We start from the raw sequence: 72,089 nt of genomic DNA on the forward strand, positions 1-72,089 counted from the left end.
GTGAATGGAACGTTCTATCTATTAATGCCACCATAAAACGTGGCACTCAAAAACGAAACCAATCTCTTGAACCTTCTGCATATTTCTGGATGATTATCATCACTGACCCCGTCCGTGCACATAGTAGAGTGAAGGGGCTTTTACGTCAGGTTTAAGATGATGTTCCTTATAGGGAGACTAGAGAAGCCTACGGGAAAGACTTGCATGGTCACCTTGATTATAAGTCTTCAATGAATCTGTAGCTAGGTGTATTTGTTGGGGTTGTTCAGTTATTTTAGTCATATCTGACTCTTCATAACCCCATTTGGGGTTTATTCGGCAAAGATCCTGCAGTGCTTTGCCTTTTCCTTCTCCAGTTCATTTTATATATTGGGAAACTGAGTCAAATAAGGTGAAGTGACTTGCTCAGGGTCATACAGCTCCTAAATATCTGGGGCTAGATTTGAATGCAGAGCTTACCGACTCCAGGTCTGGTGCTTTATCAACTGTACCACCGACATGCCATATATATATATATATATATATTACATATACTACATTGACATAACATAAATGCTATATATACTGATAGCAATACTTCCATAATTCAAAGATCTGTGTTTTTTTAGTGTAGGTATTCCTTCATGAACTTGGATCACAACCCTTGAGCTATGAATTTTTCCTTTCTACATCAATTAGAAATATACCTTTTTGGACACATGCAAAACCCAGTGGAATTGAGTGTTGGTCACGGGAAGGGTGGGGGGAAGGGAGCGAAAGAATAGCATTCTTGTAACCAGGTAACAATGTGCTAGAGGGGCTCATTAAATGAATTTCCCAAAAAATAAAAAAAAGAAATGTACATTTTTGTAGCTCCCGTCCAGGGCTCTTAGTTCTGTCCCGAGTCCAAGCCGAACCTCTTTTCTGCTTGGAAACGTTTCAAATACACAGACGGCGATCCTATGCCTTCCAGTTTCTCTTCCTTTCAAGCCCCAAACTCCCGCTCCCCTCACATGCGCGCCCTACGGCGTGCTCCTAAGGTCCTTTGCCATCCTCGGGATCCTTTCCGGGACACGAATGGGGGCCTGTTATTTCACGGGCTTTCCGTGACTCTCTTGGGGTCCTTGGCCTTGCAACTTCGCCCTCAGCAGCTGGGAAGTCATGTGTTGGCCTACAGAAGGGTTAAGCAGTGAACCCCCGGCAGATCTCGCCCATTCCCCACTTCCGTCCTACGTGCCCTCTCCCGGGACATGCTCGTGCCTGTCTTCGCACCTGCAGTCTGCGCCGACAGTCCTTGAGCCTGCATGTGGGTTGTCGTTGCAGCGTGGAACAGATCTGGATCTGGAACGCCAACAAACCTGCTCCTCCGTCTGTCCCGACTGTAATTTGGAGACATGACTTGGCCAGGGCCATTGGTGGCGGATGGGTTGGGCTGTCCTATCCGGAAGTCTCCTTCCGGAGACGGAAATCAGTAACGCGAGGGCCCGCCTCTATTCCTTACTGGCCTGCACGTGCCTCGAGGGTGCGCAGGCCAAGCTCTTTCGGTGATGGCGTTTTCCTAGCCACGGCCCGGGGACACAGTGTGCATTCCCTCCGCTAGAAGAAATAGTGCTTTTGAAGCAGCTCCGGTACGACTCCCACCCGTTTTCTCAGCATTCTCCTTCCGATTCGGCGCAGCATGTGGGGGACGAGGGGCGGCTTTCTAGACCGGAGGGCGAGCTGCCCCGGGAGCCCCGCTTGGCTTTAGCCTCCCGGCGCTCATTCATCTTCTGAAACAAGCCCTCTGCCACTGGATCTGTCTGTGTAAGGAAGACGCCGAAGCAGCGCCGCGAGCCGCTTCCCACCTAGACCAAACTAAGCCATCCTGACCTCAGCTGACACGGACCACAGCCGGCATCTTGGATTGTAAACTGACCAAAGGACGGGCTAACCACAAAGCCCCCCACTCTCCCGACGGAGCTGCAACCACTGGCTGGAGGACCCGGCTCAGAAACCCCAATGACCTCCAGTCGGTGAACTGAAGCCGTGCCGTGAGAGCCTGGAGGACGAGCCCACTAAAGCCCTTCTAACCGAAGACATGAAACGAGACCAAAGCAATGAGGGATGGAAACGTAACGCGTGCAGGGAAAGTCATGGCCGATTAAGACAACGACCCGCTCTCGGGTTTCGTTCTAGTTCCAGGGAATGACCTTCCCTGGCAGGGCTTTATGAGCCTCTTGTTTATAAGGGGGCGCGGACGAGTCTGGTGGTTGGTGGTAAACAGGCTGATTCCTCCTCCTCCTCTCCCTCCCACCACCCTCCTCTTGGTGCTCCTGGCGGGAGGGCCAGTTAGAAGAGGGAGGGGGGAAACGAGCAGCTCTCCCAGGGGGCTTCAGGTGGTCCTCAAGATAAAAGTATTTCCCTAACAATACTTGGACATTTCCATTTCTAATAGGGGCATATTGAGAGACATAATCCGATCCACAGAAGACCTCGGAGAGTCACCCATCACTTTGAACAGGGTAAAAAGGGTCCTGAGATTAAGCAGTTTGAGAAGGACTGGATTAGACTCAGCTAGCTGAACTCAGGACTTTTTCAGCCTCATCTCCCTTTTATTAGGCTCAAAGCCCCACTGATTTCTCAAATTAAGATTTCCTCAGGTGATGAGGCAATGAGATGCTGCCGAGGACCATTTTCCTGAGCCTTCCTCTGAACTACCTGGGCATAAAAGGACTTGTTTTCAGTCCATTGGAATGTTGCCATTTCCTGTAAATGAACGTCTCACTAACTAATTACCATTAATACCTGTGAATAATATGCCTCATTATCCTGTAGAGGGATGGAATTGCTCCCTGGGGAAACCGGCCTTAAATCAGACAGTATCTGACGTCCTCTTTTCCTGAAGAAAATAAAGAAAATAAGCTCTTGGATATTATGGAGGGAAAGTGGTCTCATTCCTTTGGTTCTGACATTAAAATAAGGAGAAAAAGAAATTAAGGGCTCTTCTGAAGTCTAGGGGAAGGTCAGGATAGTTTTCTTTGGTAACGTGGGAGTATGTCTCTGGCTGTATTTTGACGGAGTACACAGGATCATAATTTTATTTTATTTATTTATTTTTATAATTTTAGACCTGGAAAGGATGTTAGATATCACTTGGTCTAATTTCCTAGATTAGGAAATTGACTCAAAGAAAAGTCACTTTTCCGCAGTAACTAAGATAGTAAGAAATAGGCAGGATCCAAATCCAAGACTTAAGACTTTACATCCAATGATCTACGGGCTAACATATTACCTGTTCAAAGTAAATGTCCATTTGTTTCACCTTCCTTCCTTCCTCCCTCCCTTCCTTCCTCCCTTCCTTCCTTCCTTCCTTCCTTCCTTCCTTCCTTCCTTCCTTCCTTCCTTCCTTCCTCCCTCTTTTCCTCCCTCCCTCCCTCCCCTTTTCTTTCTTTCTTTCTTTCTTTCTTTCTTTCTTTCTTTCTTTCTTTCTTTCTTTCTTTCTTTCTTTCTTTCTTTCTTTCTTTCTTTCTTTCTTTCTTTCTTTCTTTCTTTCTCTCTCTTTCTTTCTTTCTTCCTTCCTTCCTTTCTCCCTCCCTTCTTCCTTCTCTTCCTTCCTTCCTTCCTTCCTCCCTTCCTTCCTTCCTTCCTTCCTTCCTTCCTTCCTTCCTTCCTTCCTTCCCTCCCTCCCTCCCTCCCTCCCTCCTTCCCTCCCTTCCTTCCTTCCTTCACAGTAACAGAAATGGTAAAGGAAGAAACTATTTTTTGTTGCTCAAAAGTACAATCTTGAATCATATTAAACTGGAAAGTGTAATGGATGACATCATCACGACCTTTACCTCACAGTAAGGAGGACTGATCCAAAAAGATTCAATTAAGATCAATTTCATCACCCAAATATTTGGAGATCTGTATTTAATGGATCCTAGCTAATCAAAGAACCATGCCTAAGGAAAAAGCAAAACATTTTGAAATGCAATTCCTCTTTTTCCTCTATTTCCCATGAGCAAGCTCAAGCTTCTTTGTGGAAACAATGGGAAGTAACTTATTAAATTGTTACCGAGTTCATTTAATAACTTTATATACCAAAGTTGTAAAGGTAAACTAATGAAGAAAAAAACAGTTCATTATACTGCTGAGATATTATCACTGGAAATAATGAATACATGCCACAGAAGGCAGCTAACTTGAGGGTTTTTTAATAAAGAAGGGGCTTCTAACTTCCTCTGACTTATTAGATTTCTAAGCAGCCTTGTAGAAGATGCTGCACCTTTCTCCGGGGCCAGAATTGCTGGTCACAAAACCCAGCACTAATTGGATACAAACAATGAGGGCTACATCCACATTTTTGTTCTCAGATCTCTGGGTAACCCTCCAAGTCTCTAAGCTGTAGAAAAAGTGACAACATGCTCTGGTAGAAATAGTTTCTTCATTCAGTAATAAAATCACCAACCAGTACCTATCACCCATTCCTTATTATATAAAGCGTAGATCTTAGATCTGGCCCCTACTTTGAAGATAGAATTTTAGGGAAATGATATCAAGTCCAATAATACAGGTGACACTGAGGGTACGACTTATATGATCCCAGCATCATCTAAAACTGGAATAACTGAGATAATTGATTTAATTTTTTTGTCTTATGTTTTTTACATCACCTTCATTCCTTGATATGTCTTTCTCTTTATCTCTCATCAAGAGAGCAGTCATTACTTTTAACAAAAACTTAAAAAAGAAAAAGAAAAAAAAATCAGTGAAGCAAAACTAAATTCGGGATTGGTACATGTGCAGATTACCCCTGAGTCTACTTCCTGTGGGAAAGAGAGTGGGGGACCTACCTGGGGCATAATGGAAGTTACTTTGCAGTTCCGGGTCGGTTCTGAGTTGTGGTCCTTTTCCCTTGGTAGTTTTGATTCTGGAACAAACTGAGACACGTAGATAATTTAACAATGAATGAAAAGACATTTTATTTAGCCATAGCTGGAGAAAGTCATTTAACAATAATAGGTATTGAGGATTCCTCAAATTGATTTAGCTGAGTGAACTTCCTTGCCTGAATGACCTATCACGGTTTAAGATCACGTATCTCTCACACTCCTGTGAGGCTGCTCTGCATTCAGGTATCCCGAATGTAGTGTCAAGAAATTCAAGCCTATCAAGGCTTAAAGATGGTCTCAATAAAATTTAAGGAAAAAAAATTAACTTAATTTTCATGCATTACAATATTGCTCTTATTACACTTTGAGGGTCTTGGGAACATGGAGAGACATTCCATAGTTAGTTTTTGTCTTGTAACTAGATGGTAGTCAACAGTCTTTTTGACTGGCTGAAGTTTTTGACTTAGGAAACTGGGAGCATGTCCAAAACACTTTGGTTTAGCTCAGTACTTGTTCTCTCTCCATCTGTCTTTCCCTTTCTGTTTCTCTGTCTCTGTCTTTGTCTGTCTGTTTCTGACTATCTCTCTTTCTCCTTGGTTCTCTATAGTTTCTGATTACTTTGGTACTGGCATAATCGGGTGAGAAAAAATTACTCAGACCCCTCCCTCTAGAGGGTCTAAAGTTAACACATGGCATCATCATCATCATTTATTTTCTGAAATATATATTTTCTTATTTTAGGCAAAGGAAATTAACCTGGCAGTTCTGGCTTTGTGATTTCTTTCTTCTTTTATAAAAATTTTGTTAAATTAATTATTTTAGAATATTTTTCCATAGTTACAAGAATCATGTTCTTTCCCTCCCTTCTCCCATCCCCCCTCCCATAGCCAATGTGCAATTCCACTGGATTTTACATGTGTCCATGATCAAAATGCATTTCCATGTTCTTGCTGTTTGCACTAGGATGATCACTTAGAGTCTCCATCCCCAGTCATATCCCCTCGACCCATGTGATCAAGCAGTTGTTTTTCTTCTCTGTTTCTACTCCCACAGTTTTTCCTCTGAATGTGGATAGTGTTCTTTCTCACACATTCCTCCAGGTTGTTCAGGATCACAGCATTGCCACTAATGGAGAAGTCCATCACCTTTGATTGTACCACAGTGTGTTTGTCTCTGTGTACAATGTTCTCCTGGTTCTGCTCCTCTCACTCTGCATCACTTCCTGGAGGTTGTTCCAGTTCACATGGAATCCCTCCAGTTCATCATTCCTTTGAGCACAATAGTATTCCATCACCCACAGATACCACAATGTGTTCAGCCATTCCCCAATTGATGGGCATCCCCTCTTTTTCCAATTTTTTTTTTGCCACCACAAAGAGCACAGCTTGAATATTCTTATACAAGTCTTTTTCCTTATTATCTCTTTGGGGTATAAACCCAGCAGTGCTATGGATGGATCAAAGGGCAGACAGTCTTTTATTGCCCTTTGGGCATAGTTCCAAATTGCCCTGGTTTTCTACTCTCTAAATGACATTCTCCCAAACAAATGAATTGCTTGCTGTTTCCTGTAAGTTCCTTCCCCTTCTTCAATGCTTGCTCATGCACTGAGCTTGTAATCCTCTTCCTTTTCATCTCTCAGAGCGCCCTTCTTCATCTAAGACCTGCTTAGGTGCTGCCTCCTACTCTAAATATTATTTGATGTCTCTCTCATGCTAGAGTTGTTAGTGTTCTCCCTCCAAAATTATTTTGCATTTATTTTGCATATATCTTACTTTTATCTGTCTAGTCACTCTCTCTCTAGTAAAATGGAGGCTTGTTGAAGACAGGGACAGCTTCATTTTTGTCTTTAGATTTCTAGCACAGTGAACTCAGAGTAAATACCGCTTAAATTTAATATTATATCAACTTATAAGAAGAATGACAGAATAATACAATTTTGCTAAAATTCTGAAGTGGTGCAACTATTTGGGGAAACAATTTGGTTTGATGTGAGAAAAATCACTCAGCTATTTATTACTTTGAGCCAGGGGAGATTCCTCACAGTAAATAAGTAGATATCTCTGCAAGGAAACGTCACGATATATGAAAATTTTAACATTTTGTAGTAACAAAGAATGAGAAAGAAAATGTTTCCATAATTTAATTAAACTGCTAAATGACTCCATTTTTTAAGCCAAGTATAAAATTTTATACTTAGCCCCTTTGATTTCATTTTATTAGATTGTTTCTGATAATCTGGCTAATCAAGCTCTTTTTGAATGCTGATTATATAATCCAGTGTGTTAGTATGTCTTCCTATGTATCGTTTACAAATCTGATATATATGCTATTTGTAATTTTTGACTAAATTATTTTCTAAATAATATAATTATTTATATTTATATAATAATAAAATAATAATATAAAATAAATAATTAATTCTAAATAATTGTCTAGCACAGGTGCCAAAATATAGGCATTTTCTAGGCAATGCCATTGGAGATTTTCTGCCCCATTGTCTGACCCAATAAATGACTACTTTTTGAGGCTTGGATCAAAGTCTGGCATCAGAGAAAATAGAAACAAAATAAGAAATGAGCATATTTATTTTCTATGCCCTGTAGCTAATTGTCATTGTCCCATCCATCTTGTGCTTGTATCTTTTTTGTTCTTTCATCTTTCTTCAAACATTGCTCTTAAACAACAAGAAGAACCCCTTTAGGTTGTCTTTAGCTTTTTTTTAAATCAGCCTCAGCTCATCACCAGTCTTTCTATTCCATATTGTTTTTATGGGATTTGGTCACATTCCTGTATTCATATTCTTTAGCTCGCTCTTTTTTCTGCCTTCTGTACATTTGGGGGGGGAGGGATCTTACTTCACATCATGTACTTTTTAATCGAGTAAACTAGCTTCTTTTTTGGAATTCTTACTGCCTGGCACATACTCTTTAATCTAGTGACAATGGACTCCTGGCTCTTCCAAGAACAAGATAATCTCTTGTTCGTATATGTTTATATATGCTATATAATCCATCTCTTGGCTCTAGGAATTTCCTCTAGCTGTCCGCCATTCCTGAAATGCTCCACTCCAACTACTTACTAGCTTGCCTTGAGTCTCAAGTAAAATCCCATCTTCTATAGGCAGTCTTTTCACTTCCTCAATTCTGGTGTCTCCTCTCTCGATATGCTTCATTGATCTTATACATCGCTCACGTGTATATTTTTCATTACTTCCCCCAATAGACTTTGAGTTTTTTGAGGGCCAGGACTTTCCCCTCCTGTATCTTCAGCACTTAGCACAGTGTCTAACACATGGTAGGTCTTCATAAATGTTTTTTGACTGATTGAATCAGAGTTGTTTGGTGAGTTCTCTGTGAGGCACCTATCAAGTCAGTTATTCCAGAAAACGACCATTTTCCCACCTTTTTGAAATGACTTCCCTTTGTGTGAAATCACCTTCAGAATATCACTCTTGAGCATTTCTCGTCCCTCCTTGGCTAACTTCCCGAGGTAATCGGGATCCATGGGATGCTTCTTATTCTTTCTTATTTCACCCAACAGGTAGCCCTGCTAGGCTCCAGCACTCTCATGCTCCTCCTGGTAAGTACAGGCGTCCATTCCACTGGATTGAAGAAGTGACAAACTGAAGTTCTCAGAGAGGGAGTCACAGTCTTAACTACTTCTCACTATGGAGCAGCATTACCTCAATATATAGGTATTTGGAATCAATTGAGAATGACACCATCTGAATCGGCTTTTGAAACCCTCTCTCTGGCAAACCCTCTTTTCGATGAACTTGTTATATAGAGTTTCTAAAATACTAGCAAAGTCTTGCCATAGACTTCCAGCAAAAAGACAAATAAATGCTATTATATAGTTACTTTCATTATCAAAGTAGAATGAAACAGGACCATTTCCTTTCAACTGATGTGAATCAGATCCACAATATGATTCCTCTTTTCCCTTTACTGGATTGACAGTCTATTGAAAGATGAACTTAAAGAAAGTCAAGAAATTAGTAGTTGTTCTACCCTTGGAAAGAGAGAGCTGCAGCAGTTCTCTGGATTATTAGTCTCCAATATTACTATAGCATACCATGGTGCTAAATTGATAATATTCTATTTCCTGAATTTATCATTGTTTCCTTCTCAGTGTAGATGGTCTATTACATACTTTGATAACAAACACACTTGCTTGTCTCTCTATTGATTATCACCCCAACACATTTCATCATATTTTACCCCTCTAATTCTTGTATTTCTCCCATGAATGTCTTCTTTATATACAATGCTATTCTACCCTATATTTTATCCATTGCATTTCTTTTGAGTAATATTGACCTTTCTATAGTCTTATTCCAGTCATGGGTTTTATTCAAAAAAGTCTCAATGGATTTGTCTTTGAGGTCAAATTTGATTTCTAGAATTATGACATCCGTTTCACCTTGTTTATTTCCAAAATAGTATGCATTTGTGCTTAGATATTTGAAGTCATACGTTTTGCCAGTGCTTCCTTTTTCAGGTTTTGTCTTTTTTGAGCTTCTGGATGTTTCAGCCTTTCCCCCTTTTTTTCTTTCTGCTCCTTTGTATCCCCCAGTTGTGAGAATTGGCCCCAGTAAAATCAAAGCCATGGTCTGGCTAGAATCACTCCTCCCATGAGGCCCCCAAACCCCTCCTTTCTACCCCTCCACAATGCACTTGGTAAATAACTGGCTATTCTAGACAAACTTACTGAAGCAGACATTTCCCTGAGAATCTGGAATAGGTGGTTACATATTTACCTGTTATTTATAATCCTATAGAAAACTCTGTTTAGAGCCACAGAAGTAATCTACATCCATTGTCTCTATCTTGTAAATCGTTACAAGCCATTGTCCCTGCAAAAGGCTTACCTAATCCCTTAGCCTACATCATTTTCCCTATAAAGTATGTACCCCAAATCATTAAACTTTGTGACTGATCAGCAAGAAGTCTTTGTGTGTCTGTCTGTCAGTCTGACCCTCCTGTAATCTCAGAATCATTTCTCTCATCCCAGTTTGTCAACCCATGCGTAATTTGTCGAGGAGGTCTTGTCACTCTCTTCAGAGGTGGTATAGACTTCAGAAGAAGAATGTGGTGTACTTTGTAGAAATACTCTTTGTTAATTGATAACATTTACCTGCTATCTCTTGTTCTGTGTGTGTGTGAGTGATACTGGGAAATGACTGTAGTATATAAAAAGCAACAACAACAACAACATTTTTTGATGGTGAGAGGAGACAAACCCCTATCTTAATATTTTAAACTGATGAAAAAAATACTTTAAAAACATTAGCAATATGCAGGATTCTCAAGGGTCCAATGTTATTGAAATTCAGAAGTGGAAGTAAGTAGTAACAGAAGTAAAATTGCTGAGATGATAATATAGCTATGTACTTCCATGCTTTTTTATAATTTATGAAACTTTCATATTTGAAAACGATTTAAAATCTCTATTTTTAGTCTAAAGTTTTAGTCTAAAAATGACTCTTAGAGTCTAGGCCAGGTAGCCATCTCCTTAGATTCATTACATGTAAGGCAAATGTTTGGAATTATTTCTTGTCTTGTCTTAAAAATGTGGACAACTGTGAAACTGTGCTTTTCTCTGCTGCTTTAAAAATTAATCCATTATGAATGTCAGTGCCTAGACATTTAAAGAATAAAACTCTCCACATAGAATAACTTAAAAAACAGCATATTTCATTAATTTCCTCTTACAAAAAGGAAAGTGTCACATATAAAACCTGGGGACTGCAAAGAGCATAAATCAATAGAAATTATTGACTACAGAAAAGGGAGATAAAAATAGAAAGAAAAAGGTAATATTGGATGCCTACCTTGTTAGTCATTTCACCTGCTGGAACATTCCCATTTTTTAATCTAGGATGTGATTACATCAATCATTTAAAATGTTAAGAATCTTGGAGCCTTAATCTGATTCTGTCCTTAAGATCCATTAATTACATTCTTTGTGAATTTGCATCAGAATGACATTTTTCTGATGGTATCAATGAGAAGCGTCAAGGAATCCAGATGAACTCCATGCTTTGGTAGATCATGCCATGAATACTGGATTTGAGTAACTACAGGCGTACAGTATATAACTACAGCTTTGGTAGCTTGTCCCATTGTGCCTGAGCATATCATTAATGTCATTAAGAGGGAATATGATTTTAGGGAATTACAGTTTAACTGTAATTTTGAGAAGATAAGAGTTTAATTATTCTGTGATTACTGAGCATAGAGATAAAAGAGTCTACAAGAACATCTTTCATGAATGACTGATTTATCAAAACAAAAAAACAAGGAAACTATGAAAAGAATTCTTGAAAAGAATTTTCAACTGTCATCTTGAGAGCTAAATGGTAGGACTGTATTTTCACAGTTGAGAAAAAAAGTCATTCAGGTTATTAGTCGGAGGTAATTCTGGCTTGTGATATTTTTCACTTGCATCATTGCTGAAATATCTGAATGATTTTGTATTGTCATATAATTAATAATTTGTAGTCAATAATGTTGACATTTATTTAAACCTATGAGAAGAGGGAGATTTAAAATGTAACATTTAAGAAATTGATTAGATCCTAAAAGCTCATTTATTAATTAATGAGAGATTATACATTTCAAATAGGAAAATACAGCCTCAGAACCTAAAAAAATAATTAATAAGTCAAGAATCAGATTGAGAAGAGTGATCCAGAAAACCTGCTTCCTAAGGACAGGTTATGATTTTTAAAATCCTGCTAGAAACATAATATTATTTTATTTACCTAGAAGCAAATTTCTGACCATCGTGTTCCTTTTGGGCTACTGAGGCAGAGGGGTGTGTAAAGTAAAAAAAAAATATCCTCAGCATGGTGGTGAGGGGGAAGTGAGCAGCTCCTCTGAGCCCCTCTGCCTTTCTAGTAGCAAAATCTGGCAGGAGATGGCTAGCATACCCACAGAGAGAGCTCTGCATGCCCTTTTTGGCACAAATACCATAGGTTTGCCATAACGGCTATAAGAGAAAGAACTGAGGTCAAATCCATACCAAATATTTACTACATATATGACCTTGGATAAATCACAATAATCCTGGGTCTCTGAAGTTTCCTAATCTGTAAAATAATGGGTTGGATTAGATGACTTCTTAGGTTCCTTCAAATTCTATATCTATACTAAATAAGATCTATATTAGCTGGAATCAAACATTGATATTGGGGGTCCAGCATCTTTTAAAAATCATTATAACTCTACAAATGCCATTTCTAACATGATACTTTATAGATGCACATTTAGAAACTAATCCTTTTCATTTTGGAATGAATTACGGATAACTGTTATATTAGCATTACTTTATTATTATAATGAATTTTTGGGTTCAGCTTCCTCAAATGCTCCATTTCATATATTCCCATTTAATCTGCATGCTATCTGTATGGAACAGCTTTATTACCTTAATGAGACACACAAAAACCTTTTCCCCCCTCTGACCCTAGATGAGCCTTTAGATTGTTGAAGTAAATTATTCAGATTCTAGACCCAAAGGCAGTAGGAGATAAATCAATGAAGAAGAGCTTCTGGGGAAAAATGGCTTTTCTTAAATTTATCGGAGGAATGAAGAACTACTGTAGAGAACGCTGAGCGAGAGTTCTGAGCTTTTAAAATTTCTTTTACTATATAAGTTTGGCATTAATTTCAGGTCCCCTGAATTCCTGAAGGCTCTCTTTGTCCTGTTTAGACTCCAAAGTGCCATGTTTGGATCGATGGCAGACGGGAGACAGCTGAGCAACGCTACTCTTCCTTACCATATAATAATATATACTTTGAATATATCTTTATTCTAAAGTGTACATATCATTTCCCTCCAGTAGAATGTAAACTCCCTGAGGGCAGAGGTGGCTTAAATTCGGTATTTAGTCATCTTAGAAGCTCCCACAGAATCAGGTATTTAAGAAATGCTTATTGAATGGAATTAATCTATCACATTCTCATGAAATTATAAGGCCAAAGTTGGCTAAACATTCAATAGCGTAGAATATAAAATTTTGTCTTTTCAGAAGTGTTTAAAGATTAATGGAATCTTTCCTCACAATAACTCAGTATTAGTGTTATTGCTACTGTTGTAGTTTAGTCCTGTTTGAGTCTTCATGATTCCATGGACCAGAACCACCCGCGAGGTTTTCTTGGAAAGGATCCTGGAGTGGTTGGCCATTTCATTCTCCAGTGGGTCTTTCTGACAGGCAATCAAAGGCTAAGTGACCTGCCCAGGGTCATATACCTAAGAAGTATCTGAAGCCAGATTTGAACTCAGATCTTCATGACTAGACCCAGTACACTTAACCATTGAGTCACACTGTGCTACAGATGCTAGTATTACTATCCCCCACTTCATTGATGAGGGAGGGGACTGCCATTAGGAGAGAAGTGCCTTGCCAATAATAGTTGCACAGCTAGGAAGTGGCAGTCTAGTGTCTACACACTGTTAGTGGCATCTGACTTTTCCATGGATATACCTGAAGCAGAATAAATAGGTGAAGATATCTTTTTTTTAAAGACTTAAAAAAAATTTCTTTAAAAGAATTAAATCACTAAATAGAAAGTAACCCTTCTAATGATGAAGGAGGCAGCATGGCTCAGTGGAACCTGTTCTGAATTCGAGTCAGAGGACTTGGTTTCAAAACCTGTGTTTGTCGATTCCCTCCTGATGTGACCTTAGGCAAGTCACTAAACATCTCTAATTTTCTTTTGTTAAACCAGAGGATTGACTGGCCGGTCTCTAAAGGCTCTAAACCCACATTAATTGTCGAGGCTGGGAGTTAATATTTCTTCTTGCGCTGACTTAGGAACAATGGAAAACAACTTCCCATCATCCGGTAAACACGGTTAGGCTTTTCCTTTCCCAATGTTTCTGGTTCTACAAGTAAAGTCCTATTTAAAATGCACAAAACAAATTCCCACTTTAAGAGAATCCCTTTGGGGGACACTTTTGTCACCTTGTTTTGTAAGTTTTAGTATCATCAGGAGGCAAAATGGTTCCGGGAAAACCCGTCCCCCCATTGGCTATGTCCCGAGAGGCGGGTCAAGTCATCCTTTTCCGGACGGTCTTGGGCCAAAAGGAAGCCGAGCAGCGCTCAGAACCCCCAGCCTTCCCCCTGCTCTTAATGGGCTCACCTTCCCAATAAAATAGTTCCCTCATGTTTTCCTGCCAAGTTTACGTGGATTTCATACGGGCAAAGCCTGAAGCTTAAATAACGAACCCCGAAGGCTGGGGTTTCAAGAAAGCCACCAGAAAGGGTACCCCCTGGCTAAGCAGGATACAGTATCTGACAAATGACTGCGGGTCTGTTTATCTGGTCACCCTCAGGTGTGAGGGAGCCCAAGAGGGAGAAGCAGGACCTTCCATGCGGAGAGGAGGGCAGTGCCCCCATGGGAGGAACTGGGTCACCCTGAAAGATGAGTCAGCGCAGGATGGGCAGAAAGGGAGGAACCAGGAGCTCAGTAAGGACGGGGTCCTGTGGAGGAGGGGGCTAGACATGAGGAGCCCCTGCCGGGCAGTGTAGACGCTGGAGAGTGATCGTCCTATTTTGGAAAAACCTGACGGAGAAAAGATGGCTCCTTTGAGGGTGGGGATTCGGCGGGGCTAAAGTTGCTTCGGAATATTGCTGCCTGCCGAGATATAATTGAAAATGGTCATTATCCTGTAAGCCTCTTACAATGCACAGTGAAACGTGCCCCGAGCTTAACCTCGGCAGCTCAGCGCAGACATTTTTCAGCTCTGCAGAGCAGAGGACGGAGGACATTTCCTGCTCCTGGAGAGAAACCCCCGAATTCCGGGTACAGCATTCATTAAGGAGACGGCTGGGGCCAGCAGCGCTTGCACTTTTGAGAGCGCTGAGCACTGCGTCATCTGCTGCGTCTGCAGGATAAGAAATCAATCCGTCAATTCAATCCCCACCATCGAACTACTGGAAAATTCCATCCAAGCGGTGCGGCGCCGGGTAACTAAGACACCCACGTGACTGAGTTTCCATTTGTCCGCGTTTGAGTGAAACAGAGACACCAGCACGTCCGACCGCTGCCTTTCTGCCCGCTGTTTCACCTGATTTGGGGTCTCCGCTTTCCAAATTGTGGCAATCTGAGAAAGGAGGTCACGGTGTACCTCAGACTGCTTCTCCCCGGTCTGGGGGCTTTCCTTAACCAGGGAATAGTCAAAGAATCACTGACAAAACAAGCAAAACCGCACCGCTGTCCAAGAGCTTCGGATATGTGCTTCCTTGTGTTGAAAAGGTTAGGAATGGTTGCAAGAACTAGATGAATAATTTTATTTGGTTCCCAGTGACCTCCTGCGAGCTTCCAGGTACACCTTCTCTAGCAGGCACACCGTATGGTAAGGAGGGAGCTCTTCTTTCCTTTTTTCCCCTATCAGGAGTAAGTCACTTTACTGGGATGTAAAAGGCCATCATTTTTTTGGATACAGATTACGAAAAGGCCAGAAAACCAAAATATGCATTTATTGAAGATAGTAGGAATCACCCCCAGAGTTCCCAGACGAGGGGCAAGTTAGCCGGGAGGTTTAGCTCTCATGGTGTAAAAATTAAAATTAATCTCAAATAACAAAAATGTTATATTTTAGGCGATCTATTAATGATCATTAGAAGTAAGGGAATAAAAAGGTAACAAAATAAAAAACCACGTACCCCTGGTGAATCAGCCTGTTCAAAATCCCCGCTTACCACCACCATGGTCACAACAGGAAGTCAAGAGACCAGACCAGGAACACCCACTGAATTTATCCCTCTTCTACAGGAAGTACGTAATGACAGGAAGTCAGTGGGCTCCTGGGAAATGCAGTTTTTAGAGAAACAGATTTCCAATGACACAATTGCCACTCTGTTCAATGCTTTGCTTGTCAAAAAGCTATTCCATCATGTGTGAATGAGTGTTCATCCCCATTGCGTGCTTAGCTAGTTATGTGACAGTCTAGACCCGTTCATCCAGATAGTGAGTTTTGATGAAATCACATCAATGAGGATCATTTTTGTTAGTTGGCAGCTTGTGCAATTATAATAATGACTGATTGACAATTTTTTCCGAGTACAGAGCGTGGCATTTAGCCTACTTTCGCCATTTTTGTGGTCCAGTCACTCAGCGTTTTGAAGGAAGATCCATCCACCTCATTGGCTTTGGAGTTTCATCAACTTCTCAGCATGTTTCCTCTCCTCGTGGGTCTGGTGTCGGAATTTACTATGATATTATTACTGTAAGGGTGGCTGTGCCATGAATTGTTTGCATCTCTATCTCCATCCCTAGGTGGAAGGATCTAGCCGGGACTCCAAATTGTTTAATATAGACTAGCTGGAGGGGTTACATAACTGACTCCAAAGGCTCCCATTTGATTGGTAATAATATAATAATTGGTACAAAAGTTCTAATATTTGCATACCTGTTCTATGTACCTGTACAGGTCAAGTCAAGTCAATCAGTATTTATTAAGCACTGACTCTGCTAAGCAATGGGGAAGCCAATATAAGCACACAAACAAGAGGCAGTCCCCGCTCTCAAGACATTTAAATTCTAACAAAAGAATAATATACCTAAAAGGGAGCTGAGAAGTTTTTTGAGAAGCACGGTGGAACCATCTAGGGAATGAATGGGGGCAGGTCTAGGCTCTCTAACCTCATAATATTCATGCCCATGAAAACACTCATGATTTGCTACTATAGCTGCTAGCTGAAAAGGGGTCTTCCCCTTACCCACCATGTTTATCAGGATCCCTGGTACAGAGCCAATGCTTTTTGCCTAGTCAACAAAGAGGGACGTGCCTGCAAAACCATTGGCGTAACAGGATTTGACTGTCCTTTTTGGTCCTCGAACTATCATTGAAAGCCATGTGTGGTGACCAGAATCTTCACTGTCCCATAAATTAACGTGGGGGGACCTCAGATATCCCCTCAGGGGTCCCATCCCTTAACTGTTTCTCAACTTTTATACAGACACTTTATTGGCTGAGAAATAATAGGTTTTTTGGGATGTCCTACGTTTGAGGAGCTCAGAAGGATCCTTACCATCTCTATTCTAGATTTCCCCAGTAGAACTTCACTTCTACGCCCCTAAGTTGACGGTAACTTCTTCTGGGAAAGCTTCTAGGGACCGAGCACATAGCGCCCCTGCAATGCTTTACCACTGTTGTATTGGTGAAAATAATGGTTGTGAATTGCTACTGGAAAGCTAGGATCTTGGCACTGTGTGGATCTTAATATGGCGCAGGGCATGAGGACTTTCTCTTGTAGGGACAAGTGGGGGTTTTAGCAGCTGATATGGAAGAGAGTTTTGAATGCAAAGTGGGAGGGATGCAGTTTTCCCTTCTGGGGAAAGAACTGAAGTTCAGTTCAGGTTACTGAATTGGTCTAATTTTGTCTAAATTTGTCTAAATGCTTCTTCTCTGTCTCCTTCACTCATTCAACCTCCATATTGTGAGTCCTCATGGCGGGTGCTCCCAAGGCTCTGTCCAGTGCCCTCCTATTCCTCTATACTGCTTCTCCTGGAGGTATCATCAGCTCTCAAGGGTCTGATGACAATCTTCATGCATGTGACACAGATTTCTATATCCAGCCTGAGGTCTTTCCCCTAAACTTCAGTCTTACATCACTCATTTTCTTTCTGACTTTTTAAAATTGAATACTGTAAGGGAAAAAAGGGGTTACTTTTTGATGGGTTGGATGTGATTGTTTATGAGTGCGGTTACCAGGAACTAAAGAGATTTATTTACAAACTGTAGAAAGAGTTGAAGTAAGAAATCAGAGAGAGGAGAAGGTAAGATATCTAGCCTAAACACAAAGTAATTTATCTCCAGCCCCCTGGCTCAACCCAGGCAGGGGAGTTTAGTCCTCAACCAGAGAGGCCTTGACTCTTGTAGCCCAGAACCTGGGGAAGTCTCTCCAGAGAAATCCAGCAGTCAAGAGTCAGCTTTTCACTCACCCTGTGTCAGACTAAGGAACAGGGTCTCAGGTCCAGTCAGCAGATCTTTTTGCCCCTCTTCAACAGCCTCAACTTGAAAGAATGAAGAATAACATTTCTTCAGGAAGTTGTCACTCCCTTTCAAAGACATTTTCCCTTGCATCACTTCCTGTGTCTTCCCCTAATTTTACATCTACCAATCACAGTTGATGCTCTGCTCTAGGACTGCCCAGAAGGCAGTCACTTGATTCTTATTTGTCACCCACTATTCCACATGTGGATCACAGACCTCCCATTCAATGATTAAGTGGAATATTTACACTTTTGGTGATTAGATCTAAAAATGGGCAGATCTCCATACTCAACTTTAAGTAGGATGTTCTAAAAATAGTCAGGGGTTACAATTTAATCTTCACAATCAGGGGAGAGCTAATTTATTTCATTGTTATAATCAGGGGAAAGTTAAATTTAATGTTCACAATACTCCATAGATATTCCAAACTCAACATATCCCAAACAGAATTCTTTATCTTTCCCTTTAAACCCACCCCTTTCCCAAACTTCCCTATTTTTTTCCTCAAAGGTACCATTATCCTTCTAGTTTCCCTGGTTTATAAATTCAATATTATCATGAATTCCTCAGTCTCCCTCAGCCCACAAATTCAGTCATTTGCCAAGTTTTGCTATTTCTTCCTTTTTGAAATCTCTTAGAGCTCATGCCTTACCTCTGCTAATAATTCAGTAAATACCTCAGTTCAGGCCCTCATTACTTCTTGTCTAGATTATGGCCAAAGACTCCTAATTGGTCTTGTTTCAAGAGTCCTCCACTTAAATAGATTCCATTCAATGCTTCTTAAGTAATTTCCCCCTAAGCACAGGTCTGGCCAGGTCCTTCCCCTGCTCAAGAAACTCCATTGGCTTCCTATTGCTTATAGGATAAAATAAAAACTGCTGTTTAGCATTTAAATCCCTTCATAACCATATATGTTTCTACAGTCCATTTCTTATTTCATTGTTTTTCATGGGCTATGTGCTATTGGAATTCAATGCCTCTTTTCCTCTACATCAAAGAATCCCTCTCTTCCTTCAAAAGGCACCTCCAGGATTACCTTCTACATGAAGCTTTTTCCTGATTCCCCCACCTATTAGTGCTCTCCCTCCCTAACCACTTTTATTTGTATTTATCATATTTATATTCATTCTGAGTGTACATAGATGTAGTTCTCTCTCCCATTAAAATGTAAACTCCTTGAAATAAAGAATTTAATTTTTTTGTTTTTTTTTATCTTCTGTATCTCTTACTATGAAGGCCACATATGTTTAATATATACTTATTGACATTGTTAATCAATTGAAAGCTGTTTATGCTTTTTAAAATCAATACCAAATGTTTTTGAGGACCACTGCCTTATAGAAGGCTTGAGATTGTTTTTTCATTATTTTCCTTGAAATTCTAGTTTTTTATTTCTTTCAAATGATTTTTTTAGTTCTAAATTGTTTTTCATTAATATATAAATTAATTAGTTAGTATGATCTTTAAAAAATGACCTGGCTTAATTATAAGAAGTAAATGAATCTGCAGTTATTTAAGTTCTCCTTTATTTCTATTGAGTGTTTTCTAGGTTTTTTTTGTGAAATAATAGCTGGGAAGGTGGCATCCTTACTTTAATCTTTTTTGTACTATAAAATTCTATTTTTTTAAAAAATAGATTCTTATTGATCTTTTCTGTTTGTTTGTTTTCAGATCACCTAGGAGTTTCAGTGCTCTGGAAGGTAATAAGGAAGTTGAGGGGAGAGGAGTATTTGGGTAAAAGAAAATGAGTTTTGTTTGGAACATATTGAGTTTCAGATGCCTGTAAGACATTCAATTTGAGATGTCTGCAGTACTTTAACTTAGAAGAAATATCAGGGCTTGATAGATCTGGGAATCATCTGCAGGGAGATGATAATTAAATCCATAGGAGATAATGAGACACCAGGTGATAATTGATAGGATTCTTTCCATTCTTGTGTGTATTCATCACTTTTTTTCTTTCCTGACAACATGGACTTTTCCATTCTTGTCATGTACCACAATTTGATGAACTGTTTTCTTATTGATAAACATAAATTTATTTCCTGTAATATTTTCTCTCCACTATTAAATTTTTCCCCATCAATACTTCTTAGTTCTCTTTATCTCTTAGTTCTCTTTATCTACTTTTTCCTTCTCATATCAAGGGGTCTGGGCCATATTTATGTCATTACAGAAGGAATATTATCTCACTCTCTATTTTTGAGAATATCGTTGTAGCATCACTTATTGCTCATTAAATGTTTGTTAGAATTTACTTGTAAGCCTCTCTTAGTCCAGTTTCTCTTTCTCTACTCCACTTCCACCCCCCCACTGGAAATTAAGTTTGGTTTGCTTGACTTCTGTTTATAATGCTTTGAAGATGTTCACTTCTTGTTTCTTAGTATGGATATTTTATACTTTCTCAATCAAAAAACATCTATTAAGTGTCTGTCTATTATGTCCTAAACACTGTGCTAAACTCTGGGGATAAAGGGCCAAAAAACTAGTCCCTGGGCTCAAGGAGCTTACAGTCTAAAATAACATCGGAGGATGCCCTAATGGGAAATTAGGAGGTAGCAATACTGAGTAGGAGAATATAATGAGTTCTGTTGTGGACGTGGGTCGTTTAATATATCTCCTGGACATCCATTTAGAGATGTCTGAAAGTCAGTTGGAGATTGAAGTGGAGGACAGCAGAAAGATTGAGGCAAGAACGATTTGAGAATCGTAACAATAGAAATGGCAAATCCATGAAAAACAACGAGAACATCAAATGCTGTGGTATGCAGGGAGAAAAGAAGCAGGCACAGAACAGAACCCTGAGGGACACCTACATTTAGAGCATATGACATGAAGGAGGATCCAGAAAAGGAGACGGAGGAGCAGTCACACAGGAGGAAGAGAACTAGGAGAGAGTGGTGTCCCCAAAACGAAGAAAGCAGAGAGTATCGAGGAAAGATTGTGGAGAGAGGAGAGAGTGATCAGCAGTGTCAAAGGCTGCAGATAGAGGAAGAAGAATGAGAATTGAGAAAAAACCATTAGATTTGGCAACTTTCGTAAACATTCATCAATTTACTTTTCATTCCCATTTATTCTGGTATGTGATTGTGTGCAATTGTTTATTATGATTCTTTTTATTTACTCTGTTGTGAAACCATCTCTTAATTTTTATAAGTTTCTTTTTCTCCCCTTTAAAAAAATCAACTTACCTGATTGCTAGTTAAAAAAAAAATTCTTAGTTTTGTTCATCAGAGCTATAGATGTTTATTTTTGGATTTCTTTATTTCTTCTTAAGATAATTTTTTATGCATATGAAAGTTAAACTTTAAAACATGCACTTCATCATGTCAGTCTCTTGTTCAACAATCTGAAATAATTCCCTCTTGCCTGTCAATTTGAATCCAAATAATTCAGACTAGAATTAAAAGCCTTTTGTCTCTTTGTGCCTTAGGGATATTATCTTCCTTTACTTTCCATCCTCTTCAAATATATTTTCTTATTAATACACATATAATATATTCATAACTTCTCAAGCAGACATTTTCTCCTCTATGCATATTCAAATGCTTTAGCCACATTCTTTAGTGTGTTTCCTTTTCCATTCATTACTTTCAATTATATTTCTATATTGATTTTTCCATTTGCTGAACCCTGTAGCATCAATAGTCTATACCATAAAATTCAGTACTTGATTTTATCTTCTATTCTTTGCTGTTTTTCCTATGGGTAAATCTGGTTTCTCTGGCAAGATTGTATCTATGTTAAAGGGGGAATCATGCTTTCCTTGTTTTCTTGTTGTAAATCTATTTTTGAACTTTCTAAAAATGGAATTATTATTTTCTTCACTGTTTTCTTCTCATCAGAAAGCATTTTTTAAAATACCTCTAAACAATTATTTTCTTAGGAAGAGGATTTATTTAACTGTTTACAAATTGATGTACCTATGGTTTCTACAAATAGTCTATAATATAATTTTTATGATCATGTTATCTAAGTTTATTAACTAGATGAACCCAGGATACAGAACACAGCACTGGTTGGTCAGTCAATGGTGTGTAGTATACAATCACGTTGGCAAACTTGTGCAAGCATTAGTGGGGCACTACATTTCCATTGTGCACAGTATGGTAGTCATCCACAATATCCTGTGATATGGCAGAAACTCTGGAATACAGAATTCGATATATTTTTAAAAAACATGCAATACAGTGAAACCTCAACAAGTGAAGTGCAATAGAGTGAAGTATGACTACCCTGTCCAGAAATGTAGGTCTAAACTCATCTATTTCTATTTTTTCATTCTGTTTGACTCTTTTCTCTGTCCTCAACAGGGAGTACAATCCCTTTTCCTAGATCTTTTGGTCCTACTTGGATGCCAGCAGTTTCTGTGTATTGTTCATCATTTCCCCTCTTTGCTCTTTCTACATGAGAAGATTCTGACCATTTCCATTTGTATACTCTTCAATGACATTTTTTATGCTGCTTCACTCTAACAAAAATATTTTGCTTTAATGTAATTTCTTTTTTAAATTTTAAAATATTGTCCTTTAATTTTCTCCCTCTACTGCTCTCCCATGAAAAGAAAAGGAAATGTCCCTATTTCCCATACCCCAAAGTTTATACATCATTTGGAATATTAATTTACAATATCTCTTCTAGTAGAAGGATAGCATTTTTCATCATCAGTCCTCTGGAATGGTGGTAATCATTATGTTGAACAGAGTTTTTATTTTTCATGTTTTTCATTTTTACAGAGTTGTTAGTGTGATGGGCATTACTCATCTTGTTTGGGGTTTGGATATTGATTGCTAGTTGATACTGATCAGGTGGTAAAGATAGGCTAAAACTGTCAGGGAAACCTATGTGAAGTCAGTGGATGGAATGCTGGACACAGCGTAATCCAACTCTTATTTAATTATGATGAGGAGAGGAAGGGGCAGGATAAAGGAGGTAGGAACAAACAGGAAAACTCTTATCCTAATTCTAATATTTCTCAATATAACCCCCCATCTAAGTCCTCATGGATTTGCTTCTTGTTCACCAAGGTGAACCTCCTTAAACTATTCTTAACTATCTAAACCCCAATTTCTATCTAACTAAACTATTTCTAATAGATGAACTTCAATTTATCTTATTTGCTTTAAAATTATATATGAAAATTAACAAGCAGCTCGAAGCTAACTGCCAGATCGGGCTTTGGTAGAAAAGCTTTGATGTTAAGCCCACTTCTCAAAGTAATCTCTCTCAGATCACTTACAAATATTCTCAGAGGAATTCTCCCACAACCTACTCAAGAGAGGAAGTTCAAGAGTCACGTCCCACCTGTCTCTTCCTTCCTGGCTTTATTATCTCCCTTTAAAGAGCCCTCGGTCCTATTTAGAAGGCTTTCACCTTAAAGAGCCCACGGCACCATCCTCTTATAGAAAACGGTATCCAAATTGCAACTCTATCTCTGTTCTAACACTTCTGCTCAGAATAAAATAATTTTAAATCCTCATAATTAATGCCACTATAGTATAAATTGTTCTGGTTCTGTTTACTTGTACTATATCAGTTTATGGAAGAATACCCAGGTTTCTTTGAAGCATTTCTTTCTTCATTTCATTTTTGGACATTTGCAACTTAGTCCAAAGAATTTTTTCTCCTTGTCACTATTTTCTTTATAATCTATATTAAGTCTGTACCAAATTTTAAAAAAATGTATAATCAAAATTGTTCATTGTATCGTCTGTGATTCTATCTATCCTTTGATTAAGAATTCTTTCTCCCTCTCTATATGAAAATTTCTTCATTGTTCCTCCAATTTGTTTATGATATGAACTTTTATTTTCTTTTTTTCAATTATTAATTGGTAATATGCTAGAGCTTACATATGATCATCCTTATTGCCCTTTGGGTGACCTGTGAATTTAATTATTTGGAGACTAGCATTCCACAGTAGCAATATTAAGATTACAGGAAGGATATTAATTTGAAAAAGATGGGCTTTTGTTTCAAGGAAAAGCCTTGTTCAATTTATGAAAAGCAAAAGCCTCCTCTTCTTTGATTACTTTTTTCCTACATCAACATCCATCTACAATATTGGGTCCAAGGTACATGTACTGATTAACCATCTTTATGGTCTGTCCATCCAACTGCATGCCATATTCTGGACAATGAATATGTTTCATTTACTTAAATTATCTTAGGTGAATAGAAAGACTAAATTCTTGCAATATTTAAAAATTGAATGCAATCAATACTGTCTTCTACAAATAGCATTATCCAGAACACTCCACTATCTCTAAGGAATTCCTCTTCCATTTATTTTTGTAATGAATCTTCTCCATAACGGTGTCAATATGGTATAATAGAAAGAAGAGTGACTCTGAGGCAAAAGACCTGGGATCAAATCTAGCCTTGAACATATATGTAATTTTGGTTGATGTCATTTGCTTATCTTCCATTATTTCTTTTCCTGTTATTTGTTCCTTGCTGTTTATTTTATTTTGTACATGACAATATAATTTTTAATAAACATTTCCTGACATTTTGTGATCCATGTTCTCTTCCTCTCTCCCTGTATTCATCTCTTCTCAAGATCACAATATAATAGATATTATGCCTGTATTTACATATTTCTTTTTTTAAATATTTAAAAATGTTATTTGGTCAATTTCAAACATTATTCCTTGGTTACAAAAATCACATCCCATTGTTCCCTCCCATCTCCCTGCCCTTCCCATAGCCGAGGCACAGTTTCACTGGGTATTACCTGTGTCCTTGATCAGAACCTATTTCCATGTTGTTGGTGTTTGCACTAGGATGCTCATTTAGAGTCTGCATCCCCAGCCACATCCCCTCGACCCATGTATTCAAGCAATTGCTTTTCTTCTGTGCTTCTGCTCCCACAATTTTTCCTCTGGATGTGGATAGTGTTTTTTTCATAGATCCCTGCAGCTTGTTCAGGATCACTGCATTGCCACTAATGGAGAAGTCCATTACATTCGATTGTACCACAGTGTATCAAGTCTCTGTGTACAATTTTCTCCTGGTTCTGCTCCTCTCGCTCTGCATCACTTCCTGGAGGTCGTTCCAGTCTCCATGGAATTCCTCCACTTTGTTATTCCTTTTAGAACAATAGTATTCCATCACCAACATACACCACAACTTGTTCAGCCATTCCCCAATTGATGGGTATCCCCTCATTTTCCAATTTTTTGCCACCACAAAGAGCGCAGCTATGAATATTCTTGTACAGGTCTTTTTCCTTATTAGCTCTTTGGGCTACAAACCCAGCAGTGCTATGGCTGGATCAAAGGGCAGACAGTCTTTTAGCACCCTTTGGGCATAGTTCCAAATTGCTCTCCAGAATGGTTGGATCCATTCACAACTCCACCAGCAATAAATTAGTGTCTGACTTTGCCACATCCCCTCCAGCATTCATTACTTTCCTTTGCTGTCATGTTAGCCAATCTGCTATATGTGAGGTGGTACCTCAGAGTTGTTTTGATTTTCATCCCTCTGATTATAAGAGATTTAGAACACTTTTTCATATGCTTATTAATAGTTTTCATTTCTTTAACTGAAAATTGCCTATTTATGTCCCTTGCCCATTTATCAATTGGAGAATGGCTTGATTTTTTTGTATAATTGGTTTAGTTCTTTGTAAATTTGAGTAATTAGACCTTTGTCAGAGGTTTTTGTTGTGAAGATTATTTCCCAATTTGTTACTTCCCTTCAAATTTTTGTTACATTGGTTTTGTTTGTACAAAAACTTTTAAATTTGATATAATCAAAATTATTTATTTTACATTTTGTGGCTCTTTCTAAGTCTTGCTTGGTTTTAAAATCTTTCCCTTCCCAAAGGTCTGACATGTATACTATTCTGTGTCCACCTAATTTACTTATAGTTTCCTTCTTTATGTTCAAGTCATTCACCCATTCTGAGTTTATCTTGGTGTAGAGTGTGAGATGTTGATCCAAACCTAATCTTTCCCACACTGTCTTCCAATTTTCCCAGCAGTTTTTATGAAATAGTGGGTTTTTGTCCCCAAAAGTGGGATCTTTGGGCTTGTCATAGACTGTCTTGCTGAGATCATTTACTCCAAGTCTATTCCACTGATCCTCCTTTTTGTTACCATATTGTTTTGATAACCACTGCTTCATAGTATAGTTTGAGATCTGGTACTGCTAGGCTACCTTCTTTTATATTTTTTCATTATTTCCCTCCGTATCCTTGATCTTTCCCTTACAATACTTTCTTGACTGATAATAAGCACGTACAATTATGGCTTGCATTTCCTAGTAGAAAGGCAAGATGCAAAATTGGAAATGATGCTTAAGCTGACTTATGAGACTAGTATGCAAAAGACATGCTGGGTCTATTGTCATTCAATTTAAATACTTGCACAGTGGGCTTTTTTTACATCAACAAATATAATACGATATATTTTTCTCAATTTATTTACATAAACTTTTACATATACAAATCGTATCATCATCAAGTCTCTTTTCTTTAAAATAAGTCCATTTGGAAGAACAACTTATTAAATAATTCTTATAGTTTTCTTGATATCAATCTCATCTATTTATTTATTTATTTCTTAGTAAGTATGTATTTATACATATATATGTGGATATTCATATATATATATATATGTATGTGTATGTAGGATTATGACACAGCATTTTATACAAACACATTCCGCAATGGCATGCTGGAGTGGGCTCAAACCATCTCTTGACTGCTAATTGCTAAATTTCCCATGTTAGTATTTACAACTTTGGCATCAGCAAATGCTACCCATCAGGAGTTGAAAAAGTGATGAAGGAAATATTTTTAAGGTAGATTAGAACTAAAAGTGTATTATTATGTACATTTTTGAGTGTAAATTATTCATCATTTATTAGCAGATTCCATGCAAATACTTATATGTGTTTATACTTCTGCCACTATTCTCTTCTTCCTCCTATCTCTATCTATCCATCTATCCATCCATCTATCTATCTATCTATCTATCTATCTATCTATCTATCTATCTATCTGTCTGTCTATCTGTCTATCTGTTTATCTTTATCTCTAGACCTATGTTTTCATCAGAAAGAGGGATTTCTGTTATAAAAGTGTCTCAACCTTCTTTACTGTTGATTATTTTGATCAAAATCTCATCTGTAACTTGTAATTTTAAAAAAGTTGCTTAGGCATTAAGAGGTTAAGCCATTTCCCCATGATCACATAGGTAGTATGTATCAGAGACAGAACTCAAACTGAGGTTTTTCTGACTCTAAATCAAGAACTTTTTCCACTGTGTCACCCATACATACACCCATACATACATATATATGTGTATATATATATATATGTGTGTGTGTATATATATATATATATATATATATATACACACACACACACACATAATGCAGAGAATTCCAAAAGCTTTAGAGCAGTTTTCTTTTGCTTAAACAAACACACTTTAAAAACATATATGTATAATTATCTATTATGTATAGCTTTCTAGGTTAAAGTTGGCAATATGATTTATTTTCATGTCTTTAAAATATTTTATCTAAAGTATTTCCAGAGGAAAACAATGCTATGGTAACCATTACCAGTTTTACAAAAGAAACCCATAGCAAAAATATGTTAAAATGAAATCGTAAAGAATATACTTGACATCATTCTAGCTATGCAAATGATCCTTTCCATTTTCCTTCTAGTTATTATTTTTTAAAAGAATAAAACAGTCTACCATCTACATTCCTAATGTTGATATGGAAAGAGTAACAAGTAGTCAAAAGTGCTGCTGTCAATAGACATGAATGGTAATTCTCAAGAAGAGAAAATTTTTATACTGATGAATTTCTCCATTCTGGAATTTCTTCAAGGAAAGTATAGTTTTTGTGTAATGGTAAGGTTTTTATATTTTGAGAAATACAGTTGTTAAAAACCCTATTCCTTTTTAGTTAAAAAAAAAAGAATATTCTTTTGAAACTTACTTTTAAAAAATGATTGAGGCAAAAGTTTCATGCATTCTTGACTTTACTTTCTGTGGTTATATGAGAAAGAAAGATCATTCTGAAATTGCTGTCTGAATAAACTGAATAGAGCAGTGAAAAGAAAGTGGCAATAATTGAGGCAAGAAAGGAATAAAAAAGATGGAGACTTTTAGCTGCAACAATGGAAGGGAAAGGATAGATTATAAATTCAATACAATGAAGAAAGAAGTGATCCTGAATGACAAGAGTCTGGATTTGCATAAGAGAGGAAAAAAGAAAGCATTCAAGGTGACTCTCTCCTCTGCATTTGAGTAGCAACACTGATGAATAGGCAAGTGCCTTGGACATGAAGCATGAAGCCCTGAGTTGAAGTTTTAACTGTTATTTGTGGAACTGTGCATGATTCCTGGGCTAGGAAGCAGAATTCTAAGTTTGGAATTTCATCTTACCACCTACTCACTGGAAGTCTTAGGGCAAGTCACTTTCTGCCTTGGAGGTCTGTTTCTTTGTTCCTAAAGCGCTTGATTTTCATGAATAGGGTCAGGACTTCACCTGGCTCTTAGGAGTGTGGCAATACTGTCTTTGGAGTTCCGTATCAGTGAAAGCCTCCATCTGACACTCTAAGCCTGAGTATCAGCCTAGGATGCACATTGGTGAATAGGGGCTAGTGATCTCCTGTCCTGAGTCCCTAGCTCAGCCACTTTCAGCATAGATAGTTAGCATCATCCTCTCTTCCTTCTTACTTGTATTCATTCCCTCATTTCTCTCTTGATTCAGGGCTTCCTAACCTGAGGTATGTGAAGATTAAAAAAAAGTAAATTGTATTTCAAAGTAATTCATTTACTTTGCCATTTTTTGTATTTTATTTTATCCATTTGAGGTTATTCTTTAAGAGGGGGTCTGAAGGTCTCACTAGATTGCCAGAGAGGTCCATAAGATGAAAAGGTTAAGGATATCAAGCCTCCTCCTATTGCAGTTCATCCTTGGCTTGATTCGTTTTCAAACCCATTCTACTGGATTCTGTCTTTTACTTTCCCCTCTCTACCTGCTCCCAAGCACCCCCCCCCCCCCCCAACACATCTAGATGGAATACAATTTACTATGGTGAGAAGCAGACGAGATAATGTCAACTTTCACCTTTTAAGCAGTTAGTAGTCATTGTGGTTAAGATGTCTCGTTCCTCCACCATATCTACCATGTTTTACTCCTGCCATTCTGGCTGCTGGGTTTGCTTTTATAGAAGCACCCGAAGATCTTTCTAGAGAAGTACTCAGGGTGGATGTGGAGTAAATGTTCATGCCACCACTCCAGCCTCTCTTCAGATGAATGGTAATGAGCTTCATTTTTTCATGAGAGAAACAATTTTGTATTTGTTCAGTCATTTTCAGACTTGTTGGATTCTTTGTGACCTAATTTGGGATTTTCTTGACAAAGATACTAGAACCACTTTTCATTTCCTTCTCTAACAAATGAGGAAACTAAAGCAAACAGGTTTAAATGATTTCTATGTAGTAAGTGTCTGGGGCTAGATTTGAACTCAGGAAGATGAGGCTTCTTGACTCCAGGCACAGCACTCTATTCATTGTGCCACCTACCTGCCTCTGGACAGATGGATGAATCATTTGCTCACGTCCATCTTCACATATTCAAGAGTCTTTTAAATTGTTTTTTAAAGTATTTATCAAGATTTTATATCTTTTATAACACCATATTTATAACATCATTGTAATCCCCTTCCAAAGATTTATTCCATATGGCAAACTATTTTGAAAGGAAAAAAAAATCAGGGAAATCGAATGATACTTTGTAAAATTTTGAAACAACATGCAATGAGTGACACACTTGGATCTCTCACTACCATGAAGGGATAGCTTAGGGATACTTTGTATGTTTCTTCATTTGAATCCTGCTTAATCTTTATAATTTTGTCACATTTACTTCTGTTTTTTTGTCATATAGTCCTTTCCATTTACAATAGGGTGGTCACTATGTAAATTGTTTTCTTGGCTTTGTTGACTGCATTGGTTCATATAGATCTTTCCATGTTTCTTTATATTCATCACACACATAATTTATTTTTGTAACTTAATATTTTATTTTCCCATTACATGTAATAACAATTTTTAACATATGTTTTATGAAATTATGAGATCCAAATTGTCTCCCTCCCTCGTTTCCCCTACCCTTCTCTAATTTGATCTGGGTTATACATGTATTATTATGCAAAACATTTCCATATTGGTCATGTTGTGAGAGAATACTCATATTAAACCCAAACACCAAAATAAAATACACACAAATAAATTAAAATGAAAAATAATTTGCTTTGATCTGCAATTAGACTCCATCTGTTCTTTCTGTGGAGGTGGAGAGCACCAGACTCATCTTGGATCATTGTATTTCTGAAAACAGCAAAATCTTTCACAGTTGATTATCATACAGCATTGCTGTTACTATGTATAATGTTCTGGTTTTGCTCACTTCACTGTGAACATGTCTTTTCAGGTTTTTCTGAACTCATCCTGCTCATCATTTCTTATGGCCCAATAGTATTTCATCTCCATTAGATATCATGATTTGTTCAGCCATTCCCCAGCTGATGGATTTTGCCTCAATTTTCAATTTTTTGCCATCATGAAAAAAACTCATAAATAGTTTTGTATAATTAAGTCCTTTTCTCTTTAAAAAAATCTCTTTGGGATACAGATCTAGAAGTGATATCAGATCATAAGGGTATGCACAGTTTTATAGCCCTTTGGTCAATAGTTCCAAATTTCCCTTCAGAATGGTTGGAGACATTCATAAGTCCACCAACAATGCATTAGTGCCCCAATTTTGCTACATCCCTTCCAACATTTATTACTTTCCTTTACTGCCATATTAATCAGTCTTGTGGGTATGAGGTGGTACCTAAGAATTGTTTTAGAACATTTTTATATGATTATAGATAGCTTTGATTTCTTCATCTACTTTATATCCTTTGACCATTTGCTAATTGAGGAATGACTTGTATTCTTATACATTGACTCAGTTTTCTATATATTTAAGAAATGAGGGCTTTATCAGAGAAATTTGCTATAAAATGTTTCTCCCAGCTTGTTTCTAGTCTAATCTTGGTTGTATTGGTTTTGCTTGTACAACCTCTTTTAAATTTTATATAATAAAATTATCCATTTTATATCTCATAGTGTTATTTATCTCTTGTTTTGTCATAAATTGTTACCTTATCCATAAATCTGACAGGTAAACTATTCCATGCTTCCCTAATTTACTTATGGTATTAATGTTTAAATCACATATTCATTTTGACATTATCTTAGTAGGGCATGAGATATTGCTACACACCTAGTTTCTGCCATACTGTCTTCCAGTTTTCTCATTTTTTTCAAATAGTAATTTCTTGTCCCAAAAGCTAGAATTTGGGGGTTTATCAATATCAGATTGCTATGGTAATTTACAAATGTATATTGTATGCCTAATCTATTCTGTTCATCCACTACTCTATTGCATAGCCAGTATCATCCTGAATTCTTAAAAACAAACAAACAAACAAAAAAACCTTTACCTTATATGCTAGGATAAATACTGAGTATTTATTTCAAGGCAGAAGAGTGATATGGGCTGGGCAATTGGGGTTAAGTGATTTGTGTGAATCTTAAAAATTCTCAGACCCTACTTCAGAACACTTGGTTAAGACCATTCCCCATTTTAAACAATGAAGAGACTTAGCCAGGAATGTGAGAACTCTACTCCACCCATACTTAAGCATACTTTAGGGGAAGATAAAGTTGTAAACTCTTTACTGAACAATGAAAAAGTGCTTAACTCATACTTATAGTGAAGCAAAAGCCTTAAGCTAAGTCTACTTTTAGGAAGGTGCTAAGTACCCATGAAGGTCAAATTAATCACTAAAGGTTCAAGCAAGTTTAGCAAGAGGTGTGAGGTTTTATTCTACTCAGGTGTGAATTACTCAAAAGATTAGTTTACTTAGGTGTGGATTAGAATGGGCTGTCCTTTGGAAAACATCTACTGTGATTGGTAGATGTAAGAACTTAGGGGAGGTGACATAGGAGAAAATTCTCTTTAAAAGGAGCTGTCTGAACCAGTTCAAGAGAATTCAGCCTTGGAAACTGAAGTGGAGCTCAGGAGCTGAACTGGTGTGTCTCTCTGAACACTAGAATCTTGCTTGGGACAAATCTTGTGGTGAGTGAATTAAAGACTGACTGATCTCTCTCTTAGGGCTTGGACCTGGGCTGGCCTAGGCTGGCCTGGGCTGACCTACTCCTTTTCTCATTGTTTCCTCTTATTTTCTCTCTTTCATTAATTCCTTGTTTGTATTAATTAAAATCTCCACTCTTTTATCTGTAACAGTTTGTGGTAAACACTACTTTAATTGCTACACTTGCCCAGGGTTACAAAGCTAGGATATGTGTGAGGACCAATTTGAACTTGGGACCTCCCATCTCTAATCCTGGTTCTCAATTTACTGAGCCTTCTAGAGGATCCCTGTACCATATTGTTTTGATGATTACTGCTTTATATTACAATTTGAGATCTGTTATATCTAGGTCACCTTCCTTTCACATTTTTTTTTTTCATTAATTCCCTTGATATTTTTGAACTTTTGTTCTTCCAAGTGAATTTTATCACTTTTTTTTTAGTTCTATAACTTCCCCCCCCCCTGCAATTTGGTTGATATGGCACTGAATAAATTAACTAATTTAGGTAGAACCATTATTTTTATTATATTGACTCAACCTAATCATGAACAATTTTCCAATTGTTTAGATCTGTCTTTATTTCTGTGAAAAATGTTTTGTAATTATGTTTATATGGTTCCTGTGTTTGTCTTGGCAAGTAGACTCCAAGGTATTTTATATTGTTTAACATTATTTTGAATGGAAGTTCTCTTTCTATCTTTTGTTGCTGGACTTTGTTGGTAATATATAGAAATGCTGAGAATTTTTGTGGGTTTATTTTATATCCTGCCAATATGCTAAAGTTATTAATTATTTCAACTAGTTTATTAGTTACTCCAGATTCTCTAAATAGAGCACCATATTATGTGCAAAGAGTTATGGCTGTTTTCTCATTGCATACTTTAAGTCTTTCAAATACTTTTTCTTCTTTTATTGACATAACTAATATTTTTAGTGCAATATTGAATAATAGTGGTGATAATGAACATCATCATTTCACTCCTGCTATTATTGGGAAGGCTTCCAGCTTGTCTCCATTATAAATAAAGCTTCCTGATTGTTTTAGATAAATACTATTTTCATACAGGATTTCTTATAGCAAAATATTACTCTGTTATATTTATGTACTACAATTTGTTTAGCCATTACCCCAAATAATGGGCATGTACTGTGTTTCTAATTCTTAGGTATCACAAAAAGTGCTGCTATAAATATTTTTGAGTGTGTGGATGCTTTTATTTTTATTGATGACTTCTTTGGGGTTTGTCCAATAATGGAGTCTTTGGTTCAAAGGATATGGACATTCTAATTACTTTATTTGCATAATCCAATATGTTTTCCAAAATGGTTGTGCTATATTAGAGTTCCACTGACAATATATCAGTGTTTCTTTTCTTCAACAACTTATCAAACATTGTTGCCATGCAAATTTTAAATTGTAAGGTAAAAACAATTTTAGTTAAGGGATCAGTCATTTTGCTAAATTGTTTTTCATTGTTATAAGGGGAAAAAGTTATACAGCTAGGTGGTACTGTATTTTGTATCTGCAAATGACTATGTTGTAAAAGTAAAATAATTTCAATTTTTTGAGGGAAAAAGTGGAAATCTAAGGCAAAAATTCTTATCAGTTGAACAAAAGTTTTGCTAAATCAAATACAGATTATTTTAGGAAGAGATGAAGATGGAATAAAGAGCTGATGCTTTGTCACATTTACTACAATTACAAACAGAAACTCTAGCCATGGTTTAGATATATTGAAATTTTACTGAAATGATATATGTAGATGAAATACATGTAGATATATGGACTATGCAAGTACAAAATTAAAAATTGTACCCAAAAAGTGGAGTGAGAATTCATGCAAATGTCTGGGCATTTAGAGAATGACATACCTGTTATGAATCAATAATGTGACATATCAGGCAAAAAATCTAATGCTACCTTTAGGTCAAGTTCCAGCTACTCTGCGAAGCCTTTCTTCACCTTCCTTCCCTTAGTTACTAGCTTGAAAAATACATGCAAAGTTACGTAAGTGAATTACTTTGCAAGTATTTTTTCTCCTCTGTGCATGTTGTATAACTCAAATAGTTTATATTATTCAAAGGCAGAGACTTCCTGATTTTTTGTTTTTATCTCCATCACTAGGGAAAATGACAAATAGGTACATTAAACTTTGTTGAGTTGAATGAAATGTATGCCATTCGATTCAAAATCGTGTCCTGAACACGATTCAGCATGGGCTAGTGGATATAGAACAGTCTTCAGAGTCAGTATCATCTGTATTTAAGTCCCCAGTACTCTTGCAACATACTGACTGCATGGTTCAGAGCTAGTAAGTTAGTCTCTTAGTATCCCAAGTAGTTTTCCAAGATGATAAGTGAACAAAAAAGGAAGGCATTTGTATTGGAGAGTGACTTTCTCACTAGGAATTCTTTACATGGAATGAATCGCAGTGAAGTTGAAAAAACTTTCTGAATAAAAGAATTGATAGTCAGACCCCATTTGGATATTGACTATTGTGTATAGCAAGGGACAGAACATTCTAAAGATGATGATAAACTGGAGTGCCTTTAGAGGAAGGTTACCAGAATGATGAGGGAAATGTCGGTCATGATACAAGAAGATCCATGGAAAGAATTGGGTGTATTTAATGTCAGGAAGTGAAGGCTTCAGGGGAGATGGATGCTGTTGTCAAGAGCTATAATTTGGACAAAGGACAAGACTTGTTTTCATTAACCTTGGTGGGTCAGGAGAAGTTGCAGAATAGCAGATTTTGGCTTAAAAATATCTAAAAAATTAGAAGACATCAACGTAGAATGTGCTACTTGGAAGGTAGTAAGTTTAGGGGGGGCAGCTAGGTGGCTCAGTGGATTGAGAGGGAGACAGCAAGTCACTTAACCCCAATTGCCTAGTTCTTAGCATTGCTCTGCCTTAGAAGCAATTCTTAGTGTTGATTCTGAGATAGAAGGTAAAGGAAAGGTTGGGGAAAAAAGACAACGGGGTTCCTCTCTATTTAGGAATACTAGCAATTATTTTAGTGATTTCAGACCATTATTTTTCTAGCCTCTCTTGTAATTGATTTAGAGCCATGGCCCTTCTCTCTGCAACCCTCCTTTATTTTGTCAGGATTATATATTTCATTGGGTGGAAAGATTTTTTCTGAGGAAATTCTAATGCAGAAGAGCTTTGTTAACTTATATAGTCTTAGAGAGAGGTTAAGTGACTTGCTTAGGGTCGCATTGCTAATATGTGAGAGAAATAGGACTTGAACTCATGTCTTCCTGTTGCAGAGACTTTCTCTCTCTGTGTCTCTGTGCCTCTCTCCCCTCTTCCCTTTCTCTCTTCATCTTTATCTTCCTCCCCTTCTCTGTCTGTCTGTCTGTCTCCCTCCCTGCCTTTCTTCCTCTCCTTCTCCATCTCCCTCCCTCTACCCCTCCCTCTCTCTCTCTGTCTCTCTCTCCATCTCTGTTTCTCTTTCTATCTCTGTTTCTTTCTCCCTCTCACACACTCACACACACACACACACACAAAGAAATAGCATTTATGTTGGAGCTTTTATTCAAACTCTTGCACTAATCTACCCTATTTTTGGTAAACTTTAGTTAGAAAAGAAAGGAATAGCAATAAAACCAATAATGACTCTGACTGTAAAAGCCAATCAAAATGACAGGGAAGAAGTGAATAACTGAATGAAAATATTTGTTTTCATCTGTACCAGACACAAGTACCTAAAACTTTACAAAGTCCTGGGACCTGTTGTAGGCAATACAGGTACAAATAAAAGCAAATAAAGTCATATTGTTGTTGTTCAATCACTTCAATCATAACTCTCTTAAAAAGCAAAGTAAATAAAAGAAGTCAAATATAATTCCAAGGAAGCACCATGAGGCCTTGCCTCTGATTTCTTCCTTCTAGGAAGAGGTGCTTTGGGCAAGGACATCACAGTAATTAGGAGAGGAGTTAAAGGGGAATTGATGGCCATCATCATACTGACGAATCTCATGAACGGCGTTTGGTCTTGCCTCCTCTGGCTGGCTACATAGGAAACATCCCAGGAGAGAGGTTTGGGTGCCCTTTGAGCACAGTTAATAGTATTTGAGTGAGTCATAAAATGACATCTACTGAAGCTGTTCTGGTTTGTCATAGTATTAGTTGGGTTTTTAGGTCGCAAGATCTGGAAATGACTGAGCTGCTCACCATGGGCTGCTTTCAGTCACGGGCCAAGTTCATTAGTAATTAGAGAATAAAACGAGTTTCTCCATTTTACTTTGTACTCAGAAAGGCTCCGCCCTGGAATGCTATTGATTCTTTGAGCTCTTTTCCAGGAGCAATCATTACAAGGAAACTTTGACTTCACCTCTGTCTCGTTCTTCCGGATGCTTCACTCTGTGCCCCCACTGTTTAAATTCCCAGCAGGAGATCACTGTAGCTTACTGTACATAGAATATTCTGACAACGGGCACATTTCCCACACGGGACCCATTCCCATCTCTTTCAACCCCCTTCTCTTGCTGATCTTTTCTTGTCTATGAAAAAATGCTTGTAAAATGCTTGTAAAAAGGACAAGGGGAAAGGGAGGAGCTGCTGTTTTCCCCATGGAGTAAGTAAAGGATGGCAGGAAGAGCCAATGGTCTGTTGGGTTGTTGGGTCATTAGAGCTGGCACGAGTCATGGCAGGGCACAGTCTTCTCAGCATTGGAACCCTCCCAATGCTGTCATACTTCATACACTCTCTGTCAGGCTGCGACTCCGTGTTTCTCAACATCCCAGTGCTGCTCCTCCTGTGATCCTAGAATTCTTTGTGAAAGGAAGAGGTGCCAAATGTAGCCTGTGTATCGCTTATTCTAATCCATCGTCACAAAGATAGCAAGATGACCCTGGAGGGAAACATCCTCTCATCTCAGAAATTGGTCCAACAGTCCCACTTCAAGAATTATTCAAAGGAGAAAAAAGGTGAGATCCTCGCAGGCTACCTGGTGTGTTATATTTATTAACTCGCAGTGACTTTTCTTATCAAATTCCCTTTTAAATCAAACAATATTTTTTCTTCTTCCCAACTGTGCAGAGATGCAAGTGTTGTTCAGGCAATCAAGCTGTGTTGTTTTTTACTTCATACATCATCACCAACAATAAAAAAATTCTAGGATCTGAATTTAGTTGGCAATTTTACTGATGCATGAGACAGATTAGTATACAATATGCTCTTCTGAAGTTATATTGTCTCTAGCACTGACAGTCGTATCATAGGAAGAAAAAACCACTCATTTCAGGTGTTATGGCAAACAGGCATCATTCCAAAGATAAATAGATAGGGAGAAGTCACAGTAATAAGATCTAGTTTATACAGCCATTTTTCTGACCTTATCAATTCAAGGTAGTTGAATTTGTTCTTTGAAATAAAATAAAAACCAAACAATTCACTTAAAACATAAATCATTGCCCCGGTTTCAAACTAAATTAAATATTTAGCATTTGTATTTTGAAGTTCTCTATGGCTTGGCAGCTTTGGGACTTTGTTAGTTCTAAAAAATAAAATCACACTCATCATTCAAATACACTTTCCTGCAGTTGTGGCAGTGCCTTTATTTAGTTTAACTAGGATCTGAATAAATTGCTATGTTCTGGCCTTCCTTAATGTGGCCTTCATTGATATCTTCTTTGACATTTTATCACAAAGTTTGGGGGAAAAAGGGAATATTTTGGGGGGTAATTGTGCATGTCTATACAACACACACAACTGTATTTTATAAAACATTAATCTGAATTGAACTATTCATCCTGTTTGGAGCATAACTAAGTAAACTAATATGCTGCCTTAATTTTTCAAGGTTATCCTATTTGTTAACTCCAATATAAAATGAGATAATAAATGTAAAGTGCTTTTTTTAAAGCATTATGTAAAAGTTCAGTATCATAATTATTCTTTTAAAAACCGATATTACTATTATCTCTAAAACAGTCACTGGGGCTCGCCAACATATTGTCCACAATACAGTCCTTCCCTGTAGCAGGGGGAGGATCAAATCAACCTGAGCTGCATTTCTCTGAACTCTCAACTTTTGACTTCTTCATTCATGGACTTTTAGAGTGGCCGCTTTAGGGTAGTTGTGGGTTTTTTAATAATAATCTTTTGTTCAGAGTTATCTGGACTTTTGCATGTGGTTTCAATGGAAACATAACAGGAATGGGAAGAGCTGAGTGTTTAGTGTGTGAAGTGTTTAGAATCAAAAGAAAAATATACACCATAACTACAATAATGTAAGACACCAAAAGAAAATCAGGATAGTCTAGATAATAGTCTTCATTGCGTGGCTTTCTCAGTGTTTCCAGTATCTGCCACATAGTAGGAGAATAATAAATGTTTATTGGTTGATTGAATTCTTGGGGGGGGGTTCAGTCAACAAGTATTTCTTTAATGCTTAGTTGGTGACAGGCACTTCATGAAGCAAGGAGGATACAAAGAAAACTTCAAATAGTTCCTGACTTCTAGTATTCTATATTCTATTGGTGTATATGAACCAATAGGAAAAGATAAAGACAGTGTAGACAGATGGTAAACTTGGGAAGGAAATCTCTAGTAATTATGATGACATAATTTAGGAGGCTTTGTAGTATTCCAGGATTTTAAGACATTAACCTGGAGTGAAGCAATAAGACATTGTGTAGGAAAGAAAGGTTTGTGTCAAGTGAGTCAGACTTTGATAACTGCCTTCTCAGAGACCCAGATGGAAATGGACTAGACTCTGAACCCATGTCTTGAGAATTATACCACCCAAGACCATTGGTCCTTTTTAGCCAATCAATGCAGCCATCACTTGGGGTACTATGGGGAGAAGAGGCAAAAATCCACCCAAAATGATGTACAACTGCCACAAATTGGACAGGGAGGCCAGACTAGCTGAAACATTAAAACCATTTGAGGAAAGATGGGAAATGGCATGCTCTAAGCAAATCAAGCCATCGCCAGCATATTCCCTTAAATCCAGGTAGAGATTCTAGGATCAACCTTAGATTCTTGGAAATAGCAGCCCTCTTCCCTCATACCCCACCTTCAAACAACTGGTCCTTCTTCAGTCACCTGGGTCCACACAGAGGGGAGAAGTCACTGTGGAGAAGAGGAAAACATCAACTGTTTACCACCCGTTACCAATGAACAACTAAGTGCAAGAGTCCATGAATTGCAGCATCCCATGGAACTATTATCCTGGAAAGCAATTCCCATGGAGATCTGATCTGGTAACTGCTCTGCAAGGATTGTAAGCACAGCTACTGAAGACCCAGGTAAGAACATTCTTGCCACCAAAATCTTTGGCATTGTCAAATGATTCAAATTTTATAAATGGAAAACCATTAAAGATGCTGCAATTTGTTGCTTCAATAATCAAAGGCCAGGGGACCTTTCCATCTGACTTGCAGTAGAAAACTGTAAAATCCTTCATAATCTGACCGTTCCTATCTTTCTAGTCTTATACCTTACTTCCCAATGTGATCCTGTAACACTGGCCTCATTGTTGTTCCTCACACAATACCTGAATCCATGTATTTTCACTGACTATTCCCAATGCCTGGAATTCTCTCTCTCCCTGCTTCTTTCTCATGACTTCCTTGTCTTTCATCCAAATTCAGTTAATATCTCATCATCTACAAGAAACCTTTCCTGGTCCTTTTAATGTTAGCACTGTATGAATGGAATTTTGATCCCCTAAAAGTCCTTCAGTATTTCCCAGAATTCCTCTCCTCTCTCCACCACGTTGCATGGTCATGTTTGTATTTACGTTTGCTGTAACTCCTCCTTCTCTCTCTTCTCTTGCGATCCCAGCTGAGTTATGTAGTTCTTTTATTTTAGTTGTTATTAATGAAACTTTTAAAAGTAATAGTTATTGAATATTAATTTTAAAACCCACAGCACCTTCTCTCTGATATTATTTTTAGTTTATCTTTGTGCATATACATGTTTTTATGTATTTATATTTTTATATACATATACCCACTGAAGACAGAGAAACCAAGACAAGCCCACTGAAGACAGAGAAACCAAGACAAGCCAGTCGCAGATGGTCCATGGTCTGAGCCCCAGCCCTCATGAAGTAGATCTTATCTTCAGTGTAGAAGGCAATAACTTCTTGGACACTGACAGATGGTAGCTCCTAAGGCTGAAAACAAAGAGTCAGTACCCATCCTTGCCTACCTCTAGCAGGCATCCCTGCCCATCAGGAAACCCCAGTGAGGGGAGTCAAATCTATTCAACCCTTTGTGGACACACCCTCCCAGCCCCACGTGGAGCCCATGCACCAGGAGGGACTGACTCCTCTACCATTTTATTAGAGTGATTCTAGCTGGAGAGACAATTAAAGTAGCTATATGGCACCTGCCAGCTTCTTCCAACTGCTCTTTCCCTGTCTTCCCTCTAGAAAAACCCCACGACACTGACACAGTGGCCTTCAGCCCGTTTCCTCAATCCCAGAACTCAGGAAGGTAGAAAAATTTAAAAATTTGGCTCCCTTCCCTTTCCTCCAACAGTGGAAGGAAGGGGCACGTCCTTTGTCCCCTGGAGATAGATCCCCTCTTTTCTCCTTATCCAGAAGTTATTTTTTGGGTAATTTCCTTCCGCAATAACTTTTTTAATCTTAGAATCAATATGGTGGTCTTGGTTCTAAGGCAGAAGAACAGCAAGGGCTAGGCAATGGGTGTTAAATGACTTGCCCAGGGTCACACAGGGATTTTTTTTTTGCTGTTTCAATAATAATATAGTCCCTAACACATAGTAGGGACTTATTAAATGCTTGTTGACTTAATTTGAAGTGTATTGAATGTCCTATTAGAACATGAGCTCCTTTAGATCAGAGACTAGTACTCATCTATTCACTTGGAAAAGCACAGGGCTGCGCATGTAGCAAGAGCTTGCACATTGGTGGTGCTGTATCATTCATTCACATGGAAGAGGAGCCCTTAGAAGATCTCTTCCTGCATAGCAGGGGTTCTTATTTTTTCTTTTTGTCTCTTGGATCCCTTCTCAGAATTATAATGGCTGCCTTTAATCATAGTAGTAATCATAAATGATCAGTTTCAGTTAGAGGTTATAGGAAAAAAAATTTTTAATATATTTTTTCCTCTCCAAGCTCAGGAAAACTAGTATCTGTTTTTTGATTCCAGATTAAGAATTATTTGATAGACACGGAAGTCCTTCTCCACTTATGCCCTATAATAGAGAGTTGCAAGTATGTTTGGTGAGCATAGATCTCCCTTATTCTATCAAATAAAAAAATTTATAATGATCAAATAGTAAATGGAAAGGGAGCCTGAATTCTTTACACTCTTCAGCCAAAGCAGAAGGGGCACAACTGAACAGTAATGTTTAGCTTCTGTGTCTCTTTCTTTTCCCTTTATTGTCACCACAAGATGGCATTGTGAGGATTCAAGTGTTAGAAAATGGGCATGATTTTTTCTTGTACTTAATAGATTGAACCAACAGCAGAATCCACTCCAAAGAGACACTTGACATTGCAATAGGAACATCCTTGCCCATGGCATTAATAGGCATAGCTGTGGTTCTAGAGATGGGTGACCCTTGGTCAGAGTGAGTCATTCCATGCAAGACTTTTATGGTTACCTCATCTAACAGCTCACTTTGCTTTTCCCAGTCTCCTTTTTTCCCCTGCAGGGCCCAGAGGATATTGGTGGTTGCCAATTTTTAGTGTCAGTTGTTAAGACAATGACCAGGACTTTCACATGTGCTTGAAATGCTTTGGGGAGGACAAACAAGGGTCATTGCTTGATTTATTTCTTTCTGAGTTCCCAGGATGGAATATTGACTCACAGAGGAAAACAGTTTTATCAGATAGTTTTGTTTTTTCAGAATGTGTTTCAAGAGAAATTCTCTTGTTTTATAGCTCTGTCAATCAATGGTTTTCTAAAAGCTCCTCTTCTTTGTGGAAAGGAAAGTTACTCTGGTAGATGAAATCATATTTAAAATCCACGTGAGGCTTTCATCAAATACCTTTTGAATGGTATTTAACATCATAGGAGCCTAGATTTAAAGACAGAAGAGCTTTTCAAGGTCATGCAGTTCAATTCTCTCATTTTATAGATGAAGAAACTGAGGCTATGCAGCCTGCAGAAGACCAGGAAAGAAGTGGCACTATTTGGACGTACAGTAAGATCAGGACATGGGGTCCAAATTCTTTCTTTGATATTAACCAACTGTATGACTTGGGCAAGTCATTCAGCCTCTCTAAGACCTCAGTTTCCTCATCTCTAATATCTGCAGGTGGTTGTGAGGAGTAAATAAGTCAGTGTATAGAACACAATTTGCAAAATCTTTATTCTGGAATCTCCCTTTAGCTAACTCTGATCTACATATCGACAAATTATTGTTAGGAAAGCTCTTTGTAAAATCTAAAACACTTTATTAAAGTGAGTAGTTATTAATAGGTCCAAGTACTTCTACTACTTGACTAGAAATCATGAAATTAGTCATACAACATTTATTCTTAAATACAAACAAACAAACAAAAAAAATGAAAAACAGACCAACACAAATCTCCCTAGCTTTGGCAGTTCCTTTTAGGTCCAGGCAGAAATTGGGTTCCAAACAATAAGGCAGGTTTTTTTGGGGGAAAAAGCAGGTTTTTGAAACAAAATATGGATGCATTTACATTCATAATTTAGTTTTCCCAGAACCTAATTGTTAAGGCTTTTTTTTGAATGAAATAGTGCTCATGTTTTAAAAGAAAACAAATTGTCTTATAGACTATTTTCAGAACTGTAGCAAAATAAATTCTAGAGGCCATGTGGAATGGATTTACCAAGAATCAAGAAGACCTGGGTTTAATTCATTTTTAAAATTTTATTTAATTAGTTAATTGAGAATATTTTTCTATGGTTACAAGATTCATGTTCTTTCCTTCCCCTTCCCCCAACTCCCTCCTGTAGCTGATGCGCAATTCCACTGGGTTTTACTTGTGTCCTGGGTATAATTCTAACAAAAAATAGTTACATGGCTGTGTGCAAATCATTTAATGTTTTTGGGGCTTAGCTTACTCATTTGTAAACTGGAGATAACAATGCCTGTAACTACCTATCTGAAAAGATTGTTGTAAGATTCAGATAGCTGTAAAACACTTTACAAAATTGAAAATGCATTGTAAATGCCAACTATTATTGAAAACAATAACAAAAAACTATTATTACATGAAACATCTAAAATCCCCTTCATTTTGGTTGAATAAAAAATCATAGTAAGACAACCCATTAATCTAAAGCAAAGTAGTCAAGAAAAACTGTTTCCCCACAAAAAAAGCCAAAATTTAATCAATTTACTATTTATTTGATGCTTGAGGATGTCATTTAAAAGAAAATTTCTATCAGTAGACTAGAAGCTTCTTTTTAATGTATCAAGCCTCACAAATCTATAGTAAAGCTATGGAAACACATATTGTAATTTTAACTTTAAAATAAATGTCGTTTTCTATTGATCTTTGCACTTTACTTAGTGTTCCCTATAGGATAATAAAAATGTATGTCGAGACCAATTTAAAGAAAGTAGCTATTCATATCATCTGTAGATGGAATTCAAGAGTTTAATCCTACTCAGAGAAATACCAATATTGAAGAATTCATTGTTAGAGGCTCTATTTGTTCCATTCTGAAGTGTAGGTGCTCATTTTTATTGTTATATGTGACCATAAAAATCATAAGCAAACACAGATATTTCAGTATATTAAAACAAAAAAGGATTATATGGGAAATGGTGAACTGTTACAGTTTTCTAAAAATAGTAAATATTAGTACTTGTTAAAATATAACTGTGAGGATAATTTTAGCGTTGTGACTTAAAATCTAAATTTTAATGGTCACCAGGGGAAATCCCAAATAATAAAACACCCAAGTCAGCTGGAAGTTTTATGGTGATTTTATTGATATAGTGGAGAAGATTAAGAAGGGAGAAGGAAAGGGTGAAGGATTTCTCTATTAGGAGATGTAGAAAGTAATGTTTTGAGTGCGAAGGAGGAAGGAATCAGCCTGAACTTCAAAAGGGGCTCAGCTGAGATGCCTGAACCTGAATCAGGTCAAGGACAAAACTCACCGCCAAAACCCAGACAATAACTGCCACCACTCCCAAGATGTTGGAACGCCTCACACGCTGCCAGTCAGAGTTGCCTCTCCAGGGAAAGAAGAAGAGACAGGAAGTTATGTGCCTTATATGGACTGTTTTGTGTCACTTTCCTGCATCTCATCTGTACCAATGATGGCTTAGCTTGACTTAGGACAGCCCAGGGGTCTATCCGTTTTTCTGCACATGTCTGTTGAAGGCCATTTCCTCAGATAATTAAATCTTGAGTTTCATGCAGACCTTCCTAATGCTGTTAAACTAAGGAGGGTGGAGAAATGTAGAGTTTCCAAGATCTGATTCTGTTATTCCAAGTATCTCCATTGTTACTGATTAGGAAATAGCTAAATCACATCTTCTAAAGTACAGTCTGATTAGGGTGGAATAGTTTTAAAATTCACATAACACAATATTATTAATTATATAGTGACAAAATCATCCTGTTTATGTGAATTTTGAAGTTTTTCTTTGCTGTATTTCCTAAACTATTATTGTCCTTTCTTTTAAAAAAATATATGTATGTGTATGTATATATATATATATATATATATATATATATATATATATAATTCCTCTCTAAATTATCTCTTCCTCATTTTTTTGAAGTCCTCCCTTTTGATAAGTATAATCAAGCAAAAGATGTCAACATCTTAGCCAAGTCTGATTTAGGTATCGATTATTCTTCACCCTAGTTCATAATTTTTCTGCCAGAACTTGGGAAACATACTTCATTCTTCTTCTTCTGTAGTTATGATTGGTCTGGGGTCTTTAAAACTAAGCTGTTTTACCTTACATTCTTGTGATCATTATACAAACTGATCTCCTGGTTTTGTTCATTTCACTCTGAATCAATCTGTATACATCTTCCCAGGTTTCTCTGAAATTGCTCTTTTTGTGATTTCTTATGGTGTAGTAATATTCCATTACATGTATATAACATGATTGGATTAGCCATTGTCCAAATGATGAGTATTTATTTTGTCTCTAGTTCTTTGCTGCACAAGTGTTGCAATAAATATTTGTTATTTGGAAAGAAGTATTTAAAAAGTTCAGTAAGGATAGACACTGTTACTTTGGAGCACCTAATTTGCCAGATCTGTGCTTTAATAGGATTATTTTCCCCCCTACTTAGCATTTAAGGCAATTTTCACTTACTTTCTTGTCAATGTGTGTGTGTGTGTGTGTGTGTGTGTGTGTGTGCGCGTGTGTGTGATGAGCCTGGATATGTATCCGTGTATATCTGTATGTGATTGCATCCAGAACACTTAATATATTCCAAGAGATCTTCTTAGAAAATATTTTTATAGTCTTCAGGAATATAAATCCTCTTAAGCATTACAATGAACAAGAATGGTATCAAGTAGAAGTTCAAATGAAGAGGATTTTTTAAAAGTCAATATAAAATGGTTATTTTATTCAATTCAGCAAGTTATGTGCTGATCCCATCTCTGTTCTTTGTACTATGCAAGCCTCTCTGGGGATACAAAGGAAATATGAGAAATTTATGATCTCTGCCCTCAAGGAGGGCAATGACAAAATTTCATTGGTGAGACAAGTTGTGAAAAAGTGAGGGCACAGTATGAGCAAGGGAAGGACATAATGAAAGTAGTGTTTTACAGAGATCAGTCTGGAGGCAATGTGCAGCACTGGCAAGTCTGGAGTTTGGGAAGGCTGATTAGAAAACTATTGCAGTAACCTGGTCATACAATGTAGCCCTATAAATTGGGAAAAGAATGAATACCAGAAAGCTTTTATTTAATTAAATTGTTTTAAAAATTATGAACTGACCAAAAATCAACATCATAAACATTTCAATATATAAAGAAGAGAATAAGAAGAAAATTTTATTTTTGATTGTGAACTATTGTACTATACTCTTTAAGAATATGTATTTTACAGTAATGGAACTGCTTTGCCTCTCTGTGCCCCTTTTAAAATTTCATTCTGGTCCATTTGTTTTTTTAAAGCATTTTGTTGATGCAGTCTTCTTTCTTCTTTTTTAAATCACTATTTCCACTTGCCAAAATGTTCCCCACAAGTGCCCTCTGCTTCATAGATGTTCTCCTTTGTAAGAAATAAGCACAAATATGTGAAACGTTTACTTCTTTATTCCTGAGAAATAGGCATCTCTTAATGACATCTAAGATCACATTAGTTTTCTTGGTTGCCAATGTTCTCCACTTCCATCTTGTACTGAAATAGATTTGTTGAGCCCAGAAACTAATTGTGACATGGGCATTGCACCCCCAGAAACTCAGGCAAACTATTATCAGGGGGGTTCCTTTGCTCCTTTTTACATCCTTGTTACTCTTAGCCTAAAACATCTAATGACCCCTATAGGATCCTGACATGATTGTGCTCCTTTGATCCTCCTTTAGATTTAAGATGGACAGAGAGATGCACCTCCAGCCTACACCTGTATTCTATCAGGCTGTATCTCAGACATCTGTCTGTCCCCTAAAACAAAGGAATCTTTCATATTTTTTTTAAATTTAAATTAATTTATTTAGTTAATTTATAACATTATTCCTTGGTTATAAGAATCATGTTCTATCCCTCCCTCCCCTCTCTCCACCCCTTCCCTCAGCCAACACACAATTCCACTGGGTATTACATGTGTCTTTGATCAGAACCTATTTCCATGTTGGTGTTTGCACTAGGATGCTCATTTAGAGTCTCCATCCCCAGCCATATGCCCTCGACCCATGTATTCAAGCAGTTGTTTTTCTTCTGTGTTTCTACTCCCACAGTTTTTCCTCTGGATGTGGAGAGTTTTTTCTCATAGATCCCTCCGGGTTGTTCAGGGTCACTGCATTGCCACTAATGGAGAAGTCAGTTACATTTGATTGTGCTACAATGTATCAGTCTCTGTGTAAATGTTCTCCTGGTTCTGCTCCTCTCACTCTGCATCAATCCCTGGAGGTCGTTCAGTTCCAATGGAATTTAAGGAATCTTTTATGAGGGTCACCCCATGTCTCCAGGCAGACCCCAGTCAGAAGACTGCATGCCCGAGTGGCTACTACTCCAGAGTCACATCCACACCATGGCACAGCATGTTGTAAAGAGCATAAAATCTCCAGAACTGATGTTGTCTGGGGGGCAGCTTTTCCATCCATGCTGGCCTCCCAAGGAGCAGCCTTCCATCTTGCTGTCCCACCTGTACTATTCTCCTGGCCATTCTCAACATTACTCTGTAAGTTAATGAATTTCTCTTTTTATTTTTAAGCTAAGTTTTGGAGTCTTGCATTCTTGCAGAAAGGCATCCTTCCAGGAGCCCAGGGGTGCACCTCTTCACCCCCGCAATAATTGTACCAAATCACACTTATCATTTTGTCATCTTAGATATACTACAAAATTCTAAATTTGTGGAGGGTTTACTGGTCACCCTCTTCCCAGTGGACGTAGAAATGTGAATGAGGACTCTTGGTCTGGCCATTCAGCCAGTTCTGAATCGACCTGGGACTGGAGTCAGGAAAATCTTAATCCAAGTTGGACCTCAGATACTTAATTGTGTGATTTTAGGAAACTCACTTAAATCCTGCTTGCCTCAGTTTTGTCGACCATAAAATGGGGATAATAATAATAGCACCTACCTCCAAGAGTTGTGGGGATTGGATTGAGATTGTCTTTGTAAAGCATCGAGCATAGTGCCTGGCACATAGGTTGTCTCTAAATACATGTTTCCTTCTTTCCACCTAATTTTCTTATTACATATATCATCGAGCAAACATCTTGACAAAAATGGAAGCCGAGCCAGCTCCTTGGTTTAGAGTTTGGAGATGATTCCTTTTAACTTTTTGAAATTGGAAACATTTGCAGTTCTCCAATTCTATGATACTTCTCCTATTGTCTATTTTTCCAAGATCACAAAATGTGACTCAAATTAGTTATATGTTGTCATAATAATTAGTAATTATCATTTGATGAACACAGAAGTGACTCAGTAACTAAATTAACTACATATACTATGTAGCTTTTGAATGCCAATTATTTCATATGTAATATATAACTTAGATAAGTAATAAATATGACTAATACATAACAATAGATATAATTTGTTCATGTGACATACATGTAATAGTTTATAGAATTGTCAATATAAAATGTTATAGTAACAAAATAAATCATGTGATATGTAATACAATTTTATTGCATATAATATGTACATTATATGTAGTTAATTTAATTGCCACCACTCTGTGATCTTTGAAAGACATTCTATTATATTACATTAAAATAAATACACATACACATGTGAATATATGTATAGGGCCAGGTGACTTGAACACATCAAAAACAATGAGATGTTCTCTTACTATCTCCTTACATATCCTGAGAATCTACTTCTCATTTGCCACATTTATTATTTTTCCCTTTAGAGATCATTTTCTTTGTCTGAATAAATAGCAGCAAAATAAAGATCTCTGCCTTTTCTTTCACTGCCATCCCAAATAACTCTTCTATTCTTGCTTTACTCACATTTTCTTCAATTTAATTTGAAAGGCTCTTTTTGTCATCTTTAGCCTGCTTGGACAGCCTCCACTCCCTCAGCACTAACATTCTTGATATGGTCCTCGTGGGAGCCTGCCACCTTTTATATTCTTTCTATTATATACCCTCATTTCCACCTTTTGTTCATATTTTAAAAATGTGAATTGTCTGGTAATTTCTCTTTGCCTCCAGTTTGATCTCCTTAGAAAACTCTTTTCATACCTCAAAAGAATAATTTCTCTTTGTGTCTTCAGTTTTGTGTCTTGAGAGCTTCTTGTTATCCTTGGCTGACCTCCCCTGAAGTATTTCGGGCTACAGCCTGTCTGTCTTTCTTCTCATCCTTTTGAAGATTATTTTCATAAAATTTAGGATGCAGTATTCACCTTATCTATAATGATCTCTAAATTGGCCACTTTCCACCCTTATCTCCCACCCTCTGGTTACTTTTCCCTGCCCATCTTGCCATTATGGAAAGATGATTTTGGGGAGCACATAACTGGCTTCTTTTTTGTGCTCTATTTGCTATTCTTATATATTTCTTTTCTTTTTGTCTTTGTGACACTGAAGTTACTAAATATCTCCTTTGGTACCTCCATTCTTCTAATAGGTTTATAATTATAAAAAATTCAAAGTTTTGAATAGTTCTGGAACTTCCCTGCCAACAAAGACATGTGAGGCATGTATGTCCATGAGCTACAGCTGGTGTGTGGAAGACTCTTGAGTGGATAAGCTGCAACATACTTGTTCCTCTTTATTTTGTGCTGACTTTTGTTTAGTGGCTAGCAAGGACCCCCAGAATTCTCAGAACACCATCATTTCTGCTCTAGTAACAAATCTCCTCTATGGTGAAGATCCATCATGGAATTTGACCTTGTTTTCTCTACCTTTTGGAGAATGAAATTATTGTAGTAGTATAGTAGTTGTCTCTCGGTACCCGAGGATGACAATTGTCTTTGTGCGCTTTCATCTATGATAGATGAGTGCACAAAAACACTTGTGTGTGAAGGAGATTTAAGTGGAAAAGCCGATGCACAGAGACAGTCCCTCTCTCGGCGTTGGAAGCCTGGGTCCAGTGGCATGAAAAGTCGTTACACCTGGAGACTTCCTCAGCTGCATTGGATGGCCATGTTGTCTTTTGTGCTCCAACACGCCCTGAGCACTCCACAGTGCTTTCCTGCGTCGCCCTCTCAGCCGTTGAACCTTCTTGTTGGTTTCTTCCGCCTGTTCCGCCGAAGCAGTCTTCACATGCTGGGTGAGCAAAGCCCTGGTTCACCAGGGGTCTACCACCCGATGGCTACCCTCACAAGGTTTGGCCGGCCTGTCGAAGCCGTTGCCCGGGGTTTGGCCGCTGCCACATGCTAGCAGCTACTGGGAGCCACAAGGGAGAGCTGGGTGTCAGGTGGGAGTCAGAGGCTGGAGAGCTGCCCTAGGAGGGCACGACAAGCCCTCCATACCAGAGATACTACCCCTCCCTGAGCACCCCGTACACCCCAAATGAAATGAACTAAATGAATGAAATTATTATTTTTTTAAACCCTTATCTGCCATCTAGGGATCAATACTGTGCGTGGGTTCCAAGGCAGAAGAGTGATAAGGGCTAAGCAATGGGGGTCAAGTGACTTGCCCAGGGTCACCCAGCTGGGAAGTGTCTGAGGCCAGATTTGAACCCAGGACCTCCCATCTCTAGGCCTGGCTCTCCATGCACTGAGCCACCCAACTATCCCCGATGAAATTATTTTTGAGGCAAGTCAAACATATTAAGTTTTTGGTCCATAGCAGAGACCTCCATCAGTTGTGTAGCCCTACAGTGCTCTACCTTTGTGCCTCATTTATTTCATCCTTCTGTGTAGGTGGTCAATGCTTTCTGATGTTGCTTCTGGCTGTCTCCATTGTCCTTCCTCCAGGTGCTCCCCATCACTCTCTCCCCTCTAAATCCTATACTTTTCCCCTTGGGCATACATTTTAGATGTACTTTGTTAGTCCTAATCCAATCCCTAATCCAGATCGTGTTCTTTTCAAATTAGTGAAGTCCTCTAAAGCCATAACCTGGCCACAGGACTCTATCAAGTCTAAGCAGAACCGATGCGGTTCCCTTTGACTCTGCATTCACACCTGTAGTTCTTGCTGGTAGTCCTGGCGCAGGTCAGGCAACGTCACAGGCCTGGGGAATTCGTTGATGGAGTTTGCTCTCTTGTTGTTTCAGTATAAAAATCTCATATATAGGAAATGACTTCTTAGTCCTCATGGATTCCTTGATGGTGTTCAAATCATTTGAGACTGGGTGGGTTGGGGGGAAGAGGGGCTGGTGGGGTGGGGGTGGGGTGACATTTGACTGAACCCATGAAATACTTTTCTTGAATGTTAGTTTCAAGCTGTTGTTAATTACACTTCCTTTTATTAAAAATGAGATGTTTATGGGCGCCTCTTTGTATTCTAATTCCAAGCCTGGATCAATAGACCAGCCAGAGTCAAGCTGGACCTGGTATTGTTGGCCAGGTTAGCACAGAATGACCTCACCACTGAATGAAGGGAGAGGGAAGGGAAAGAGAAGGAGAGCTTTGGGTCCTTTGATGTGCGGATATGAACTAGCACTTATAAAGCACTATCCGTGGACCAGACCTCATCTCAGGCTTCCGCCTCTCCATGGAAAGGGACTGGAATTCCCATTGATCCAGTGGGATGAGAAAGCAAGCTCTTCATGTTCATTTGGGACCCAGAAACAGAGACAGATAGGAATGCATTCCAGGGCTTTAAGAAGTCTGCCCCGAAGACAAGCGCATCATAAAATGTAGCTTCCTGAATTATGCAGCTTTATATGTATGCATCGATAATGCATAGGAAGTTTGATTCTTGGTATAAAAGATTCTGATCTCAAGACTCATCAGCTGCAGTTGACTTGACCCTTCATGAAGATTATATTATTGGGATTAAACTCACTGAATAGACTCATTATGACCCTTTATATGGCCCCTAGGAGGAGAAACGATCAATGATGAGACATTAATTTTCTTGAGATACTTCATTCCAAGACCCTGGGGAGGAGTGTAGTGTGTATAATGTCTGTGTGTGATGGGGAAAAGCATTGGAAGGGCCATTTTTATTCTTCTCCAGCATGACTCAGAAAAGGAAGATGCTAGAGCTGAGAATTAAAAGGGGTTGATTATTCCCCATAAGAAGATTCCCAGGGTCATCTCTGGTAGGCTCAAGACCACTGAATCTTTGGTGATACGGGAAGGAAGAAGAGGAAATAGATATCAAGCAATAAGTAAGTAAGATCATTTTTAGCTCAGGTCTTTCTGACATTTGAGGCAGGACTCTACCCTCTGCATCATTTAGCTGCCTCAAATATTGTGTTCCGTATTCTTGCCTTTAATATTTATATTACTATAGATGAGCAAACAAGCCTCCAAGGTTCTGAGCTTCTCACTTTGGTTACACTTCCATCCATCTTTACACACAAGCTAAATAACACTATGTTAAATGGATCTGTGATTTTGGCACTGTGGATGCTACCTCCATCCTGACAGGAATTTCAGTTTCCACTAAATCTAGGGCAGGACAATGACCTCGTAGTGCCTAAATACAGTCATGAGTTGGCCAGCAGGGTTATCCACTATGGCCTTGAAGTCCTTGATACTGCTTCTGGTCCTCATCACTATTTCCAATCAGGAAATTCAGTGTGAATTGCCCCCCAAATTACCCTTGCCATATGGACATATTCTCCTTCAGGTGAATGTGACATTGCTTTTTATCTTTTTTGCTCACTTTCTGTTTTTAGTTTATCTACACCACATTCTTCTTTTTTTTAATCCATTAAGTCACCCAGGTACCCTCAATACATTCTTCTGGTGCTATCTATTCCTCTTGCATCCAGTAATAGTGCAAAGGATAGATGGTTTCCTAGAAAACTTTTAGGACCTCATCACGAAGGGGTTTGGTGTCATACTAGCAGCATCTACTCCATGAAGATTGCTAATTTTCCTAAAACAGCAATAAAGCTGTCACTGATCCTTCATTGTTAAAGGGGATCAAGGTGCAAATGATCCACGTGCCTTCCTGGTCATCCAAGCATAAAATCCCTTTGCCCAAGGGTCTGGGCCCTTCTCACTTGCCATACAAACAATGGAAAATGCTGAGATGGGGCAATTTGAGTCAAGGGTTTTCCATTTCTGTGATTTCCATTTGTTTAGGGAAATCCCAACTCCTTCAACCCATTCAAGCAATAATCTTATCTGTATCTTATAGTCTTAGAAAGTTGCCTCGTGCAGTGAAATGTTAAGTGATTTACTGAAGACCATATAACCAAAAGTTGTGACTTGAACACTATTGCAAAAAGAAAAGAAAAAATCTAAAAGAAAAAAAGGTAAATAGGACAGGTATTTTCAAAGCTAAAAATTATGCTGGAAATTCTCAGCTGACTAAACATTCCACAGGCATTTAGTCTATCTTGTATTTGTTCTTTATTCCAGGGACTGAATTTCAATTTGTTATTCTACAAAAATGTTGTTGAGAGTTGGAGATTTTTTTTAACTTCTTGCTACCTTACAGAAGTTCCATTTCCCCAAAACCCATGTTCTGGAGGGAGGGGGGTGACTGCCAAATAAACTACTCAATAACTGTGCAGATCTGAGATGAAGCTCAGGTTCTCTAAGTGTCCAGTGTAAATAAATGGGCCTGGGAAAGAAAGACCACTTCCCTCCCCCCAAACACACACACACACACTATCTATCTAGTACTACATTAAGACTTCCTCGAATTCTGTTTTCCATATTCCGGTCTTCAGAAGCTATGGCACTGTATATTTGTTAGCAGCAAGCCTTCCAGATTTTTAGTTTTTCAGTCGTTCTACATATACAAACACACACACACACACACATTTAAATAACTACATTCAATGGGTTCATGGTTTTCTCAAAGTGGATACTATCGCTAATATTGATCATAACTCAGATTCAATTATTTTTAGCAAATATCATTTCTTTTCAACGATTAGTAAATGCCTGGTATAGTATGTGTTAGAAACTGTTACAAAGTTAAAAATGAAATGTTTCCCGAACACAAGTAGTTGACATTCAAGACGGAAGCCCACCAGCCACTCAAATCTTCTTCCATGAATCTGAGCACCTAAAATGGGACACTTAGGGCTGCAAGAATATGGGTGGAAGGGTTAAAGATTAAGTGAGGAAGGACATGTAGAGAAAATAGACAAGGAGACATAGGAATCATCAGCATCATGTTAAGCACGTCAGCTCTTCCTCAGATGCTGAGAGAGTCAGTCAGTTGACCTGATTTTTATTAAGGCTTCAAGGAATGGGTGGTGGGGGGGTGGGGGGTGTGTGTGCAGGATTGTCAATCAAACAGGTGGCATGACAGAAATACTATTATCATAGTGGCAATCGATTACAAGATAAAGGAACAGATACCGACATAATGGTGTAGCCAGTGCCCAGCAGAGAAGCTCATTTGAAAGTCCTTCTTCCTCCAGAGCACCCGCACTATCTCATTCAGATGTAAAGTCTGTGTCTTTGACTTACAAAGAAGCTATAGAAATTGCTTGCCAGCCTTCTAGATGGCAGATAGTAGAGGTATTTGAGCCCCATCCAATTTAAGAATTCTGAATCAATCATGTGAGATATCGGGAATATATCCGTACGTCTGGTCCATGAGCACTGTTCATTAGAGTCAGCTTTTGAACGCATCTTTAACATCTTCATGATTCGTTTATAACTGAAACCCTCCAAAGATGGTCTTCAAGAAATGTTGACTGAAAAACTAATTAGCCTGTGGCCGCTTTGGTGATGCATCTTTCTAACTTGAGCTAAGTTGAGTAGAAATCACTTCAGTGTCCAGATAATTTATATAGAATGGTAGTAAGTGTGGTTTCTGATGCTTCCATAATTTGTTTGTGTGAATTCTTTGGCCTTTGTGAGTTCATTTAAGTTCTAATCTTGCAATAGTAGAAGGAACAAGTACCAGGTGCATAATATATAGGACACGGAAGTTCTCTTACAGTTTAGTAAGATTTATCAGAACTCATATTTCATAGCAGAACCTAGGAAAGTCTAGGGTTATTTCCATGCCACAGATGAACTTAGGGGGAACTTTAGAGGAAAAATAGGATAAATTAATTGTAATTCTTTTATTGCTGATGACAATGACTTCTTTTGATACTAGTTATTTGTGCTCAGTAGAATCTTTGTGCTCTTTGAATGGATTGTGGAAAAAGAGGTTATCAATGAAGAGGCATAAAACTCTGACAAGTACAGTAAAATTGTCCACGGGAGAGATGAAATGGTGATTATATATTTATCTTTGGTGTCAAAAATGTAATCTTCAGTTAGGATTCTGGGCATTTGGGAGGAAAGGTTGAACCTCCAGGCAGTTGATGACTTCAAGCTTAATTATAGGTGTCTTTTCTGTGAACAAGAGAAGGATGCTGGACCCCAAAGGAAAGCAAGCAGAACCTGATTGACTGTAAAGATAATTGCTTGGAAAGTGTTAATTAGAGTACTTCATTCTCATCTTTTTTGATATTTCCATATGAAAATTGTTCCTTTTTATTGAGTTTATATCTTTGCATGGGAGGGGATCCCACAGAGTTACAGTGAATCATAGGAGCAGAAATCTGCAAAGGAAGCACTATATTTCCTTGAACATATCACTTAAATCTCTTGAGCCTCATGTTTTTCAGCAGTTCAAAGTGTATTATATGGAGTACCTGCATGTGGAATGCTACAGAGGTGATAAGAAATTGTCCATTTGCTTAACAGAGTTTGAGAAATGATGGAAGAAGTGTGGAACAACACGTAGGTCTGGCTGCCAGTTTCCTTCACCAACATTCATAAATTTGAGGTAGGGGTATATGTATGTATGTGTGTGTGTGTGTGTGTGTGTGTGTTAAAAATAATAATGGTGAGTTACATAAAATAGATAGGAAAACTTTGCCAATACAGGTTCAAAACTGTTCAGATACTTTTGATAGTAATCAAAAGTATCTTCAGGGATAAAGTGAAGTGAAGCTCAAATGTAAACTTCCCTTCAGGGCCAAGCATAAGGACACTAAAGAGACTCTTATTATAACAAATAAAAAATTTTATTGAAATATATAAGGATAACAAAGATTTCTAATTCTAAGGGATTCTAAATCCACCAAGCTAAACTCCCTGGTTCCACAAGGAACTCATTCTCCTGTGTTTCACAGGCTACACTAATCCTCCCTGATCTGACTAACCCAAATTTACATTATTCTAAATAAAACTACCACTACTATCCTTATAATTCTTAACTTTGCCTTACAGTTATAAAATAACAAAGGCTAGCTGGTTGAGTCTCAACAAGAATCACATTAGGACTCTGAGTCTTAATGGACTGAGAGGCCAAACCAAAGACCAGATCTTTCTTTGGTCTCAGATATAAACCAATTTATGAAGACCAAAATAGATTGTCAATAGTGTTTCCCAGGTTAGAAAAAGAAAACATTAAGCTGCTTCAGGTCTTTTCCTCAGAGAGAGAGAGAGGCAACGAGAGTCTCTGAGTGTGTGTCTGACAATTGCCAGAGACCAACTTCCAACTGCCAGAGAGAGTAATTGAGACAGAAAAATGGTTATAATTGTCAACATTTGAAATTGACATGCTCTCTCAACTCTGCTTCGAACTCCAGTTCTTTCTCAAGCCAATCACTTTACTTCTTATCCCTAAACTAATAAAACAATACTTATTTTCTAATATAATCCTTACTCTGTGTGTGTGTGTGTGTGTGTGTGTGTGTGTGTGTGTGACAGAACCATTTGTCTCTCATCTGATTTCTGTTGTTTTTGACAAGTGCATGGACTCTCAGAGGAGGAAAGCTAGTGTTCAGTGATTAAGTAACCCCTTGGAATCTGTGTATGTGCTGATAAGGAATAAGAATGATAGAAAACCAACCAGACTTTTGATCTTATCTCCTGAAAGTCTTCAAAAACACAGCTTGAGAAATTGAAATTAAAAGTCAACAATTGATGAACTCTATGTAGTGTATATTTGAGTTTAAACCTCATAGCTAATCTCCCAGAATAGGTGCTACATTCCTGAATTGATGCATGAATCATTGGAAATAATGAACATGCAAACATTGTGAAAAAAATATCATACAATATAAGATATTGATATATGACATAGAATCAGTGTTGAAAGTCATTTTTAGTCTCAGAGGTTATCTTGGGTAGCAATTCCCTTTATAAGTTCTCTGACAGGTAGTCATCCTCCATCTATTTCAACTTTCCTAATGAGTGACAGGGAGCTCCGAACTTATTTCCATAGGCAATTCCAATATTGGACAACTCTAATAGCTCATCCTTATATTGAGCTGAATGAAATCTGCCTCCAGGTAACTTCCTCCTATGGGTCCTACTTTTGCCCTTTGGAGCTACACAAAATAAGCACACTATCTCTCTCCTATGACATCTTTCTACATACAATGAAAGTTAACAAAAGTAAATATAATACCAGAGTTTACATTTATTTCTGCAGTCCCAAGTTTTCTCTAGACCAAATATGTTCAGTTCCTCTTTCTATGATAGTTATTTCATTTGAAGATAGATCCTCATAACTTATTAAATTAATTGCCTAACAAATTTAGTCTTTCTCGCCTAAACATAATGTAGTTGAAAAAATACTGATCTCATATTTGGGAAACACAGGTTTAGATACTATCTCTTTTTACTCATTATCTCCATGATCAGTTTAAGTTATTATAAACTCTTTAGGCTTCAGTTTCCTTGACTGTAAAAGGAGAGACTGTAGATAGGCATCAAGATATTTTACAATTTGATATCTTCAGTCATTCCTTTTGGAGGAAACTTATCTTTTCTTAAAATGTGAAAATAACCTATTAAGTCATTATCTCTAATTAACACCTCTGGTAGACTTAGTTTGTCAGATCTGATCCAGAGTAATAATAGACAGTAATTTGATAGTGGAGGGGGTTCTTTGGTAGTCAGTAAAAGTGGAAATAGATATCTAAAGTATAGGAGCATTGCCCAGGGAAATCAGGCATAGAAAGTGGGCCACAGAGCAAAGTTCTGGGAAACCAGGAGATTGGTTGTGTCACCATAGCCTAATAAGGACCATAAGGCTAATTTCTGTTAGGTTACCCCTTTATGAAAATACATCCTAAATCAAGCAAACTAATATTACAAGACTGAATGGACTTATAAACATTCAGTCCAAATTCAAAGCATTTCCCTTGAGATTAGTTAGCACTAGAGAATCTTGCATCATATAACTAACAATAAAACAGTGTAAATTATGTTGCTGGGAAAAGCCACATTCCTCTGTTCCATTTGTCAATTTTAAATGAACCCCAGACTATATAATTAAGATGAAAAACTGTGTACAGGGAAAAGTTTTAACACAGGACTGCTGAACCTTGGCTTAATATTTTGATTGGCAGGTGCACAGAGAAACTTGGATTTATGATGAGAAGATTCTGCAAGTTATAGTTGCAATAATCTCTGGCGCAGTTTAAAGAAAGAGAAGCATGGATAAAATTAAATTGCTCAGATAATTGAAAAAAGAAAGAAATTTGCAAATTATACCATTTCCTTGGATGCTGCAGTAAAATAGAGATACTATAATGAGACTCACCACAGGGGGCAGTGGTGAAAGATAGCCTATTGACGACTAGAGCACATTCATTCAGTCTTCTACTGATATATGGTTATTATTGTTATTTTACTTGAAACTTTATTGAACTCTATTATGAAACTTTATAGCATAGTAACATCATTATAAGTAACCCAAGTCTCCAGGAAATCATGAAAAAAAGCAGACTGAAGTAAAGGATTAAATAGTCTTATTTAAATGAAAGAAATATTCTGCTTCTAATTAGAGACAAGTATAGTATTGTTCAGCTTTGAGTGCACAGATTTTCTAACATATAATGTCTAAGTCTACAAAGAGCTGGCCATATCTGTAAAAGGATAACTAATTAATGGTGAGCTTGGCCGTAGCAAAACAAAATTTTATGAGACAGGGACACTGGGTATGTAGCTCCTTATCTTGATTTGGTTATTACATCACATAAGTCACCATAATTTTTCCACTAGTACAAAATCATACCATGCCAATGGAATGATTAATGTTTTCTTTCATCTTCTTCAAGGAACTGGCTAATATTAATTGAAATAAAATTATGCTTTGTTGAATTTGGACAAAAACTAAGATATGTATGACTAAGTACAAGAGTACTTTATTCCAGAAAAAGATCTTTCTATAAACTGGATTGCTTTATTGTAAGTTCTATTTTTACATCGGTCTTCTTTTTTAAATTGAATAAGCATTTCAACTTTAGAATCAGAAAGGGTTAAAATATTACCAAATTTCACCAAAGAATGTGTTAAAATAATTTTTTGACAGAATTTTTTCTCCTAAAATTTTATAGAATACAAAGGAAAGTGATAGGCAGCATCGTATGGTGGTCAGAGGGGGGCAGTTCTGGAGTCAGAGCAACATAGATTCATGTTTTATGTCTGAAATATACAAGTTATATGGCCATGGACAAATCGCTCAAACTCTGGAAATTCTCAGAGATTTTAAGTTAAATATGAATTGCCAATCTATGTCTTTGAAGTAATTTTCCACATTAAGAATTTCTTACTTACATATCTTTCCACTAAATCCCTTGCAAACCTACAAATACAAATATATTGCTTATTGAATTGAGGAAAGAAATAATATGATATCAGGGAACTGGAAGCATAAAGATTCCATCAAGTGCTTTGAAAAAAATCTCCCAGAAATGTCTAATAATGTTGACCTGCATGTCAGACAGTAGACAGCAATGATGTTTCTAGATATAGGATTCAAATGTAAATTAATTGACAGTACACACAGTTTAAAAATATTGAGAAACTGTAGAATGTTCAGGGAAGACCAATCAGAACAGTGAGAGGTTTTGAATCCATTTCACCTGAAGATCAGGTGAAGAGAAATGGGGATATTTAATAATAATAATAATAACAAGTAATAAAGTAGAGAAGACTCAGTGGGGACATGATAGCTATATTCAATAATTTGAAAGAATTACATGTCAAAGGTGGATTAAGCTTGTTAAATTTGAATACAAAAAGCAGACTAACAGCAACAGGGCGGATGTTTCCTTTTCCTTCTTTCTGCAAATTTTTGCTTTGTGTCAGGACAAACTTCTTAAAAATGAGAATTTTCAGAAACCCAGAAATAAGGCTAAGGGTAGCATCAAGGGAGGACTGAAGTTTAAGAGGGTGCTCTAACATCCCAAAGAACAGTGTCTACCTTTTAAAAAGACTGGGAAAATGAGCAGATGTTTTTTTAAAAAACACTATAGAGAATTTTTATGGAGACAAAGAGCAAGGTACAGATATAGAAGGGAATGGTGAAAGCAAAGCAAATGCACTAAAAGTCCAAAAGAAAAATGTGAATTCAACTCAGATTCTGGAAGAATTCAAAAAGGAAATGAAAAATCAATTAATAGTGGTAGAGGAAAAATGGGGAAGAGAAATGAAAGCCATGCAAGAAGAAATGGGCAAATGAAAAAGGAGGCTCAAAAACTCATGGAAGAAAAAAAATTTCTTAAAAATTAGAATTGGACAACTAGAAGCTAATGATTTCATTAGACATCAAGAAACAATGAAAAAAATTTTTAATAAAAAAGAAGAAAATATGAAAGATCTCATTGAAAAACAACTGACCTGGAAAATAGATCCAGGAGAAACAATTTAAGAATTATTGGACTATTTGAAAGCCATCATTAAAAAAAAGCCTGGACATCATAATACAAGTAATTATTAAAGAAAACTGCCCAGATATTCTTGAATAAGTGAATAAAAAAGAAATTGAAAGAATCCACAGATCACCTCCAGAAAGAAATACTCAAATGACAACTTCCAGGAATATAATAGTTAAATTCAAGAGTCCCCAAACTGAGAAGAAAATACTTCAAGTAGCCAGGAAGAAGAAATTCAAATACTATGGAGCTACAATCAGAATCACACAGAACTTAGCAGCTTTCACATTAAAGATCAGAGGTCATGGAATATGATATTCAGGAAGTCAAAAGATTCAGGTTACAACCCAAAGTCCAGCAAAACTGAGAATATTCTTTCAGGGAAAAAAATAGTCAATCAATAAGATAAAAGATTTCCAAGCATTCCTGAGGAAAAGACCAGACCAAAACAGAAAATCTGAAGTCCAAATACAAGACCTAAGAGAAGCCTAAAAAGGTAAATAAGAAAGAGAAAATTTAAGGGACTTAATAAAGTCAAATTGTATGTGTTTCTACACAGAAAGGGCGTATTTGTAATTCTTTAGTATTCTTATTAGTAGTAGAGCAGTTAGGAGTATACTTAGACAGAGAATGGGGAAATAAGCTAATTATGATGCTATAATATGTTAAAAAAAAATCGAGGGGGAAAAAAGAGGTTTGTACTGAGATAGACGGGAAAGATGAAATGGGGTAAATTATATAACAAATGGGCATGAAAAATTATTGCAGTAGAGGGGAGGATGAGGTTAGTGACAGCACTGCTTAAACTTTATTCTCATTGTAACTGAATCAAGAGAGGGAATAATAACCAGACTCATTGGGGTATGGAATCCTATCTTACCCTACAGAGAAGCTTAAGAGAAATAAGACCAGGGAAGCAGGGGTGGGGGGTGGTAATAGTGGGGAAGGGATCTGTGTGTGGGTGATAAAAAACAAAACACTGCTAAAGCCAAAACAAAAATAGATATAAAAGAAATAAGGAAGGACATTACATCTTGATAAAAGGCACTATAAACAATGAAGGGATATTACTACTAAACATATATGCACCAAATGGTATAGCCTCTAAGTTTTTAAAGGAGAAAAAAATTAGAATTATCCAAAAGTAGACAGTTTCCTTGAGAGTTCATAAGCTTGTAGACATACAAGTAGAAGGTAATTCAGCAGAGTAAAAACCCCTCACTTACAGGGAAAAAAATAACCCCCAAATCTACAGAGGTTTAAATGACTTGCCCAAATCACACAGAGTGACAGAGGCAGAATATGAACCCAGGGCATTGGATTCCTGAGCCATTACTCTTTTTTTTTAACCCTTACCTTCCATTTCGGAATCAATACTGTGTATTGATTCCAAGGCAGAAGAGTGGTAAGGGCTAGGGAATTGAGGGTTAAGTGACTTACCCAGGATGACACAGCTGGGAGTGTCTGAGGCCAGATTTGAACCCAGGACCTCCCATCTCTAGGCTTTGTTCTCAATCCACTGAGCTACCCAGCTGCCCATTATTCATTTCATTTGTATCATTGGGTTCTGCCTTCATTAATGATCTGAAAGAGGTGGCCAGACAATCACTTGTTAAATATGTTAGAGTGAGTATATTTATTTTTGTGCATGTAATAGACTAGATGACAATTGAAATCCCTTTCAAACAAAAAGTCGATGATTCTGTGTGGCTGTGTAGGTGTTAAAAAGTTTGCATGTGCTTTTTTCCACCAGTGACCGACCTGACAGATGTCTTCCCTGGGTCTCACAGGCACGATCATCTCAGTTCCTTCTGCCTTCTCAATTTTCAAGGAGGTCATGGTTTTGAAATTTGTCTCCTATATATGAGACCTTTCTTCTTGAGTCACAATATATTTGTACAAACAAACCCACTGATCAAATCTGTAGGATTTTGCCTTAATATTGAATACTAGGACGTAGTCATTCTAGTAGTTGTTCATTTCAGTCTAACCCTGAAAATCTGACTTTGTGAGAACGCATGTTCACTCACTATAGGCTGACCTGATAATAAGGGGACATGCAATTCTCTTAAAATGAAATGAGAAGTGAGAGTGCCAGCTAGCTAGTGCATCACTGGAAACAGAATCGGGCGGGCTAGCACTACCAAACTATCATAAAATTAAGTATTTTTTGGCTTAAGCATTTTTATTCTTAGGAACATTAGCCATAGCTCTCTGAGCACTACTCTAAATATCTGTGATATTTGTGACCACCACTAGGCTACTCCAATCAATAGGCAAAGAGCTATCACGAATGGTGGTAGTGATATACCACTCTGCAAAATAGTGGCATTTATATTAAGAATCCTAATATTCAGCACCACTGAAATATCTAGCAATAATGGCCTCTCACAGATATAAGGTGAAAGAGAGGAGAAATATATCTACATTAGGAAGCCGAATCCATTTTCTACTTAATGAGGCTTAAATAGCCTTCATATTTCGTATGGAGACTGTTTTATGTTTTTCAGACACCGTCTTGGGGGGGAAGCATATATCGCTGACACACCCAGGTCAATAAACCTACTAAAAATAAGGAAAGATCCTGACGTGTTCCCGGAGAGCAGACCATAAACTCTTATGATGAAAACAAAAGCAAAATGACTTTTTAAAGTATTGTGGACTATTTCCACTCAAATAGGAAAGTACATTTTTACAGTTTGGTTGTTTAATAGTATAGGAAAGAAGGAGATTTTATAACTAAAAAACATTAAAAGAAAACCCCTGTGTTTGTAATGTATCAGCTCGTTCTTGAGCCTTTAAAGGGGGGATTACTTGTGGCTCCTCTATATGCTGCCTATTGCTTCAATGTACTCCCAGAAGCATCTCCTGACATCTTCAGTTGTTGGTACCATTCACCAAAATGACTTTTAATTTACTCGAGTTATCTTGTATATACTCACCTATATTCATGTTCGTCTCTGGGGAAACTCTGTGAGAGCAGGTCCTCTTTGCTTCTCCAGGATACCGCCTGACACTAAGTAGAGTCATAAACATGGAACTGAAGGAAGTTTTTCTTTCTCATGAAAGGCATTTCACATGGCGTTACCAGTGTGGCTGGGTGACTCTGGACAGAGCTCCAGGTCTGGAGTTGGGAGGACTTTGATTGGAATGTGGCCTCAGACAGGATCTAGCTGTGGGAACCTGGGCAAGTCACTTCATCCCATTTGCCTAGACCTTGCTCTTCCTTCCATTTTAGAATGGTTACGAAGACAACAAAGTAAGTGCTTTAAAAATTAAAATTAAAAAAGTCATTTCCTGATCAAATATTCCACTTATGAGGACAAACATGATTGGCTCTACTGGAAATTTAAATATATTTGTAGAATATGCAACCCTATTCAGGTATTACCTTGAAGAATGTAAAAAAAAGTAATTTATACTTTCAGCAAGAGTTTATATTCCTTATTTGTGAATATACTAGGCTCCAAGAATATTGCAACGTGGTGGCACTTATGCGATATGGTTTATGTTCTTTTTAGGGGGTTACATGATAAGAAACATGCCATAAAAATAAAGAGTATTTACATTGGAGAAGCATCAGAGTGAATCCAGTCTAATTCCAATCTGAATTGCAACCTCTCTGTTAAAACATTTCTGGTAAACAGTCATATGACGTTCACTTGTAGACTTCACTGCCATTGGAGCCACTTTCATCATCCTACATCTCTAATTCTTATGAACTTTCTCCTCATAGTAGATGTCAATATCTGTCCCTTTTCATATGGTTCTTTACTTGCTTGATCTCATAAAAACAAATCGAATTCATATTTCATATAAAATGAAAAAATATTTGTAAAGCACTTTGCAAATCTTAAAATACTATAAAAGTGCAATTGCTATCATCATCACTCACCATTGTCATTAATGATTATTCACATGACACTTCTTTAGCTTCCTTAGGATAGCTGCCTTCCCTCCATCCTCCCCAAAGGTTTTTTTCTCCAAGCTAAAATTCCCAAGTGTATTCAGTTGATTCTTCTTGACATGTATTTTGGCTTTTTAACCATCCTAGTTAAATGTCTTTGAATATTCTTCAGCTTAGCAAAGTACTAAAATGTAACGTACTTAACTGTTTATAATAACATAGATGTAGTGAACTGAGACTGTTATCGCTTTTGTTCTGGATATCACGCAATGATACATTTCTTATTTGATACAAAAATTGGGCTAGATGAATTTTTATAAATGAAAGCCTCAAGAAACTTTTCACTAATTCCACTGAAGTTCTGATCTTAAAGAAAGCTTAATTCTAGGGTGGAATGAACATCCTAGTGTAAACAACAACATGAAAATAGGTTCTGATCAAGGACACAAGTAATACCCAAGGAAAGTATGCGTTGGCTGTGGGAAGGGTGGGGAGAGGGGAGGGAGGGAAATAATGTGATTCTTGTAACCAAGGAATAATGTTCTAAATTGACTAAATGAACTTATTCAAATGGAAAAAATAAAATAAAATAATTATGTTGTGGAAGTTATCCTGTTTAAGCCAGTACACCAGAAAAATTATAGATCCTTGAAATATTAAAGCATATGTTTTTAGAAGTTACTGACCCAATACATTCACTTCATATTTAATAGTATTGATTTACAGACACTGGCCAGTTTCTAAAGAAGCCTATATGCAAAGCGCTTTCCATTATATAGGACCTATCAGATCATGTGCACCATTGACATAGGCTTCTGTAGAGGATTCTAATTTTTAAAAAGGAGAAAAATTATTCCATTGACAAAGACATTTGCCATGAAATGCGTGTAGCCAGTAGCAGACATATTCTTTCTGAATCAGGGAACATCCGGTACTAGGTTCAAACCAGATTTCACTGGAAGTAAACATTGTCTTCAGTATTCTTTGGAAATATGTACAGGGAGGAAGAACATCTGGGTCCCATGGAGTCACATGGGGAAAATAGGATAAGATGAGAAGATTTGTTCTTAAGAAAACTTAAGTTGGTGGCAGGGAGAAAGGAATGTAGATTGTAAGGAAAATATGATATCCATAGCATGCTTCAAATTGTTGAGAAAAATCAAGCAGAGAATTTGGCTAGAAATTTAATTCAATTAATTAAAATTTGATACACAATACAAATTCATTAGTAAAATAAAAAATATGAATTTATATTTAATTAGTAAAATTTTTGTAACCCATTGTGGTAGGAATTTCTTCATTTCTCTGCTTAATTTGCATTGTATGCTCCAGTTCCTCATGGAGTCATCTGAGACTGAATCAATATGCTCTTATAGCCATTTGAAATCTCTAGTGTAGTTATTTGTTAAGAGTTGTCTCACCTTCCATCAAGCAGACTTTGAAGGACATCTAAATGGGAACCACTTAAATTCTGAAAATTAGCATGTGTGATTTTTCTTTGTTAGTTGTACAGCCACATGATCTGGAGTATTTTAAGAAAGTCATCATGACACTTTGATGACCATCCTTTGACCCTTGGTCATTGTGTGCCTTATTAAGAAGGAAGAGAAGATGTGACATCTAAGGAAGAATCGGAGGCAGTGAATAGCAGACAGTAGGAAAGGTTCATTACCTCTCGTTTCAATACCAAAGTTGGTACATTACTCGGATGGACCTAACACTAGGAGAAAAGAGTAATGATAGCAATGATAGTAATAACTAGAGTTTATATTGTACTTTAAGATCTGCAAAGAGTTGTACAACGTTTTTTTCATTTTATCCTCACAACAAAATATTTGGAGGTAGGTGATATTATCTCTATTTTGCATTTGAGGGAATTGAGATAGAAGTTAAGTGACTTGCCCAGGATCACATAGCTACTGTCTGAGACCTTATTTGAACTCAGAACTTCCTGACTCCAGGTCCAACACTCTTTCCACCATAAGGGCTCGAGATTCATTTCTTGCAATATTCATGGTATTTGGGGGAAAGAAGAAGGCCTTAGAAAGAATGGAGAAGGCACTGGAAAATTCCCATTGCTCTACCAGCAGAGAACGGCAGACTCTCAGAGAGACTCACCACATTATGAGAAATAATTTTCTTTCATTCATTCAAATAACAATTTAAAGTCTCCTCCCATGAACGATGCTCTATAAAAGTTACTGAGAGATATGTAGACAGACTTATTGATCATTTCTATTTCCAAAGAGGTTACAAGGTTAAAATTTAGTGTTAAAATTTGTGTTAAAATTTGTACACATATAAATATAATATAGATAAGTGCATATTTGCATAATAGGAGTGAAAGTAAAATGCTCTGAATAGGAAAGTAAAGGAAAATATTATTACCTGCTTGGAAACTATGTTAGGGAGGCAGCAAATATTATTACAGGTTCTTAGAAATGGCTAGCCAGCTGGAAAACAGTGCATTTCAGGGGACTTCAGAGGACCGCTCTCTTTGAGAGGAGATGAAGGCAAACTGGATAGACATAAGCCAAGGGAGAAGTAGTATTCTAGAGCTTTTGTTAATCACATTCTTCAGTGACTTGCGGTTGAGTAGATTCCCCACGTCTGAGTTGGGGTTGATGCTAAGTAATGGAAGATAAAGTGACTCCCAATCTGAAGACAATCCGTGTCCTTTGTGCACTGGACACCCCAGGCACAGAGTCATACTTCTACACTGGGCGCCAGTTTAATTTCAGTCTTTAGTCCTCCTGCCTCAGATTGTTTTTCTCTTCTATGCATCCTGATGATCAAGGATAACATTTAGCTCCTTCTCTTACTAAACCAATAACGAAACACAGCAGTGAGTTTGGGGTCATCTCTCAAAGTAGAGTAAAACCTGGTTTTTAACAAAAGTAATTAATTATATTATGATACCCTCAATTTTGTGAGAAGTTGCACAATGTCCAAAAGAGAAATAACTCATGACATCATCATGCCTCAGTTCAACACTTAGCACAGTGCCTTGGCACATAGTAGGCACTTAATATTTATTGAGTGAATGAATGATTCTGCCTAGATCTAAACTATCCAAAGAGAAAGCAACGATTGCCCCGTAGCTTCACCTTTCCCATTTTCTCTTTCTCTTCAGTCCTTCCTTTTCTCTTGTCGATTTTCTTCAACGTTTTCCAGTCAGCATTTAACAAAGCGAAGTGTAATGTTGCCACCCTGATGATGCCATTTTGCTCGAGTGTTTTAGGATCTTGCTCTCTTTTGGACGGTTCCTTCCTGCTCCTGCAGGATTTTTATTTTTTTGTAAGATGATCTCATTTCATCTCTTGTCTTGAAGAAGGCAATAATATGACATTATGAAGAAAATCCAAAAAGGCTTTGATGTTTTCCTATGGCATAATCCACGAAGTACTCATTTTTTCCCCATTTAGAGTAAGCAGTCAAATTGTCTTCATCAAAGCACTGGTGGGCTCTAAGGACTGCATTTGCTCAGCTTACGTTTGGCAAAACAATGTTCTCTTGTAATCCTAGGAAAAAAGCCATCAAGCATGGCAATTGCCTCACTTTTTATGTTTGATAACTATCCCTGACCTTTTCTCAGTCAGTACCAGTCATGCTGATCAGTAATTTTATAGCTCATCGTATTCAATATCCTCGATTACATTTATTGAATAGACACTGTCAAATGTAATTATGTATCCCATCTTATATATGTCTGTTATAGTTAAGTATAATAATGTTATGTATAGTATGTTATATATGATAGATGCTGTTGAATGCAATTGTATATTATAATATAATATAACATGATATAAGATATTATGTAACATACAATTAAAAGTCAGCAAGGCACTTATCAAGGAAGCAGGAAGAGGATAGGGATGGTTATCCAACGCGGTAAATTGGTATATAAAGAAATTATTGAACACAATGCTTTCTTCAAGGGTTATTAAAAAACAGTTTTGTCAGATGTAAGCTGAGTTAAGGTAGTCCTTAGAGCCTCTGCTGTTTTAATGCAGACAATTATACTACTTACTCTAAATGGAAAAAATCAATACTTTGTGAATTACGTTATAGGAAAACATAAAAATATTTATATTTTCCCCAAATAGTACCTTCCTTATTGTATAGAAATAATATATTAAAATATGTATACACAGATGTATATGTACACAAAGAAGACCCAAATGGCATCATGAAAAGTCACAAAAAACCAATCCACTAAACAGCAATGACTATAAATACATAGAGATGTGTGTATATATGTAAATTGTAAATACATGTATGTATACATGCATGCATGTGTATATACATGGACAAGTATACATACATACATATGCACACATTTTATGGGGAATGTTTCAGTGAAGTCACTCCCCCTGCAATGCAGGTTAGGAAACATTCTACAAATTACATTTTTGGAGAGATGACCAGGAGCTTCGAAGCTAAGTGATGATGCTTTAAAGTATCACATCAGACATAAATCCTTGGTAGGATAGTAAATAATTATAACACAATTGCTATGATTATTGGAACTACCATAAAGTACTTTAAAGGCTACAAAATGCTGTATGTGTTGTCTTTTTGATCCTCACAATAATTATGTGAAACTGGTGCTATAATTGTCCTCATTTTACTTATAGGTGACGAAACAGTCTGTGCGAGGTTTAGGGCTTTAGCTAGGGCTCTGCAGTAAGTATCTGAGGCCAAAAATGAATTCAGGTCTTTTGAGTCCAAGTACAATATTCCATCCACTGTGCTACTTCACTGATAACCATTTGGATTTTTTTCTCCATCTCCGAGAATTTAGAAAAGCCCGAACCCTCTAATCCAAGAGCAGGTGAACAGAGAACACAGGGAGTTGGCTTCAGAGTGATGAAGCTCTTGGCTCCCATCCCTCTGACATATCGTGCTTGGTGAAGTCATGGTCAGTGTGTAGACAATTCTCTAAATCTATAAAATGCAATCATTGATCTACATTGCAGGGAAGACACAAATCAGACAAAAATAAACACAACAAATTAAAAAAATACAAAATGAATATCTAATGAAAGTAATTGCCTAACATTTGCTGACTGTAAGTGTTTTAAAAAATACAAAACCAACAACATGGAAATGGGTTCAAATCAAGGACACATGTGATACCCAGTGGAATCATGTGTCAGCTATGGGAGAAGTGGAAGGAGGGGGGAGAGGAAAAGAAAATGATCTTTGTTTCCAATGAATAATGTTTGGAAATGACCAAATAAAATAATGTTAAAAATACAAAACCAAAAAATTATAGTTCTTGGTGTGAAAGGATAAGATTCAATAAATTACTAGTAAATTAACTTTTTCAAGCTCAACAGACCATCTTCTAATAAATCCTCTCTTCCAGGACAGAACTTGAGATCTTAAAGGTGTCATGCTGGGTTAAATATTTTATTTCTCATACAGTAATTTTATGTAATATCTCTTGGTTCTTTCTACTACTTATTTAGCTCATGTGTAGATAACAGAAGAAATAAATTTTAAAAAATAGTCAACAAGTTCATAGAATTCCTATTGATTAAAGTAAAAGTTTATTGAATGCCATTTTCTTTTAGAATGTAATAAATATGACTAATAAAACAAGAAAATCCCAGCTCTATATACACAAAATTTGAAAGTATTATGATTTTAAAAATTGAGAATGTAAGATTGAAAGTTATTGTATTGCTATGGGAATTTTTTTTTAAATTTCATTTATTTTCATCCTGCACCTGACAGAATATGCATCATTCATCTCCTTTTCTTCCTTGTTTCTGGAAGACTAAGATGATAACAGAGTTTTTCTGATCTTTGTCAAGATAAATATGTAACAATAATTAATTCTGAATATAGAAATTAGATCACCAGGAACAGAAATATCAACATTTCTTGCCAAGGCACATTTATCATTCCAATTTGGCCTTACAGAGCAGGTGACATTGTTTGACGCAGACATTTTCTTTGGAAGTCAGAGTTGAGCAGCTCATTATTTTCACAATGAGTAGCTCACCCAGACTTTGTCCAGCACTGAGTGAGATAATTTTTTAAGGTAATTATGAACATAATATTCATTCTGCCATGTACCTCGTTTTCAATGCAACTTGTATGTCAGAATCATTAAGAGTATGTCTCTCTTGTTAGGAGAAAGGCATTTAATAATTCCTCGTTAATGTTGGGGAGCATATATTTCTCATAAATCTAACCTCTGACACTCCTGCAAGGGAGATATCCAAAAGAATGGAGTGCATCTTATAATTTACATTTACAGGTTCAAGGGTTTGTTGAGAGAAAATGAGTAGATTTGGATAGATATTTAAACAAAGCATAAAACAGTTAAGTATTTTCTGATCTTACAACTTTGGAAAACATGTTGAAAATAGTTATTACATGTATTTGGCAAAATAAAATATCTTTACAAAAATAAATAGCAGCTTTCCTTTTTACTTTAAGATACTATTATCTTTAAAAGCTTATTTATTTAATTAATTAATTTAGAATACTTTTTCAAAATTACGTGAATCATGTTCTTTCCCTCCCTCCTCCCATCTGGATGTCCTTCAATTGGGGAATGGCTGAACAAATTGTGGTATCTGTTGGTGATGTAATACTATTGTGCTCTAAGGAATGATGAACTGGAGGGATTCCATGTGAACTGGAACGACCTCTATGAACTAATGCAGAGTGAAAGGAGCAGAACCAGGAGAACATTGTACACAGAGACAGATACATTGTGGCACAATTGAATGTAATAAACTTCTCTACTAGTAGCAATGCAATGATCCAGGACAATCCTGAGGGACTTATGAGAAGGGATGCTATCCACATCCAGAGAAAGAACTGTGGGAGCAGAAACACTGAAGAAAAAGATATGATTGATCACATGGTTTGGTGGAGATATGATTGGGGATGAAGACTAAATGATCATTCTATTGTAAATACTAATAATATGGAAATAGGTTTTAAACAATGATACCTGTAAAACTCAGTGGAATTGCTCATTGACTCTCGGAGGGGGGAGAAAGGAAAGGAGGGAAAGAGCATGAATCATGTAATCTTGGAAAAAATTTCAAAATTAAAAGAATGTAAAAAAAAGTCTTATATATGCTACCTGTATGGTCCATGAAAAGTCATTTGTACTCCAAACATCCCTAAGTCTATAAATTGCTCATCAGTTAAATATCTGTATTGACAGGAGGAGCTTCCTCACTAGATTTCCCTCTACCAATCAAGTCACAGGTTTTAACCCTGAATAAACTCAGACTATGAAATAAAACCTTCATCTTGAATTTTATTTATATGTTAGTAAAACCTGATTTTCATTTATATCACATGACACTGGTGCTAGGTACATGATAAAATGATAGATACAGAGGTAGGCTAGCTTTTTGTTGGGTAATTCCAAGAAAAGTTGAGTTTCATCATCAAATGTAGAAAAGAAAAAAATATTAAACATATCCTTTAATGTCCATCACACTAAAACTATTGTAATGAATAAGGGGACTTTGAGGAATGGATTCAGATTTAAATGGAGATTAAGTTATATAATCTGGAGGAATGAGAGGTCAAAAAACAAATCAATGAAATAAAGTATAAAAAGAAAGTTAACAGTGAAACAAATTATATTTCTATATCATTTTATAAATAAGAGAGGGAAAAAAAGAGAACCATGAATTGAGTAATCAACTAAAAATGGCAACAAATCAAATCCAGATCCAAGAAATGAAAAAAATCAGATGAAATCTAAAATTTTGAAAATAAAAATTCATTGTCAAGGAATAATACTAGGAGCTGTTTTCCTTAAATCATAAATGAAATTAGCAAACTATTAGACAATTTTATA

The 72,089-nt window shown here is 37.2% G+C and overlaps 1 long non-coding RNA gene across 1 annotated transcript; it reads left to right on the top strand.

Moving 5' to 3' along the window:
- Positions 1-31,924: 31,924 nt before the first annotated feature.
- LOC103093786 (uncharacterized) lies at positions 31,925-58,991 on the top strand. Its single transcript, XR_463678.2, has 3 exons — positions 31,925-32,003; positions 55,370-55,451; positions 58,030-58,991. It is a non-coding gene; the product is annotated as an uncharacterized LOC103093786 (long non-coding RNA).
- Positions 58,992-72,089: the final 13,098 nt, after the last annotated feature.

Source organism: Monodelphis domestica, chromosome 3, assembly GCF_027887165.1.
Source record: "Monodelphis domestica isolate mMonDom1 chromosome 3, mMonDom1.pri, whole genome shotgun sequence".
Classification (NCBI taxonomy): Eukaryota; Metazoa; Chordata; class Mammalia; order Didelphimorphia; family Didelphidae; genus Monodelphis; species Monodelphis domestica.